Source organism: Littorina saxatilis, unplaced genomic scaffold (genome assembly GCF_037325665.1).
Source record: "Littorina saxatilis isolate snail1 unplaced genomic scaffold, US_GU_Lsax_2.0 scaffold_579, whole genome shotgun sequence".
NCBI classification, from domain to species: domain Eukaryota; kingdom Metazoa; phylum Mollusca; class Gastropoda; order Littorinimorpha; family Littorinidae; genus Littorina; species Littorina saxatilis.
In genome coordinates, this window is record NW_027126529.1 from 1 (window position 1) to 72,089 (window position 72,089).

General features: G+C 41.6%; 2 protein-coding genes and 1 long non-coding RNA gene across 8 annotated transcripts in view; 1 reads left to right on the plus strand and 2 right to left on the minus strand.

Annotated features, from left to right (window-relative positions):
• Positions 1-6: 6 nt before the first annotated feature.
• On the minus strand, positions 7-55,379 carry LOC138954962 (phospholipase A and acyltransferase 3-like). Of its 3 annotated transcripts, none has more exons than XM_070326698.1 (4): positions 55,299-55,379; positions 22,031-22,097; positions 10,501-10,681; positions 7-3,645 (listed from the first exon to the last, which is right to left on the minus strand). In XM_070326698.1, exons 2-4 carry the CDS (start codon positions 22,056-22,058, stop codon positions 3,426-3,428), a joined length of 429 nt encoding a protein of 142 aa, XP_070182799.1. In that variant the 5' UTR covers positions 22,059-22,097; positions 55,299-55,379; the 3' UTR covers positions 7-3,425. The 3 variants fall into 3 exon arrangements, with proteins under 3 accessions (XP_070182799.1, XP_070182798.1, XP_070182797.1); XM_070326697.1 differs by lacking the exon at positions 55,299-55,379 and adding an exon at positions 54,345-54,950; XM_070326696.1 differs by lacking the exon at positions 55,299-55,379 and adding an exon at positions 38,027-38,211.
• On the plus strand, positions 26,670-33,396 carry LOC138954963 (uncharacterized). Its single transcript, XR_011452038.1, has 2 exons — positions 26,670-27,553; positions 32,927-33,396. It is a non-coding gene; the product is annotated as an uncharacterized lncRNA (long non-coding RNA).
• A 9,719-nt stretch (positions 55,380-65,098) lies between the features above and the next one.
• Positions 65,099-72,089, minus strand: part of LOC138954964 (phospholipase A and acyltransferase 3-like) — a 15,237-nt gene continuing 8,246 nt past the window's right edge. For all 4 annotated transcript variants that reach the window (XM_070326701.1, XM_070326699.1, XM_070326702.1 and 1 more), the window contains exons 4-5: positions 67,059-67,239; positions 65,099-65,702 (exon numbers count right to left, since the gene is read on the minus strand). In XM_070326701.1, coding sequence (XP_070182802.1) covers positions 65,474-65,702; positions 67,059-67,239 — 410 coding nt within the window. In that variant the 3' untranslated portion in view covers positions 65,099-65,473. The remainder of the gene's footprint in view (positions 65,703-67,058; positions 67,240-72,089) is intronic.

The window sequence follows — 72,089 nt, forward strand, 5'->3', positions numbered from 1 at the left end:
TAAACACTCTCACGATATTCGAATGCTTATTCCATTTACCTGTTAAGTGCTGTACTGTCGCATCTATCCGGGCTTCCGTCCTCCCGGCCGATTACTTGGACAACCCCTCAATGTCCAAGGACAGTGGTAAAGTGTAACAATACCCTAGTTGCGATTTACAACGTCAACTCTCCTCTCAGTGAGCTGAATTCCCAGTGCGTGCAACACACTTTGCTAGGTCACGCTATATCTCTGGTTAGCGCTCTAAAAGCGTGGAGGATATCACTGCCAAACTTTGCCTGTTAGTGTTATTCGTGATTTCCTTCACATGCATATTGTTTTCTACAAAAAAAGGCAACAATTCTCTGTGAAAAAATGGTCACATGATTTTTCTAACAAGATTTTCTAACAGATAAAAAATAACAAAAACATCTATAATTGAATAAATAACAAAATAACGAAACATTCAAACACCTAGTATAAAGTGATAATTAAATATGACACATTTGTACACATATTAATGACCCATTTTTGTGCACAATAGGGAAACAATTCTCGAGAAAAAAAGTGTCACTTTTTCTAACAAGATAACTATAGAGTTCATGGATAAATGTGCTAAACATTAACAAAGTCACAAAATATTATACGTTATTTGCGTTTTTGACCAAAATATGACATTTTACACAGATCGAGACAGTCATTGTTCTCCGAGACCGAAATAGCGGTCGAGGTGAACAATGACTGTCGAGATCTGTGTAAAATGGCATATTTTGGTCAAAAACGCAAATAACATTTATTTATCCTACATACGTGAGAGAGACACCCGTGAGATAATAATCGTTCAAATCACACGTGTGTACATCATGTAAATGAGGTCATGTCAAGCAAGTCTGGCAGGGACCTGTTTTTCCACTGCTTATGATGCCAAAGTCACCGGGACAAACGTCATTATAGAAACAAAAATTGCGCTCGCTAATTACCCTCGGTGAATCTTTAGAACTAACACGTCACGCCACACTTTCAGAGTGACGTTTCTTTGCTTTGACGTAATAGATTGCACGAGGCTTTAGAAGAGATTGAGGTTCCAAAACAAGCGTCTTCAATTAATTTTAGCTGCCTCGACTACAAGACATTTTCAGTAAAATACACGTAAGTACAGTATGTAGGATAAACAGAATACTACATGGCTTGCTGTGTCGTACCAGAGTTACACTCGTTGCTTTTTCAAATAGTGAACAGCTCGCTTTCGCTCGCAGTTCAATATTTAAAAAAAACAACTCGTGTAAATCTGGTACGACACAGCAAGCCATGCAGTATTCTCTATGTATCGATCGAATTCCTTTCAGAAACTGACTTTGTTGTTGTTTTGACGATTGAACGAGCACACACATTAGTTTCATATTCTGGCGTTTCAGGTTGACCGAACTGAAACTTTAAGGCCAAAAAAAAAAAATTGTCTGTTTCTGGTCACCCGACCGACCCTAAATTTCGGTGCCGACCCTAAACTTTTTTTTTCCAAACTCAAAAAAAAATTTTTTTTTTTTTTTTGTGGTAAAGGACAGGGTGAGAAAATGAACAACAAAAACGTGTGAAAACGAAAGTCCGCTGACGATTTGTAAATGTGTTGAGTGTCTTGTCTCTATGTATAGTGAATTTGCGCAATTTTTAAAGTTAGTTTTATTGGTCTACATTTGGGTAAAAAAAAAAAATTTAAAAAAAAAAAAAAAAAAAAAAAAATCCCTACCTACCGACCCTATTTTTTTAGCCATGTTACCAGAAACAGACATTTTTTTTTTTTGGCCTAAAGAACAAGAAATTCCTCCGAGGTAGGAAAAACACCCCCGTCCTTACCATTCTCACTGCCACCAACTGAGAAGGTTATTTCCCTTTGACCATTAATATGTCCCTCTATAAGTCCTTGTAGAATCTTAATCCACCAATAACTCCCTAACCGTGTGTTTGACTGGTCCCAATTTTTGTAAGGACCGTCTCAGGAATGTATAGAACCTGTTCACCAAGTTTGGTGACGATCGGTCCGTTCATTCTTGAGATCTATATGCGAACACAAACACACAAACACACAAACAAACAAACAAACACATCGACCGAATCCTATACACACCCCTATACCGGGGGTGTAACTACAAAACACACGTCATGTACTGACTTTGTTGTTGTTTTGACGATTGAACGAGCACACACACATGCAATCAAACACATGACGTGTGTTTTGTAGTTCCTTTGAAGTTTTGGTCAACCTGAAACGCCAAAATATGAAGTTTTGTAGGCCTCTGACGTCACATGGCTCGAAGAAGGGAAATCCAATGTCCAATTGATACATTACCTGCTATTCCGACTTTGTCGTGTGACAGACGTTTTCTTCCACACGAGATTACGTTGATTGTCTAACGAAGTCGTCAGGCTGAGTTAGACATCAGCTAATCGAGTGTGGAAGAAAACTCTGTCACACGACCAAGTCGGAAAAGCATTTATGTCTCACAGCTTCAACAGAGGAGAGAACAAACACGTTTTGTGTACTCAAGCTTGACAAACCTAAACACAGGAGCAGGCCTCCTGAGCTAGCCACTTTCCAAGGGCAGCTAAATTCGCGTATGGAAACAGTACTGTCGTCTGGGATGCCGTTTTCAGTATTCTGAGCGTTGAAGAATGTGTAAAGAGAAGAAACGATAACAGCAGGAGAAATAAAAGTCGTGTGTTAATTGTTTGTCTTTTGGAGGGACGATTTTGAGTTTGAATCCGTTCTTGCCATGCTCCTAAAGCGTGTAACATACAATCTTGCACACGTTTGCTTTAGTAGTGGCAAAGAAGGAAAGCGTGTGACATGATAATTTTTTTGCAAATTCAATTCATCTTATGGTTCACATAGGTCCAATATCACACGCAATCGTACTTTGTGCTATCTGACAACCATTGAAACACACAGAACTTGTAGTGGGGGCCAATTTCACTCCGATCTAACGAATGTGTATGAACGGAAACGCTGTTCGTGCGAACGGAAACATGCACTTTTGTACAAACGGAAACATAGTGTACGAACGGAATCTGCATGTTTTCAAAAGACAAGTGATTGTACAAAAGCCATGGGTTTCTATAAACTTTTGTTCAAGCGAAATGTCGTAACAGGCAATGGTTTTGGTGATCATGTGCAAATCAGGGGTCAGATGATTCGATAATAGAGCGAGAAAAAACAAGAAAATGTTACAAAAATCAAGCAATTCTGCCACGTTCGGCCCGCGTGTGTTATCACGAGGATTACTAGCTCCTTGATACTTATCGTACACATAGCCCATCCAATTAGCTACCTTATTCTTGCACTATCACAAAAGCGCGCTGCCCACACGACTTACCACCACGTTTTTCCCCAAGCAAGTGTCAAAAATAACGCTGTATGAACGGAAACGGGGACATCGGTTGTATGAACCAAATCAGTAGACACACCGTGCCGTGCCAAGGACTACAGTTTTACCTGCCTCAACGATAATATCTCCCACTTTCTGAAGTGTTCGTGTAATCTGTTGACAGCGGATGTTCTTGCCGTAACGACACCAGGTGACGAAATGCTCGCAGTTCTTCGAGAAAATGTTGTATCCAAGCTCGCCAAGCAAAGTTTCTGCTTCCTGGACAATTTTTTGTGGCGACAGAGGCCTGCAATTAACAGTAAATCTGTTAATCAGTCATGCCAACAAGCCCGTCAGCATACCCACATCCGAGCAATCAATTATCGTTTATATTGTGTATTTGTTCCGGACAAATTAAAATCCATGATACGAAAGCCGAGTCTCACAAAACCTCTATCTGTTCACCCCCTCCCTCCTATCTCTCTTTCTATGAGTCAAGAGATTACACAAAAATGTGTGTGAGGCGTGTAAAGCACATATCCCCTTTTTCACTATAGGTAATAACCTAAGTTTTGCTGCATCCATCTCACTTCCAATCCACAAATCAAATGTTTAGCTCGATCGACCCATAAACACCAGAGATCTAAGTGCGGACTAACAAGCAAACAAACAAACAAACAAATCTATACATTCTCCAGGGGCGGATCAAGGGGGAGATTTCGGGGTTTCCGGAACGCCCCTCCTAGCCCCCTCCCCCCCAAAAAAAAACCCAACAACAACCAACATTGAAAATGGAAAAAAAAGATAACTCAGATTGCACCAGATTGCTCCATTTTCCTTGTTTTTATCCAAATTGTCCAGGGTGGCATACCCCCGGACCCCCCTAGGAGCCGGCCTTTGTCTTTTTAATGACGGTTTTGGAAAGTAGTTGGGTAATTGTGTTGGCTAAGGTTGCACAAGATTCGTCAATTTACCTTGTTTTGATCCAAATTTGTGACCCTCCACCACGGAATGAGTCGCATGTCACCTTTGCATGATTTTCATATTAATTTTTTACATTTTCCTAAAGAGTTGTTTATGCTCTATCCAGTGGTGAAAACCGTTTTAGATCCCGCAGTGGGGCACTGCGGTTATGAAATTAAAGGCCCCTCCTGTTTTTGGAACCGCAGGAGCTTTCTAGTTTGCTGTTAGGTAGATTTTTATGGCAATCCGAATGGTGCAAAAGTCCCTTTTAGCTCTTGATGTCTAAATAACACATTATTTAGCTAAATAACGCGTTATTTAGCTAAACAATGCTTTATTTAGCTATATCATGCATTATTTAGCTAAATAATGCATTGTTTAAATTAAACAATGCATTATTTACAGATACAGAAAAAAGAGAGCCCAGAGCACTAAATAATGCATTGTTTAGCATAAATAAGAGATTGTGTTTGTAAATAACTCATTATTTATAAATAATTACGCGTTTTCTCTAAACAATATATTATATGTAAATAAAGTGTTATTTAAATAAATAAAATATTATTTAGATAAATAAAATATTATTTATCTAAATAAAATATTATTTAGATAAATAAAATATTATATGTAAATAAAATATTATTTATCTAAATAAAATATTATTTATCTAAATAAAATATTATTTAGATAAATAATTTATTATTTAGATAAATAATTTATTATTTAGATAAATAATTTATTATTTACTGTTTTTGCCTTGAAATAGTATTATTACACTAAATAATGCTTTATATAGCTATATAATAGGTTTCCGCTATATAATTCATGATTTGGTAAATAATACATTATATACCGTAAATAAAATATTATATACCGTAAACAATTCATTGTTTAGCGCATCGCGAAGCCGTTTTTTCTCTTGTTGTTTTTTTCCACGTGTTTCCGTGGATCCACGAGAGCTCTGTTGATTCTCAAACTGACCAATCAGACAACTAGCATCTGTACACTAATTAAAGTCCCATTGTTGAGTGTGACGAAAACTCGTGGTGACGATTTTAAAACATGTTGGGTCACGCATGGTCCAATCTTACATGGTCCAATCTTACATGGTCCAACCTTACATGGTCCAACCTTACATGGTCCAATCTTACATGGTCCAATCTTACATGGTCCAACCTTACATGGTTCAACCTTACATGGTCCAATCTTACATGGTCCAATCTTGCATGGTCCAATCTTACATGGTCCAACCTTGCATGGTCCAACCTTGCATGGTCCAACCTTGCATGGTCCAATCTTACATGGTCCAATCTTACATGGTCCAACCTTACATGGTCCAACCTTACATGGTCCAACCTTACATGGTCCAACCTTACATGGTCCAATCTTACATGGTCCAATCTTGCATGGTCCAATCTTACATGGTCCAACCTTGCATGGTCCAACCTTGCATGGTCCAATCTTACATGGTCCAACCTTACATGGTCCAATCTTACATGGTCCAACCTTACATGGTCCAATCTTACATGGTCCAACCTTACATGGTCCAATCTTACATGGTCCAATCTTACATGGTCCAACCTTACATGGTCCAACCTTACATGGTCCAATCTTACATGGTCCAACCTTACATGGTCCAACCTTACATGGTCCAATCTTACATGGTCCAATCTTGCATGGTCCAATCTTGCATGGTCCAACCTTACATGGTCCAATCTTACATGGTCCAACCTTACATGGTCCAACCTTACATGGTCCAATCTTACATGGTCCAATCTTACATGGTCCAACCTTACATGGTTCAACCTTACATGGTCCAATCTTACATGGTCCAATCTTGCATGGTCCAATCTTACATGGTCCAACCTTGCATGGTCCAATCTTACATGGTCCAACCTTACATGGTCCAACCTTACATGGTCCAATCTTACATGGTCCAACCTTACATGGTCCAACCTTACATGGTCCAATCTTACATGGTCCAATCTTGCATGGTCCAACCTTACATGGTCCAACCTTACATGGTCCAACCTTACATGGTCCAACCTTACATGGTCCAACCTTACATGGTTCAACCTTACATGGTCCAATCTTGCATGGTCCAATCTTACATGGTCCAACCTTGCATGGTCCAACCTTGCATGGTCCAATCTTACATGGTCCAACCTTACATGGTCCAACCTTGCATGGTCCAATCTTACATGGTCCAACCTTACATGGTCCAATCTTGCATGGTCCAACCTTACATGGTCCAATCTTACATGGTCCAACCTTACATGGTCCAATCTTACATGGTCCATATATATTATTGGACCATGTAAGATTGGATCATGCAAGGTTGGACCATGTAAGGTTGGACCATGTAAGATTGGACCATGCAAGGTTGGACCATGTAAGGTTGGACCATGTAAGGTTGGACCATGTAAGATTGGACCATGCAAGGTTGGACCATGCAAGATTGGACCATGCAAGATTGGACCATGTAAGATTGGACCATGTAAGGTTGGACCATGTAAGGTTGGACCATGTAAGATTGGACCATGTAAGGTTGGACCATGTAAGGTTGGACCATGTAAGGTTGGACCATGTAAGATTGGACCATGCAAGGTTGGACCATGCAAGGTTGGACCATGTAAGATTGGACCATGCAAGATTGGACCATGTAAGATTGGACCATGTAAGGTTGAACCATGTAAGGTTGGACCATGTAAGATTGGACCATGTAAGATTGGACCATGTAAGGTTGGACCATGTAAGATTGGACCATGTAAGGTTGGACCATGTAAGGTTGGACCATGTAAGGTTGGACCATGCAAGGTTGGACCATGTAAGGTTGGACCATGCAAGATTGGACCATGTAAGGTTGGACCATGTAAGGTTGGACCATGTAAGGTTGGACCATGTAAGATTGGACCATGTAAGGTTGGACCATGTAAGGTTGGACCATGTAAGATTGGACCATGCAAGGTTGGACCATGTAAGGTTGGACCATGTAAGATTGGACCATGTAAGGTTGGACCATGTAAGGTTGGACCATGTAAGGTTGGACCATGTAAGATTGGACCATGTAAGATTGGACCATGCAAGGTTGGACCATGCAAGGTTGGACCATGTAAGATTGGACCATGCAAGATTGGACCATGTAAGATTGGACCATGTAAGGTTGGACCATGTAAGGTTGGACCATGTAAGGTTGGACCATGTAAGATTGGACCATGCAAGGTTGGACCATGCAAGATTGGACCATGCAAGATTGGACCATGTAAGATTGGACCATGTAAGGTTGGACCATGTAAGGTTGGACCATGTAAGGTTGGACCATGTAAGATTGGACCATGTAAGGTTGGACCATGTAAGGTTGGACCATGTAAGGTTGGACCATGTAAGATTGGACCATGCAAGGTTGGACCATGCAAGGTTGGACCATGTAAGATTGGACCATGCAAGATTGGACCATGTAAGATTGGACCATGTAAGGTTGAACCATGTAAGGTTGGACCATGTAAGATTGGACCATGTAAGATTGGACCATGTAAGGTTGGACCATGTAAGATTGGACCATGTAAGGTTGGACCATGCAAGATTGGACCATGCAAGATTGGACCATGTAAGATTGGACCATGTAAGGTTGGACCATGTAAGGTTGGACCATGTAAGATTAGACCATGTAAGGTTGGACCATGTAAGGTTGGACCATGTAAGATTGGACCATGTAAGATTGGACCATGCGTGACCCAACATGTTTTAAAATCGTCACCACGAGTTTTCGTCACACTCAACAATGGGACTTTAATTAGTGTACAGATGCTAGTTGTCTGATTGGTCAGTTTGAGAATCAACAGAGCTCTCGTGGATCCACGGAAACACGTGGAAAAAAACAACAAGAGAAAAAACGGCTTCGCGATGCGCTAAACAATGAATTGTTTACGGTATATAATATTTTATTTACGGTATATAATGTATTATTTACCAAATCATGAATTATATAGCGGAAACCTATTATATAGCTATATAAAGCATTATTTAGTGTAATAATACTATTTCAAGGCAAAAACAGTAAATAATAAATTATTTATCTAAATAATAAATTATTTATCTAAATAATAAATTATTTATCTAAATAATAAATTATTTATCTAAATAATATTTTATTTAGATAAATAATATTTTATTTAGATAAATAATATTTTATTTACATATAATATTTTATTTATCTAAATAATATTTTATTTAGATAAATAATATTTTATTTATCTAAATAATATTTTATTTATTTAAATAACACTTTATTTACATATAATATATTGTTTAGAGAAAACGCGTAATTATTTATAAATATTGAGTTATTTACAAACACAATCTCTTATTTATGCTAAACAATGCATTATTTAGTGCTCTGGGCTCTCTTTTTTCTGTATCTGTAAATAATGCATTGTTTAATTTAAACAATGCATTATTTAGCTAAATAATGCATGATATAGCTAAATAAAGCATTGTTTAGCTAAATAACGCGTTATTTAGCTAAATAATGTGTTATTTAGACATCAAGAGCTAAAAGGGACTTTTGCACCATTCGGATTGCCATAGATTTTTGGTTCCTCTTTCCTGTCATGCTCTCTTTTTCTTCATGAATTCTTTTCTTTTTTCTGCCTTCTTGCTCATTCACCTGTATTTTTTCCAAAAATCTCTTCTCTTGCCGCTTGTCTCGCGATTCATGTATAGTTTAATCTGTTAGTGTTCTGATGTAAGTCCAGCAGTAGATAGGTTAAGCCTATTTTAACATACTGGAAACTGGTAATCTTCCAGTAGGTATTAATTTAGTTTTACTAAAGCCTGCTGGGACACAAGTAATGGGTTAGTGCATTTGTAAACAGGAATCGCTTGACAAGTGGCCCCCTTCATCCCCCCCTTCCTCGTCCTGATATGGCTCTGCGTAGTCGGCTGGACGTTAAGCAACAAATAAACAAAACAAAACAAACAAACCGTTTTAGAAAAGAGCGAAAACTTGAGTTATAAGCCTGTGATTAAGGTGACCCTGACATTTTGTACATCCCCCTTTATTCGAGTCAGGGGCGGATTACATCATTTTTGAGGGGGGGGGGGGGGGTGGGTCATGCCCCCGGACCCCCCTTCGCGCCCTCAACTAAACGCTTTGACCCCCCCCCCCCCTCTCAAAAATGATGTAATCCGCCCCTGACTCGAATAAAGGGGGATGTACAAATGTGGCCGTCACTGTGCCGGCCTTCGCAAATATTTTTTGTTTAAGACGGATATTACGTCATCAAAGGCAGTTTTTGAAATAATGGAGAGATAGCACCTATAAAAACGCATATGTTAAACTTACTACACCTAAGGCGCCATTATGGAAAGTTTTTAGACGATTTGGACCTTAAAAAGTCGCCTCAAGGGATATTCACTGTACTGTAATTTAGAAACACCTGCAATGCTTTGCTCAGAACAGCTCAGAAATTATGCTTCAATGATTAAATTAAATTTAATCAGCGAACAGTTTGCTTCGCCCAAATCCTCTGTGTCAAGAGTCCGGATTTCCGTTCGTCATCATACTTTATTTTGTTTTCATAGATACCCATCTTTCAAAGCAGATTAAACCTTTGGATTGAGGAAGTCAAACCTTCAGGCTAGCAAACGCATGCACATCTCGTGCAGTACAGCGCCAAAACGCTTCTCATCACATAAACAAATACACTGGCCGTTGGAGAACATCATCGTCTGAAAAGACTACCAAACACAGCATTTAGATTTGGAAATTAGAACACTCAAATACTAATTCTAAGACCTTCCTCGTGTGTGTTGTCATCTGTTCAACACCCAAAACGAACTCCGTAGCTCTGTAGTAAATCTTCATATCTATGCACTCTCAGGGCCAAAGGTAGGAGGAAAACTATGACTGACACAAAAAGGCGTCACAATGAGAATTACAGTCTGGAATGCCCACTCAAAACACAACCGTTTTCCATTTTAGTAACTGAGCGCTCAGACGTTTATTTCTAAGGTATTCCTGGTGTGTGGCCACATTACAACCACCAGCCTGAACTGTATAGCCCTTGGGGCGATACGAGAGTTTTCTTGCTAGACATTATCACAGTTTTTAATCTGCTGGGCAAGTTGTGTTGAAATCTCGCTGCACACAACAACAACAACAACAACAACAACCAACAACCAACAAGAAGATACTTACGAGTACTTGGAGTCGTGCATATTATCGATTTCGTATCCGTAGTCAGCGAAGATAGGGTTAAGTAGCGGATCTCGTCTGATCTTTGCCTTATGGCTTTCAACACCAGAGGGGCTGGAAATGGCGGGTACCCACGCTGCTGGATCAAACCCAGCGTCTGTTCTGTGGATGATTTTACCATCCCCTGTGAAAAGGATGATATAATGTGTTTTTGGCAATCCTTTGAAGTGTGATCCCACAGTTACATTAACAGGTTGAAGGTACTGAATCAAGCAGGCAATACACATTAACGTTTTTGGATTGCGCAATTACACAACCGACAAAAAGGGGGATTGTTTTTCATTGTTTCTTTTGTGGACATGCCCGAGTGGTTGACGATGAGCTGTTCTGTTTTAGGGCTTGTATTTAATGGTCCCTCAAATTAGACAGACAAATCACATAATTAGCCGCTTTCACCACATAAATAGATGCTTCCAGAAAAAGAAATTTTAATTACCAACAGAAAAGCTGAATCCACAACAATAAAAATAAACCAGCAACTGAATGGATGATTCACCAACAATGAATACACTTCAGCAACAAACAATACGCTCAGCAGTTGAGTAGCCACTTTGAGCAACACATTAGACGTTTTCAACAACAAAATAGCTACAAAGAATGGATGAATGGTCAATGTTGATTTTCTTGAGTAGTTTTCACTAACTGCGTACAATGTATGGCCATTCATCACACAATTGCACTGGGTGAGTTATGATCAATGTTGACACCAGGTGAATTATGGTCAATGTTGATTTTCTTGAGTAATTTTCAGTGGCAGTATTTTTCAGTTTTTTGATTGTTGAACCAGTGTGAATTCTTGACATCTTCTCATGAAGAATGTATAATTCCTTCGAGATCTTGCCATTGTATTTATGACTGACCTAGCATCAACACACCAACTATGGAGTTTGAAATAGTGGTACCAATCACACAAGAATCATCTGAAGATTCGGAACCTGAACAGCCTCCACAACAAAGGCAACGTGGAGCTGGGAGAGTCTACACAAAAGAATCACAGTTTGACAACTGCAAGGAAGCTGCAGACTACATGAAGCTGGTTAGTATAGTGTTTTCACATTATATCCTCTTGTCACTTTGTGACTTTTGTGTGCTCCCGGTTTGACTGGGAACAACTATGTTTTGGGAACCGAAGCCTGTCACATGTATATCTCTCCGTTTGTCAGTATTTTGTAAGCTCTGTTTCACCCGATTTGGTAGGAATAATCACGATGCCATGGGGTAATAATACATTGTCTAGTTGTTTAACAACTTCGCAAAGGCCTAAACAAAAAATAGGTGTGGTTACGGTAACCCGACCTACCCTATTTTTAGGGGCCGACCCTGTAACTTTTTTTTACATTTGTCAAAAAAAAGAAAAAAAACAACAAAAAACCGAGTGCAGAAAACGCAATGAAAGCGAAAGCGCTCGAGTCGCACACTTATTTCCCTGTCAAGTAGGTTTAATTTGTACACATTAGATAAAAAAGTTTAAAAAAAAAAGTGATTGCCTACCTTCCTACCCTATTTTTTGGGGCTATGTTACCTTAACCACACCTATTTTTTGGGGGGCCTAATGTAGAGACCCATTGGGGAAGGGGTTCACAGGGGTAACAAAGGGCTGGTTTCTAAATGCAAGTTCTGTTTATGTTTCAGAATGACTACTGGGCTGTGTACAACACAACGCACACCAGTGACGGCAAGAAGGTCTACTACAGATGCAAGAGAGGGGCACCTTGTCCTGCACATGCGTACCTGCTGTACAAGGCAGAAGATGACGGAGTTGTACTGTACCTGTTTGGAGACCACGACCACTCTCAGGCACCAAAGACGCGCGGAATTGATCCGGACACGAAACTCATCATACAGCAGCTTTTCAAGGATTGGGTCAAAAACCACGGGCGATCCTTGTTGCATTACGAAATCGAGGGTGTAAAATGCCAACAGACGCTCAGCTCAAGAACTATCTATCCGTGATGAAGAACACCCTGTTTGGGAGACACTCTGTTTCATTAGGAGAACTTGAAAGCTGGGCAGAAAAAAGGCAAGACTTACCTGAGGATGAAGATGAGGTATTTGTCGTCGGCTTCGAGTCTGGTCATGCAGAAGGGTCTGGAGAGTCATCTTTTCGACTCGCGGTTTCAACAAAGCGTCTACTGAAGCTGGGGGCGAGGTCAAAGAACGTTCATGCTGACGCGACTTATAAACTTATCTGGCAGGGCGTCCCTGTTTTGATCGCTGGCTACTCTGACGCTGTTCGGAGATTTTATCCGTTGGTTCTGGCTGTTACTGTCAATGAAACAAGAGCTGATTTCAAGTTCCTCTTCTCTGCAGTGATTTCAGGTGTCAGTCTGGCAACACACAGTGTGTTCCATTTCCAACCCTCTACCCTCATTGCTGATGCTGCGGGAGCTGTCAGGAACGGCTTCACACTGGCTTTTGTGCAAGATGCTGAGAAAGTAGTTGTGTGCTGGGCTCATGTAATAATGAATACCGACAAGCAGCTTGTCAAAATAATAAACAAAGAGCTGCGAGCTCAGGTCAGGGCAGACATATGCATTCTCCAAACGTGTCCTGATGATGATTCGTTCCTCCAAGCCGCAGCTCTGTTCCTTAGGAAGTCGAAGGCATCAGAGGAAGAAGGAGTGGTTTCCTTCATCGAATATTTTGAGAGCTCATGGCTCGATCAGAACATCACCTGGTACGAGGGATATGCCATTGATCACCCCTCAACCAACAATTCCCTGGAATCCACCAACATGCAAATCAAGAGGCAGAATACCATTCGTGAAAGATTGGAGTTGTCCAGATTCCTCGCTGTTGTTGAGCAAGACATTGTGAAGAACTGGTCTGCCGAGAGAGCCCCAGGTAGAGATGGAGATGAGCCCAAAATCCCTGTGCAGGATGTCCCCAAGCGTGATCTCAAATTGTGGACGGAGGCTTATCAGTGGGCCTCATCCGCCTAGGGAGTCGCTGAAGGCAGGCAACTTGATCTACGTCGCATCCTCAACCTTAGACAAGGAGTTAGCTACAGCCATCAGGGATGTTGAAGAAAAGAACCAATCTGCCTCATGGGCAGATTTCGATGACTTTGCTGCCTGTAGACATGCCATCTGGAAGGTCACAATTGACCCAGACTCTGACCAGTTCAGGTGCAACTGCCCAGGATTTCTCAAGGGCAACATTTGCAAGCACTCTTTGGGATGTGAAATCAGACTCAAAGTATCTGAAGCTCCATCCCAAGCGAAGATGATACCCATCGGCCAAAAGCGGAAACGCGGGCGCCCAAAGTTGGCAAAAGCAGCGCTTGTCCGTCAGTGACTTTCCAGGTTTAATTTGATGAACTTTTAAACCTTTAATCTTAGTACTGTACATGCACTATGTGTGGCCTATGTGTGAGTGAACAAGAGTATGTACAAGTTAAGCTATTTCGATTAGATTTGTCACTATCAGAATGATCTTTCTAAAGCTCTGGGTACAATTTCTGTCTTTCTCTATCGAGTTATGTTCTTGAAAATGAAAAGGCTAATTCAACAACAACTGAAATAGAAAATCTAACAAACAGAATGTATCAGTTTAGTAGTTAATGTTCCAGGAAGTATCCGTTTCATTGCTAGTATCATCTAATTTGTTGGTGAGTAGACCCCCCGCGGGTTAGGGGGAAGAATTTACCCGATGCTCCCCAGCATGTCGTAAGAGGCGAATAACGGATTCTGTTTCTCCTTTTACCCTTGTTAAGTGTTTCTTGTATAGAATATAGTCAATGTTTGTAAAGATTTTAGTCAAGCAGTATGTAAGAAATGTTAAAGGCACAGTAAGCCTCCCGTAAACCATCACAGATACTGCCAGGCTTTTACACACAGTACAAACACCCTTCCATTTGAACGCTCACCAAACGGGAACATCCTAGGTGCCCTACGTAAAGAGCGAGCAATTTTCAAAGAATTTATTTTTGCGTGGTTTATCTTACCCCTAAGCCATCGTGAACCCGTGTGATCCAGTTTCCCTTTTTCACAATGCAGTCGTCAGTTTGTAATTTGAATGGGGCTCGCTGTGAGCTTATCTGCAATAGCACGTTATGTACCTCTGACTTTTCACGAAAAAAACCGAATGTGATTCATAAGAACTCTAGCGATGGCTTTTGACTGCCTATAAACCGTCGTCTGCTACGAAAATCACGACCAGGCGATAGACCACGCCCCCCTACTAGAGTCGATAGACGGTGAGGCGGCGATACCGCCTTTCTCCCAACGGCCGCGCCCCCGACCTAAACCCAGAACCCTTAAGCCAAACATCAAACAAAAACACCCGAAAGACACACACACACAGACAGAACAGTACACCAATACAGAACCAAAACAAACACTCCCGTACACGGAGACGCAGAAAGACGACCTCACTACACAAATTCTCACTAGGGTCATGAAAGAAGTGGAGGAGGGGATACTTAGCAAGATCCAAGCAGAGAGACGTAAAGCAGAAGAAGAATTAGCGCAGACACTCATACAGAAAATCTACACCACAAAGAAACACGTCCCACAAGAGCAATCAGAACTCCAAGCATTCTTGGAACAAACTTTGATTTTTATGATGCAGACAAAACAACAACAAAACCCAAACGCACTGATAGACTCACTAACCACAATCTACAACTCCATCACAAAGCTAAATATCACCCCCATCAAACCTGATGACACAATGTTGGCCCTAGGCTCGCTGGCTGGGGCAAGAGATCTGACAATAAAGGAAATCTTACAGTACAAAATGACCCTATAATGGAGCACACCAGATACCAAGTTTTAACCGTTTTATTTTTAACCTCCCTAATTCACCCTTCAATGGAAGGACTAGGCACAGGAAAAAATCAAAACCTGAGAATCATGCAGTGGAACTGCAGAAGTATCAATACTACAATCAGTTATCTGAAAGACTTTCTATATAATGAATCATGTGATATATTGGCCCTACAGTCAACCAATGTCCACTACAGCAAATTACCCAAACTAGATGGCTTTTATTACCCACCAGTAATTGACATTAAAAACAAAGGGAAATTTAATAAAGGTCGCCACTTATATTAGATGTGGACTATCCTATGACGTTGAGACTTCACCAGTCTCATCTGAAGAAAATGTATGGTCCTGCCTGGTTCAGGTGCATATGAAAGGCAGCAAAAACCTAAATGTCTTAAATATTTATTACCCTACAGGCTGTGCGAAGAGTGGTCGAACCGCTTGGATCAGTAACATCTCTCACAAAAACAAAAACTGGCTGATAGCTGGAGACTTCAATGACAGGCACGTAATGTGGGAACGAGATTACCCCCCAGGGAAAAAAAGCTACCTAGCAGACTGTATTATGGACTCGGGCTTTCAACTGTTAAACGACGGGGAGATAACTAGAATACCGGACAGTCACGTCTGTAAAGCTTCGGCGATTGATCTGACTCTCATTAGCAATTCCCTATTCTTGCAGACAGACTGGCATGCCTTCCCTGACACGCTTCACTCGGACCACATAGTCATCTTAACCTCTATTCATAGCTCCGAACCAGACAAAATAAACACCCTCCCACAACAACCATATTCCTATAATAAAGCCGACTGGCAACATTTCCAACAAGTATTGAGTGAAACTAAATTGGAAGACGTTAAAAACGAAGACATTAACATTTTTTATGAAAACATACGGACTAAAGTATTAACAGCAGTCGACCTATGTATTCCAAAGAAGAAGGTAAAGAAAGTTTTTAACGAAGCTAAGGTATCTTCGTGGTGGAACGAAGAATGCAGCAAAGTGGTAGAGGCTAAGAGAGCACGCATCAAGGCCTTTTCACGAAACCAGAACAGTATAAATTATAACCTCATGAAAGAGGCGGAGAGTACGTGTGCCCTGACCATAGCTAAAGCTAAACTGTCCCATTGGGAGGAGTTTGTAGACTCATCCGTCAAAGATTATAAGGATTCTGGTAAAGTTTGGAAAAAATTAAAACGTCATAAGAGGCGTACTAGACTACCGGAGAAACCCCTGACTGTAAACGGAACTAAAACAGCTACCGATTTAGACAAGGCAAATGTGTTAGCAGAGACTTTTTCTAAAGCCAGCCAATCAGCCCACCTAAACCCGGATGATTTATTTTTCCGCACACAAATGGAGGAGGAATTCAGCGATCCCCCCAGTGACAACTCCAATCCTATAAATAGTCCCATTACGTCAAGGGAGTGTGGCAGGGCAATAAAAGATATAAAGGATGTTAAAAAAGCATCAGGAGTAGACATTATATCTTACAGATTAATAAGTAAATTCCCACAATCGTTTATTAACATTTTAGCAGATTTTTATAACTTTATCTGGATTAAAAACACTATTCCCCAAGCCTGGAAACATGCACAGGTCGTAGCTATTCATAAACAAGGTAAACCTAAGGATGTGCCAGGTAGTTACCGCCCCATATCATTAACTCCCCACCTAGGTAAACTGTATGAAAAAGTTATAAAAGAAAGATTAGAGTTTTACCTGGATAAACATAAAATCATCCCCTCATGTCAGGCGGGCTTCAGGAAAGGCCGATCCTGTACAGACCATATTGTCAAACTAGTGGAAACTATGAAAAAAGCATTAGTGCATAAAAGCCACGCCCTTCTTGCCACCTTCTTTGACATACAAAAAGCTTATGACTCAGTGTGGCACGCTCGCCTCCTAACTAAATTACAGCGTATTGGTGTCACCGGGCGCCTGTACCACTTCATAAAGAGTTTTATCTCTGATCGTGAAATTTCAGTTAGAGTTGGCTCCGCTACATCAGCCCCACAGAAGATAGATATGGGGGTGCCCCAGGGTAGTGTGATTGCCCCAACTTTATTCATGATAATGTTACACGACATAGATCTTGTGGACGTGGGAGGAGCCACCATTATGCTATATGCCGATGACTTAGCCCTGGTTGACAACACAAAACCACGTATCCTAAGTAATAACAAGTCGCGTAAGACAAAAATACAATATTTAGTCAAGTAGCTGTCGAACTCACAGAATGAAACTGAACGCAATGCCATTTTTCAGCAAGACCGTATACTCGTAGCATCGTCAGTCCACCGCTCATGGCAAAGGCAGTGAAATTGACAAGAAGAGCGGGGTAGTAGTTGCGCTAAGAAGGATAGCACGCTTTTCTGTACCTCTCTTTGTTTTAACTTTCTGAGCGTGTTTTTAATCCAAACATATCATATCTATATGTTTTTGGAATCAGGAACCGACAAGGAATAAGATGAATGTGTTTTTAAATTGATTTGGACAATTTAATTTTGATAATAATTTTTATATATTTAATTTTCAGAGCTTGTTTTTAATCCGAATATAACATATTTATATGTTTTTGGAATCAGCAAAGGATGGAGAATAAGATAAACGTAAATTTGGATCGTTTTATAAATTTTTATTTATTTTTTACAATTTTCTGATTTTTAATGACCAAAGTCATTACAGACCTGTTTACCAGTACGATTTGGGCGTATTTTGTACGCCAAATTATTATCGGTACGCAAATACGTGACACACGCACACAATACGCCTAAGAAAAAGTCTAGAATACGTTTTGCGGTGTTGGTGTGCTGATTACGGGATGGTACAACTGATACCGGTTTCGGTCGAAGGGAGATAACCATGACAGCGAGTCTTCAGGTGTGGAAACCTTGTTCAGTTGTTGGCACGTGCGGTCGTCTGGACAATCGTGGCAAAATGAAGCGGAAAAATGTGCCAGTTTCGGATGACTGTACCAAATCTAAACAGCAGAAGCAGCAGATTTTCTTGGAGAAATATAAGAAAGAGCCAGGAATTGCTACTATGGGAAAAAGTCATGCACACTGCAAGTACTGTAAATCAGATTTCTCCGTTGCCCATGCTGGGAAATATGACATCGAACGACACTGCAGTTCCAAAACTCACCCGGACAAGGTTGCTGCAAAGAAATCCGCTGAAAGCTGCCAAGGAATTATGAAGTTCATTCCCGCAAAGCAAATCCTGCCAGAAGAAAAGGAGGTAGTCCGTGCTGAAGCAATGTTTTCTGAGATGATTGTAAAAATGAACTTGCCACTGTCAACCGCAGATGTTATTTCACGAACTTCATCTTTTCATTATCAATCTGTTTGGAAGACACTGGTTATAATGCTATAAACTGACAGGTAAATAAAATTGTTTTATCCCTGTTGTATTGGAAGGAGTTAAATTCTGAAGGTGTTCACAAGACATGCTATTTTTACACAAACACGTTTGCACCCACGCGTACATTTTCCCTAGCCCACATGGCTTTGCTTGCAAAGTACACCAACTTTTTGAAAAATACACTCAACAATTTGGGAAAGTACTCTTGCCTCGGGTTTAGGGTAAACAGGTCTGTCATTAATTAATTTTTAAGCCACCAAGCTGAAATGCAATACCGAAGTCCGGGCTTCGTCGAAGATTACTTGACCAAAATTTCAACCAATTTGGTTGAAAAATGAGGGCGTGACAGTGCCGCCTCAACTTTCACGAAAAGCCGGATATGACGTCATCAAAGACATTTATCAAAAAAATGAAAAAAACGTTCGGGGATTTCATACCCAGGAACTCTCATGTCAAATTTCATAAAGATCGGTCCAGTAGTTTAGTCTGAATCGCTCTACACACACACACACACAGACACACAGACACACAGACACACGCACATACACCACGACCCTCGTTTCGATTCCCCCTCGATGTTAAAATATTTAGTCAAAACTTGACTAAATATAACAAGTCGCGTAAGGCGAAAATACAATATTTAGTCAAGTAGCTGTCGAACTCACAGAATGAAACTGAACGCAACGCAACGCAGCAAGACCGTATACTCGTAGCATCGTCACTCCACCGCCCGTGGCAAAGGCAGTGCCCGTGGAATTGACAAGAAGAGCGGGGTATTCGTTGCGCTGAGAAGGATAGCACGCTTTTCTGCACCTCTCTTCGTTTTAACTTTCTGAGCGTGTTTTTAATCCAAACATATCATATCTATATGTTTTTGGAATCAGGAACCGACAAGGAATAAGATGAAAGTGTTTTTAATTTGATTTCGAAAAAAATTTTTGATAATTTTTATATATTTAATTTTCAGAGCTTGATTTTAATCCAAATATAACATATCTATATGTTTTTGGAATCAGCAAATGATGGAGAATAAGATAAACGTAAATTTGGATCGTTTTATAAATTTTTATTTTTTTTGACAATTTTCAGATTTTTAATGACCAAAGTCATTAATTAATTTTTAAGCCACCACACTGAAATGCAATACCGAAGTCCGGCCTTCGTCGAAGATTACTTGACCAAAATTTCAACCAATTTGGTTGAAAAATGAGGGCGTGACAGTGCCGCCTCAACTTTCACGAAAAGCCGGATATGACGTCATCAAAGACATTTATCAAAAAAATGAAAAAAACGTTCGGGGATTTCATACCCAGGAACTCTCATGTCAAATTTCATAAAGATCGGTCCAGTAGTTTAGTCTGAATCGCTCTACACACACACACAGACAGACAGACAGACAGACAGACACACGCACATACACCACGACCCTCGTTTCGATTCCCCCTCGATGTTAAAATATTTAGTCAAAACTTCACTAAATATAAAAAGACATTTTTTTGCGGCCTCGCGAGTCAGCCTGACGGGGGATCATTTCCCCCCTCCCTCCTGAGAATGTTCCACAGAACCCGCACCGAGGGCTGTATCCATAACCTCTTCCTGCACCACTGCGAGTGCGGAGAAGTTTTTAGCTTTGAACACATCTTTCATAACTGTGATTTTAACAAAGTAAATTTTAACGCCGTGCATGAATACCAACACACCCACAAGCTCACACCAACACAATTTCTGCATCACCACACAGAACTAGGCTGGAAACACAGCTCCCTGCTGCTTAAGTGTATTTACAAGTCAAACATAGCTAGATGGTTTTAACCAGTGCAAATAATTTTAAGAGAACTCAATTTTCTCTCGGTATTGGGATGCTGTTTCCCAATACGGATACCTGCTTTTAACCGGTATTAATCAAATGTGGCTCTGACTTTTATAACTTTCAAACATCAATTGGATGAAATAAACACTCGTTTTTATCGTCCCATCCCCCCAGAATACGTATGTGGATCCCACCAATATTCAGGTGATACAAAGTACTCGACCTTATCCAATCTTAACAGATCCTCTTAAATATCTTATCACCCCCACTCCCGTCATCCTCCCTCTTTTGACCAGCCCCACCTTTTTTTTTCTTTTTTGTTGTTGTTGATCGTATAAACCAATTCATGTCCAATATAGGCATGACGGACAATAAGCCCCTTACATTTCTTCAAATCACGACCTTGCGTGACCCTGCTTTCGGGCTTTTCAAACTTTCAAAACTTCGAATTTTACTGATCTTGTCTTGATGAAAAAAGAATTCTTGTATGATTTAAGAATGTTTGTGTAACAAGCTGAGAATTTATTATTTAGATTTTAAAAGTTAGGTCCAGCGCCAAAACGCACCACGGTCCGAATCATTCTGATAATCATCGCTCCACGGCTATCGCCAGTTGAGGGGAAGTAACTCATTTTTGACCTGAGTTCAAGATGGGTCCGATTGAGATGGAGACAATCCGAAAAATTATTTCTTTGAAAATTGCTCGCTCTTTACGTAGGGCACCTAGGATGTTCCCGTTCGGTGAGTGTTCAAATGGAAGCGTGTTTGTACTGTGTGTAAATGCCTGACAGTATCTGTGATGGTTTACGGGAGGCTTACTGTCCGGGCGTGATTTCCGTTATAACAGCCGTCCAGCACCAAAACGAGGCGCCATTGTTGTTGCAGCCCAAGTCCACGAAAATAAATTCTTTTAAAATTTCTCACGCTCGACAGAAAGCAGCCAGGATGTTCCCGTTCGGTGAGCGTTCAAATGGAAGTATGCTTGTACTGTATGTAGACGCTCGGGGAGCTCTGTGATGGTTTACGGGAGGCTTACTGTGCCTTTAAGTCCTTTGTACTGGAAACTTGCATTCTCCCAGTAAGGTCATATATTGTACTACGTTGCAAGCCCCTGGAGCAATTTTTTTGATTAGTGCTTTTGTGAACAAGAAACAATTAACAAGTGGCTCTATCCCATCTCCCCCCCTTTCCCCGTCGCGATATAACCTTCGTGGTTGAAAACGACGTTAAACACCAAGTAAAGAAAGAAAGTTGGTGAGTAGTTTTTTGCTAGTTTCATCTCTTTACGTGCTTGAATCATCTTATCTGTGGCTGAAATCATCTTTTTTCGTGCTCAAAGAATCCTTTTTCGTGGTGGAAAATCTGTTGATGAGGTAAGCCTCTCTGTTGCCAGATTCATCTATTCTGTTGGTAAATTAATTTTAAGCCCTGTTTTAGTGTGCCGGTTTCCTCAGGTTCAGAATTTAAAATTAGGTGATTCTGGGCGCAGGGGAGGGGGGTATACCGCGCTGCATTTTTCATAAGACTTACCGACGCAGATGGCATAGTGGCTGTACATTTTCCGTGGGTACTTGATGATATCCCCAGGCTGAGGCTTCTGAAAATAAATGTATGTGTTGTACATTTTTTATTTATTTTATTTATATGAACAGGCTTTTTCAAAATTTGTTTTTACCCAATTGAGAGGTAAGGTAATCATAGCAGTAAAAATGCCCGAGTCTGCTATACTGTTCAAAAAGAGAAACGCATAGCTTGTAATATTTGGTTAATTTAGTTATATGGCTACAAGGATATCCACCAAACTGCAGAAAATGTTTATCTGGTCGTCGACCTTTCGTCCATTGCCACAAGTGAGCTCTGCACGTGACGCATGCGTTATCAGTGGCTACAATGTCAAAATTGCTCATTTGGCATGACCACTCGTCATGCTTCAGTGTAATCTCGTGAAACTCGGGGAATATTGAGCTCTCACCATGTCTTCCAAAACCCATAAAAGCGGATTGTTCGCCACAAAGAAATCAGACGACAATTCAGCGACGAAAGATGGCCCGATTGAGCAGAGAAGACCGCCAAATTGCATTGGGTCGTTTACAAGCAGGCCAAAGTCAAAGTGCAATCGCCAGGCACTTCCACGTGTCCCAGAGCACCATCAGTAGACTGTGGGTCAGGTTTCAAGCCACTGGCTCCGTTGCTGACTTGCCACGAGCGGGAAGACCAAGGGCGACAACTGCTGCTCACGACCGCTTCATACGGCTCCGCCACCTCCGGAATCGTTTCCTGTCGGCCTCATCTTCTGTTCAGGCTCTCCCCGGGCCACACCGATTATCGGACCAGACCGTGCGGAACCGCCTGCATGAAGCTGGTTTGAGAGCTCGCAGACCTCACAGAGGAGCTGTCCTCACCCGCCGCCATCGCCAGAACCGAGTGCAGTGGGGCAACCAGCACCTTCGCTGGACCGTCCGGAATCACCGGAGACACGTGTGGTTCAGCGACGAGTCCTACTTCCTGCTCCAGCGACATGATGGTCGGAGGAGGGTCTACCGGAGAGTAAACGAACGTTACGCGCCCAACTGTGTGGATGAGGCACCCGTTCATGGTGGTGGAGGCGTCATGGTGTGGGGGGCGATCAATACCGCTGGAAGGAGCACCCTGGTGCACGTCCAAGGGCGCATAACTGCCCAGCGATACGTGGAGGAAATTCTGCGCCCACACGCCCTTCCTCTTCTGGCTGACCAGGATGCCATATTCCAGCAGGACAACGCTCGCCCGCACACAGCACGACTCACCACCCAGTTCCTCACCGACCACCATGTCCAGGTGCTTCCCTGGCCATCCATGTCGCCAGACATGAACCCGATAGAACACCTCTGGGATGAATTGGACAGACGTGTGCGCAGGCGAGAAGAAGTGCCGGCAAATCACCGCGATCTATTGCAGGCACTTCAGGAGGAGTGGGACACCATCCCACAGCAAGATATCCGGCATCTGATCCAGTCCATGCCCAGAAGGTGCCGGGCAGTTGTTGCTGCTCAAGGCAGTCACACCCCCTACTGACTTGACAGCCTCGGCACCCAATCGTATTGATTGACTGATTGATTTGAAGATGCAAATGAACTGTGTGTGCATTCAACTGTGTCCATACCAAATTTCAAACAAATAATCTAAATATTGGATTTTCTGTTAATTTTTTCGAAAAATAAAACAAATTTGGCAAGTAGCAACTATGCGTTTCTTTTTTTGAACAACTGTAAGGTTTTTAAAGTTCATATCTATGTTCCAAGTGCGTTCATAGTCGTGTTTTGAACAACTGTTAAGTAAGTTTTGAAAGTTTCGAATCTATGTTCCAAGTGTGTTCATAGTCATGTTTTTGAACAACTGTAAGTTTAAAGGGTTCATATCTATGTTCCAAGTGCGTTCATAGTCGTGTTTTGAACAACTGTTATGTAAGTTTGAAAAGTTTATATCTATGTTCCAAGTGCGTTCATAGTTACGTTTTTGAACGGCGAGTTAGAAGGTGTAGTGTGGTGGTCCCAACGAACGGGATCACTACTAACGGCGAGTTAGAAGGTGTAGTGTGGTGGTCCCAAGGAGCGGGATCACTACTAACGGCGAGTTAGAATGTGTAGTGTGGTGGTCCCAAGGAGCGGGATCACTGCTAAAGGCGAGTTAGAATGTGTAGCGTGGTGACCCCAAGGAGCGGGATCACTGCTAAAAGCTTGTTAAGTAAGTTTGAAAGGTTCAAATCTATGTTCCAAGTGTGTTCATAGTCGTGTATTGAACAACTGTAAGTTTGAAAAGTTCATATCTATGTTCCAAGTGTGTTCATAGTCGTGTTTTGACCAACTAAGTTTGAAAAGTTCATATCTATGTTCCAAGTGCGTTCATAGTCATGTTTTGAACAACTGTAAGTAAGTTTTGGAGGAACAAAACCTAGGTTCCAAGTGTGTTCATAGTCTTGGTTTTGAGTAACTGTAAATAAGTTTTGGACAGGTTTCAAGTTTATGCCTTGTGCGTTTTATAGTCTCGTTTTGAGCAACTGTAAGTGGGTACGAGTAGAATTCTTTTGTAAGTTAAGTTTTCGCCCTAAAACGGTTTTTGATGTTTTGGTTGTTGCAGGGACCTATATTAGGTCTACGGTTGTTGTGTTGAAAGCGCATTAGCGCGCTTTGTGGTGGGAGTGTGCTTGCCGTTGCTCAAGGCAGGTTTCGTGTGTGACTGTTTTTTTGGTTTCGTCCACGTGTTATTTGCGTGACGTACGTGTGCTCGACGAAGCATCGTAGTTTGTTATGTTTTCTGGATGCACGAAGGTCACAAGACTTGAGTAACGCTCACCTTGTATTTTTGACCAACTTGGCATAGTTTTAGTTAGCACGTGTTGAGCGGCTATGACTTGCTCTTTTCCGCAGTCATGAACAGGCGACCCTGTTTTGGCTTATCATGATCCGTGCTATCATGTTATCAGGTATCAAGCGTAGTTGGGGTGTATTTATTTCGGTATGTTGTCTATATCTTTTTGCCATAACGTTTTCGAACCTGTTATAGCAGCGTTGTTTGGGTGTGTTCAAATGTTAGTTTTGAGTAGTTTTCGGTGTTTAGCCTCATTAACATATCAAGTCGATGTCGAGGATAAACTGTTCTTTTTACGTTAGTACGTCTCTGGGTCTGGAGAGAGGAGGTCGCTTTTTTGTTAGTAGCGAACCCGCTGTGTTTTATACTTGTGATTTCCACGGATTTGTGTGTTCATGAGGAACAGTTCCTGCCTGATGGCGCAAAGTTTTTTTTACCGAATACGAATACGAATATTAGAACATCGAAACGAATTTAAGTTCATAGAAATGGTGGCTGGATAGTTAGCTAAAATAAACAACCATACATTTTCTTGTTCTTTCGGGTTATTCCTTTGTACCTCCTGCAAGCGAGTCTGTGACGTGGGTTCTGCCTTCTTTAAGATACATGTGCACTCACAAATATAGAGCCACCCATCTCAAGTTTTTCTCGCGAGCTTATGCGAACCGTATATTTTGTGTTACGCCAACAAAACACGATGCATCTATTTTTCCGGCGTGAAGATAAAGGATTCATCATGGTCACGCGATACGTGTACCCGGATCCTCGAGACGTCTCACTCGACTGCACATACGGGTCGCGAAGAACTCATCGTGGGATCGTGGTGGTTTGGGGTTGAGCGTACTTGGGTTAGCACAAATACATCTATACAAATATGTATTTGTGTGTAAGTTGATACGTTTACGTCGGACAAAAGCTGCTGTCTTTCACATTTCTGTAACCCGGTTAATTGAGTCACGACTTGCTATAATCACGAGTACGCTGACGTTCGAAGCAAACACAGGCCGTGAAAACAGGCTTGCCTTTTTGAAAGGAGCAAGCTTACCCGGACTCTTGTTCGTCTCATGTAACTGCACATCCAGGTCGCGATGAACTCAGCCGAGGACCTTACTCGGCAGAAATGCAATTATGTATGTGTTTTGAAAACTGAAACATTTACGCAGAACAAAAACTGGCTCTCTCTCTCTTTACGTTTCTATTTGTCTACCTCTATCTGTCTGTCTGTCTGCCTCTGTCCCAGTCCGGTTTCGCCATAATGGCTAAAGGGACGTTAAACAACAATAACTACCCAACCGTCTCTGTCTTTGTCTCTCTCGATCTCTCCCCTCCCCTCCCCCCTTTCTGTTTCACTGTCTGTCTCAATGTCTCGCTGACTGACTGTCTCTGTCTGTCTGTCTATCTCTGTCTCTCGCAATCTCTCTGTTTATAAAAGAGATAATCCAAGGTGTGTATGTGAGTGTGTGTGTGTGTGTGTGGAGGGGGGGAGGGGGTTGAATAACAACAGGGGTAGGACAGGTAGGCTGACGCTCAGAGTAAACAAGTCTGCACAACACTGGTGCGCGAAAAGGTAATCCATGATGACAGGTACACTGAGGCTCAGAGAAAAGAATTCTACACAACACTGGCTGTCATAAAAGGCAGGCCATGATGACAGGTACAATCCTACCCGGACCCTTGTGTCGTTCCGCTCTGCTGCACATTGGGGGCACGTTGTACCCGCCGTGTGCTATAACAGAATGCAGCTATGTACCGGTCTTATTCATTACACCATATTATGGTGTTTTTCCACGCTGCAAGCTTTAGGTAAAGTTAATAATAATAATAATAATAATAAAGTGTATTTATATTGCGCCTATCCCTTACAAAAAAAACCAAAAATATTTGGCTCTAAGAGCATTACAACATGTGTAGGGACTTGGTACAATCAAGTCTGACAAATACAATAACACAATATACAGTCGGTCTCTTAGGTAAAACTGGGAAAAGCAGCTTCGACATTTAAACACTGCTACTAAAAAAATCCTCTAACAATGCATACTGCTTTACAATATGCATTTATGTATACATATAGTTAAAGAACAAGGAATTAGAAAAGGTTCTTATGATAAAACTATCTAGCGAACTACGAAGAAGAAGAAGAATAAAACTATCAATGTCGATGTATAACAAGTCTTTCAACGTAAATGGCCACAGAACAACAACAAAGCAGTGATGATAAAACAGTTATACCCAATGGCTAATAACGAGGCAGAACTAAATAGTATCGACACAAGATTAAAACAAAACATATTCCTGGAGTCACATTTATACATGTATCAAATAATCAATATACAAAATACAGCCCTCGCACACACACGCCAAGGCACGTGTTGTCGCACTCATAGTGCACATGAAATAGCAACCCGCCCCCAGCCGGCCCACAGCGCGCTACGATGGCAAGTGACCCCTCTCCTCAATGTGGCAGATACTGAACAGGCTAGGGGTTGAAGTATTGCCGGAAGAGATGTGTTTTTAGAGAGGACTTGAAGGAAAGGAGAGAGGTGGAAAGGCGGACAGACATGGGCAGAGAGTTCCAATAGAGGGAGCTGTGTAGATAAAGGCGCGCTTGCCGAAAGCGTTCAGTTTGATGCGTGGGACAACAAGGTGCCCTGCGTCAGCGGATCTGAGGTTGCGTGTGGGGACGTGTGGCTTTAAGAGCGAAGACAGGTAAGAAGGGGCAGAGTCGTCGTGAAGGCTACGGTAACACAGGGTAGCTATTTTATATGTTATGCGTGCTTTGATTGGTAGCCAGTGAAGGGTCATGAGGAGAGGGGTGACATGGTCGCGCTTGCGCTTGCGCAGCACAAGACGTGCTGCATTGTTCATGATGCGCTGTAGGCGGTCTAGCTTGGCGTCTGCAGCTGGGAGGCCGGCTAGGAGCGAGTTGCAGTAATCCAGTCTCGACAAAATAAAAGCCGAAACCAGTGTCTTGGTTGCGTCGAGGGAAAGAAGGTGTCTGATTTGGCTAATCCTCCGCATTTCAAGAAAGGCGGTTATGCAGAGTGAGTTGATGTGGGCGTCCATTGACAGGCTACTGTCAAGGTGGACACTGCAAAGTTGTCACTGCATAATTATATTACCCCTTCCCAGGGGCCAATGGCAGTTGTAAGACCCATTCTAAAGAAAGCCTCACTAGATCCTAACCAACTGAAGAACTATAGACCTATCTCAAATCTTCCCTTCCGTTCTAAACTTCTTGAAAAAATCGTTCTCCACCAACTTGCTTCCCATCTCTCTTGTAACAATCTCCTGAGCCCTCACCAGTCTGCTTACCGTCCAGGACACAGTACAGAGACCGCTATTCTACGCGTAGTAAACGATCTCTTAGTCTCCCTTGATGAAGATAAAGTTTCGGTTCTTCTACTTTTGGACCTTTCGGCTGCGTTCGATACCATCGATCACGAAATTCTTCTCCGTCGGTTGGAGCAGGCTTTTGGCATTCGCAATACCGCACTTCAGTGGTTTCGGTCGTATCTAACTGAGAGAAAGCAGTTTGTTCTTGTTGATGACCACCAGTCAGCCACAGTTCCCCTTGAGTTTGGCGTCCCACAAGGCTCTGTGCTGGGTCCTGTCCTTTTTATTCTCTATACAACTCCTCTGTCCAATGTAATCTCGACTCATTCCGTCGAGCATGAAATGTTCGCAGACGACACACAACTATACAAATCAGAATCACCTGAAAACATTCCTAACCTCCTTCACTCTTTAAACATCTGTACTTCAACTGTTAAAACATGGATGTCAGAAAATAAACTCAAACTGAATGACGATAAGACCGAGGCGATGTGTTTCTCAAAATCCACAAAAACTCACTCTCTTCTAAAAGCAGTAACACTCGGTGCTGTTAGCATTGATTTTGCAGATAAAGTCCGCGATCTTGGAGTCATCATTGACCGCGATCTGACTATGAAACAGCATGTCACCAAAACCTGCCAGGCCGCATACATTGAGTTGAAAAGGAATAGTTCAGTCCGCTCTTGTCTGACTGAAGAGGCCACCAAAACACTAATTTCTTCGTGTGTGCTATCTAGAATAGACTTTTGTAATTCAGTAATAATCGGTAGCCCCCAGACTATCATCCAACCACTACAAAGGGTTCAGCATTCAGCTGAAAGATTAATTTGTAAATCCTCCAAGAAGCAACCTTGTACTCCCCTTTTGAAATATCTGCACTGGCTTCCGGTCAATCAAAGAATTAAGTACAAAAGTTCGTGTCTCTGTTTTAAAATCATCACTGGTTCTGCACCTTCATATCTGTCTGAACTCGTAAACCTGTACGTCCCTTCCAGATCACTGCGCTCTGCCGCTGACACTCGAATGTTCCGAATTCCAACAAAAAAAAGAAAAGTACATGGACAACGCGCATTTTCATTTGCTGCTGTTAAAACATGGAACTCCCTTCCTTATTCTGTCAGACATAGCCCATCCTATTCTTCTTTTAGATCAAATCTGAAAACGCACCTGTTCACACAGCATTTTCTAGACTAACCAGTAACTTTCATACTGTCCGGTGACCCCGGTGTGTGTGTGTGTGTGTGTGTGTGTGTGTGTGTGTGTGTGTGTGTGTGTGTGTGTGTGTGTGAATGTGAATGTGTATCTGTGTGTCTGTGTGTATCTGTGCATGTGTGTGGTGATAGCATGTGTGTGTGTGTGTATGCGCACGCGTATGTGCGTGCGCACGCGTGTGTTTGTTTGTGACTGCATGGATTTAAACGATGAATTTGCTTTTGTACTCCTGTTCTTTTTGTGTCTTAATGCTTGTATTTTGGTTTTGTACATGTGTATAGCAATGTCATTGTAAAGCGCTTGGAGCTTCCAGGTAAGCGCTCTATAAGTTTCCATTATTATTATTATTATTATTATAAAGTAATAATCCACTGTCATCTCTCTCTCTCTCTCTCTCTCTCTCTCTCTCTCTCTCTCTCTCTCTCTCTCTCTCTCTCTCTCTCCGAACGTTTGCTCTCTGTGAGTATTTGATAATTACAGCTTGCACCCCGAACTGTCATATACTGTTCAAAAAAAGAAACGCATAGCTTGTAATATTTGGTTAATTTAGTTATATGGCTACAAGGATATCCACCAAACTGTAGAAAATGTTTAGCTGGTCGTCGACCTTTCGTCCATTGCCACAAGTGAGCTCTGCACGTGACGCATGCGTTATCAGTGGCTACAATGTCAAAATTGCTCATTTGGCATGACCACTCGTCATGCTTCAGTGTAATCTCGTGAAACTCGGGGAATATTGAGCTCTCACCATGTCTTCCAAAACCCATAAAAGCGGATTGTTCGCCACAAAGAAATCAGACGACAATTCAGCGACGAAAGATGGCCCGATTGAGCAGAGAAGACCGCCAAATTGCATTGGGTCGTTTACAAGCAGGCCAAAGTCAAAGTGCAATCGCCAGGCACTTCCACGTGTCCCAGAGCACCATCAGTAGACTGTGGGTCAGGTTTCAAGCCACTGGCTCCGTTGCTGACTTGCCACGAGCGGGAAGACCAAGGGCGACAACTGCTGCCCACGACCGCTTCATACGGCTCCGCCACCTCCGGAATCGTTTCCTGTCGGCCTCATCTTCTGTCCAGGCTCTCCCCGGGCCACACCGATTATCGGACCAGACCGTGCGGAACCGCCTGCATGAAGCTGGTTTGAGAGCTCGCAGACCTCACAGAGGAGCTGTCCTCACCCGCCGCCATCGCCAGAACCGAGTGCAGTGGGGCAACCAGCACCTTCGCTGGACCGTCCGGAATCACTGGAGACACGTGTGGTTCAGCGACGAGTCCTACTTCCTGCTCCAGCGACATGATGGTCGGAGGAGGGTCTACCGGAGAGTAAACGAACGTTACGCGCCCAACTGTGTGGATGAGGCACCCGTTCATGGTGGTGGAGGCGTCATGGTGTGGGGGGCGATCAATACCGCTGGAAGGAGCACCCTGGTGCACGTCCAAGGGCGCATAACTGCCCAGCGATACGTGGAGGAAATTCTGCGCCCACACGCCCTTCCTCTTCTGGCTGACCAGGATGCCATATTCCAGCAGGACAACGCTCGCCCGCACACAGCACGACTCACCACCCAGTTCCTCACCGACCACCATGTCCAGGTGCTTCCCTGGCCATCCATGTCGCCAGACATGAACCCGATAGAACATCTCTGGGATGAATTGGACAGACGTGTGCGCAGGCGAGAAGAAGCGCCGGCAAATCACCGCGATCTATTGCAGGCACTTCAGGAGGAGTGGGACACCATCCCACAGCGAGATATCCGGCATCTGATCCAGTCCATGCCCAGAAGGTGCCGGGCAGTTGTTGCTGCTCAAGGCAGTCACACCCCCTACTGACTTGACAGCCTCGGCACCCAATCGTATTGATTGACTGATTGATTTGAAGATGCAAATGAACTGTGTGTGCATTCAACTGTGTCCATACCAAATTTCAAACAAATAATCTAAATATTGGATTTTCTGTTAATTTTTTCGAAAAATAAAACAAATTTGGCAAGTAGCAACTATGCGTTTCTTTTTTTGAACAGTATAGCTCGGATTGCACACATTCCAGCGCTACCGTGTACTGGGTCAGCGAGACACGAACGACAACTCAAATCGATAAGCATCCGAACACATCGGAACTTCCGTTTACGTTCGTAGCTACTCGGAAATAGCCTTCGGGATTGAAAGCCCGTAACTGACGTGTGAAACAAAATTTCGCTGACGGGAACACAGAGACATAGAGAATACTAGCCTACATGGCTTGCTGTGTCGTACCAAATGTACACGAGTTGTTTTTTTAAATATTGAACTGCGAGCGAAAGCGAGCTGTTTATTATTTGAAAAAGCAACGAGTGTAAATCTGGTACGACACAGCAAGCCATGTAGTATTCTGTTTATCCTACACACTGTACCTACGTGTATTTTACTGAAAATTTCCTGCAGTCGAGGCAGCTATATTGAAGACGCTTGTTTTGGAACCTCGATCTCTTGTAAAGCCTCGTGCAATATATTACGTCAAAGTAAAGAAACGTCACTCTGAAAGTGTGGCGTGACGTGTTAGTTCTAAAATTTCATCGAGGGTAATTAGCGAGCGCAATTTTTGTCCATAATGACGTTCGTCTCGGTGACTCTGGCATCATAAGCAGTGGAAAACAGGTCCCTGCCAGACTTGCTTGATATGACCTCATTTACATGATATATATACACGTGTGATTTGAACGATTATTATCTCACGAGTGTCTCTCTCACGTATGTAGAATAACATAAACTATCCAGCTGACGACGGTGGCCAACTCAGCCGGACGTAATGATGTGTGACCTATGAAGTAGGATCCTTTACAAGTCCGAATGCAATTGTTGTGTCTGCTGCTCTCTCCTCATGGACTTGAAAACCCTTTCCATCAGTCTTTCATGACACAGCTCTTGAAAAAGCGCTGAGTGACAACTTCGGGTAACCTTCGCCGGCAATCTCTTGCTAAGTATGTACAGAGAGAGAGAGAGAGAGAGAGAGAGACAGAGACAGAGACAGAGAGACAGAGACAGACAGAGAGACAGAGAGACAGAGAGAGAAAGAGACAGAGAGAGAGAGAGACAGAGAGAGAGAGAGAGAGAGAGAGAGAGACAGACAGACAGACAGAGTGTGACGGTATAAATCACGACCGGACTCCTGAGAGTGATCCGACTTTTATTCTGTGCTGTTCCATTTACGTCATAGAAAAGTTGACGTCACAGAATGTAACAAAACGCGTCACTGGATCATTTTACCCCAAGAGGAAAGTCGTTACTTTGAGACTCAGAAATGTTTTCTAGCCGTGCGCTAACTACGAGAAGTAAGTGTATGTTTGCAAGATGGTAGATTGTAGATTAGCATTTGTGGTAACTGGGTAAGGAACGAGCGAATCATCATAATCATATTTCACGTTGTTTGTCAGTGAATTATTCTGTTCCTCCATCCAGACCCAAACCCATTAATTTTTCCTTGTGCAGGATGAACAATTTGACGTAGAGTTTAGACGTGTGATATTGTAACAAGTGTTACGCTTTGATCTGTTGTAGATTAGCTTTGAGATGGAGCTTGAGCCACATCTGTGAATGTTCCGACTCATCTCCGAAGAACAGGTTTGTGGAGCCAGCTTGTAAGACCTCCATGATGCGACAATCTTGTGCAAGTCATTTGTGAAATGCCTCAACGCTGATCCAGATCGCCGCCGCAGCAGTTCGTCCAGTGGTTGTTCCGCTTCAAGAACATCAAGACAGCTACTCAGCGTCATCTGCCAGATGAGTCTTTCACCGTCACCATTATACACTTTGTATACGTTATCCCTTCATTTGGTTCATTTGGAACATCTTTCGGAAGTTGGGCGTTAAAAGGATATACTAGAAGAGCACCAACAAGACTAAAACGTCAAGACAATGTTCAGAGTGTAGTGTCTGAATCAAATATGCAGTTCATGCGAAATCATTTACCTGTTATGATCGGCTCGCGGCCGAGTGAGCGATAGCTGAATAAATTTCCTTTTCTGTAACTCGTTCATATTTCTTTCTTATAACACGCAGACGATTACGGGCATGACAGAGAGAGAGAGAGACAGAGAGAGAGAGAGAGAGACAGAGAGAGAGACAGAGACAGAGAGAGAGACAGAGAGAGAGAGAGACAGAGAGAGAGAGAGACAGAGAGAGAGACACAGAGAGAGACACAGAGAGAGAGAGACAGACAGAGAGACAGAGAGAGAGACAGACAGAGACACGGACGGACGGACGGACGGACGGACGGACGGACGGACGGACGGACGGACAGACGGTCATTTCTTTTATTTTCTCTTTGTATTTTGATATGTTTCTTTAGTGTCCTCTTGTGCTTCAAATAATGTTCTCTAAGTTGTATCATTCGGGCGCAGTGGTAAGACGTCGGCCTCCTAATCGGGGGGTCGTCAGTTCGAATCCCGGTCGCTGCCGCCTGGTGGGTTAAGAGTGAAGATTTTTCCGATCTCCCAGGTCAACTTATGTGTCAACGACTATCTTAACCTCGAACAAAACAATGCATTTTTACGATTTTTGTAGCGTGTTTGCATGCAATCAAGAGTCACTTCATCCTTACCCCGTATCACACACTTTATGAGGAGGTAAAAATAAGACAGCAACTACAAACTATGCACTAATCGAACAGCCATTAAGTTTCCTCCGCAAATCTGCTTTTGTTTTTGACGTGCTATATCTGGTTAATATTTTACAGCAGTTTAAAAACGACATAAAATCGCTGGCAGCAGTTGGCACTAAATACAGAGATGCTCTGCAAATGTGTAAAATCTGTGTATGATCTGAAAATGGATATTACAATGGATCTGGAATTTGTGTGAAACAGGGCTCGTTGTCCACACCTATATCGCAGCAATATGAGGACAATTTGCAAAAAATTTTTATTTTTATTTTTATTTTATTTTTTTTTTTGTGTGCCTCAGTTGCATGCAGTCCGCTTCAAGCTGAAAAATAAATGAAAAGAATGAAACCCTACGTTTTTTTGTTTTTTTTTCCTTCTTTCTTTCTTTCTCTCTACAGCTGAGCGTCCTTCTTCATTGGCGTTTTATAAATTTATCAATTGTGTGTGGTTTTCTACAATGGACAAAATCTTGCATCTTTAATGTCGGTTATTGTCTTACATATGTCTGTGTTTGGGTTGACTTAAGTGTTGTTTGTGGCTGTGTCATAATGGAGTTAACATAGTAACAATCACAATAAGTAAGAGGAAAAGCAAATTGTAAGCGTGCTAAAGTTTTCTTAGTAACAGTTCTCTTTTCATTCAAATGGTGTTTCGTGTAACAATGTAAGTTCCGCCTTTGCCCTGGTGCCGTTCTCCTTTTAGCGAAACGAAAGAAAGAGGAGGCGGTGAGGGAAGCCAGAAAAGAAGTACATATGATACACTATTCTACGTTTCGTATTTGTTTCTCTTTGTCAAACATTATTATAATATCAGTGGGAGTTCCGTATCTATATTTGCTTATGCACATCTTTCCTATCAAAATCAAGTGATTTATATATTTGCATTTTATTGAGTCAGCACCATTAATATAAACACACAAAATATGTTCTACTCCAAAGACTATTCTTATTTTATATTTCTCATAAATAATTTGTTCAACGTATCTCCATAGCACTTTTATTTTCTTACAATTAACAAAAAAATGTTCAACGTAATCTATTTCGGTTGGACAGAAGGGGCATCTCTCACTACCTCGTATTTCAATTTTATACAGAAGAACATTTGTTGGATAAATCGTGTGTAATATTTTCCAGTGCAGCTCTCTTAATCTGGATTCTTGGGTTACATTTTTGGCCAGGTTCCAATGTGATTGGTCGACATTAATGCCAAACATATCACGCCAGAAGTTGATAGATCTCGGGGTAGTGTACTTTTCTTCAACAATATATTCACGGAATTGCCTGGCACTTTTAATACTCGATTTTATTCTTCCAATTCCCTTAAACTTAGACGGTCGAATAGCTGTAGTAAAGCAGGCAAAGCCACAACCGAACCCTTCAAAATATTTGTTTGGGATCCATGTCCATTTGCATGAAAGGTTGCCAGATGAGAGTTTGCTTAACCATTGACATAAGAAGGAGTTTTGCATCGTTTTGACGTCTATCATATCAATACCACCCTTTTCGGTACTGCTATTTAAAACAACTCTTTTTACTTTTTCAAATGCTTTTTTATTACAGTCTTTTTTCCTCCACAAAAAACGATATAATATTGTGTTTATTTCCTGCAGCACTTTGTCAGGGATACAAATAGATTGCACTAAATAAACTAACTGCGAGAGCAGAAAAGTTTTGATAATGCAAATTTTTCCAGGAATGCCCAGGTTCCTTTTTTCCCAAGTAAAGATGCTTTGCTTAATTTTATCAATTTTACTTGACCAGTTTAGTTCAATTTCGGATGCGCTTTTCTCGCTGTTAAAGTTTACTCCTAATATTTTAATCTGCCGAACACATTTTACCTCAAAATTAAAACTGATATTTTTACTTGATCCAATTCCCATTGCTTCAGACTTTAGCTTATTCAAGCACAAGCCTGACACCTCCGAAAATACGTCTATAATCTGTAGAACCATTGTAACGTCATCCGCGTCTCTCAAAAACAAAGTGATATCATCGGCGTATAATAGAAGTTTTAAAATATTTCTACAAGTTACATTAAGGCCTTTTACTTCATTGCTCTGCCTAAATCGTATAGCCAGAAATTCCAGACCAATAATAAATGCCATCGGTGAGAACGGACATCCTTGTCTAATGCCACATTTTACATCAAAGTTTTCCGACAGCCACCCATTGTACACAATACAACTTCTGGTTTCATTAAACAACACATTTACCCATTGTATAAAATCTTTTCCAAAGCCAAATTTACGAAATGCACAAATCATATATTTTTTGGATATACTGTCGAATGCCTTTTGAAAATCCAAGGCTAATACAATTCCAGGTTTCCTATTAATTCTGCAATATTCAATCACATCGTCTATAGTTCTTATAGTGGATGAGACATGCCTTCCTTTCATATAACCGACCTGGTCCTCATTGACCACTTTATTTATTACTTTGCTCAGTCGATTTGCAAGAGACTTGGCTAAAATTTTGTAATCAGTGTTTGTCAGTGAGATGGGTCGCCAGTTTGTAAGTTTGTTTTTTGGCAGATCTTTTCCCTTATGCAATAAGGTTAATACTGCTGCCCTTTGGGTGTAGGACAAAGAACCATGATCAAAAGAGTAATTACAGGATTGCACAATTACATCCTTCAGTTTACACCAAAATATTTTAACAAATTCAGTAGTCAGACCATCCAGACCGGGCGAAGACCCGTTTTTCATCATCCTAAGAGCATTGGAGGCTTCTTCAATGGTAATTATACCTTCACATTGTTGCATTTCGTCTTCACTTAATTTAGGAAGTTCGCACTCGCCAAGGAAGTTGTCAACATTGTTAGATACAACCGGATCAGGTATGTTTATTTCACAATTTGCAAATTGATTTTTAGTGGGGTGCAGCAATTTGCGGACGTCCGTCACTATATTGCAGCAATTTGCGGACCAAAGACCGCCTATTTGGGGACGTCCGCAAATAGTCGCATCTTTTGGCCGATGTCCGCAAATTGCTGCGATATATATAGCGACGGACGACCCCATTTGGTCCTATTTGGTCCGCATATTGCGGTAAATCCACAAACACACACACACACACACACACACACACACACACACACACACACACACACGAGATTGTTTGGCTAAGCTCAAAAGAATTCGATCTGCCATTTTGAGAATACGCCAACATGGCGCTATTTGGGTACATCAGATGTAGACAGTCTTTAAAATGTTCGATCTCCCGCAACAAAAAGGACAATATGGTTGTTGTTCCATAAATAACTGATTATTGTCTTTGTTGCATATACGAAATGGAATAAGTATTGGTTGCAAGCTAACAGGCTGATTTACAAATGCAAAACCATGAGCCCCGAGCAGACACAAACAAATCTATCACAGACGCCATTTTACACCACTCGTTCCCTTGCATATTATCACAAGGACGACACACTGCCTGGAAAACAACATGCAAATATGGAATCATTCAAGGCGCGTCTAAATTTCCCCTGTGTTCCCTGTCAGCGCGCAATTTAGAGCCATTTTGAAAAAAATTATAAAAAATCAACAACACAAGATAATCTTACATACCTTTATATTTTTGCAAAGTTTGGAACTTACTCTTTTAGAAAATGTATGAAACATTTGAAAGTACATTCCTTTTGCTGTCTTCATATCCAGGCACAATATCCAATTTGAAGCACAAAAAAACACAAACTATTTTGTTCTTGAATGAAACACCAGTAACTCACTGTTGCAATACTTTTTCTCACAAAATCAAGCTGATATGCACTGTTTCAAATGTCAAGAGTGTTGCTGGTGAATCAGAAACAAAAATTACAGTTAAATAGACTTGAACTTGTGAGTGTCAATCATAAAAACTTGATATAGAATCCTGAAATCTTACTGGCGCAATCTGCAGAAGACTGTTCATGCACACACACTAGCACATTGTCTTCAGTCTGCATGCATTATCCATCCACAGTGTACAGTTTACAGCCAATTCAAATATGGTACTTACCCGCATGGTGTGCCACATCTTGAAACAAGGTGTGATACACAAGTTCACCTGGCACTGTTCAAAACGATATTTAGTGTGAGGCACGCGGTTTTTGAGTTCATCGCGTGATGCGCCCCGATGCACTTATATACACACACACACACACACACACACACACACACAGTCAACTCCACCACTCTCCAAGGCAATTAATTAGCCGTGAAGACTCGGCTAGCAGGAAGCTGAAGAGGAAGCAGGAAAAACGACAGGCTGACAGGGGGAAGGTATATGATTCCTGTGCGCACGTGTGTGTGTGCGTGTGTGTGTGTGTGTGTGTGTGTGTGTGTGTGTGTGTTTGTGTATGTGTGTTATTGGTTGGGACGAGGAAGAATTTACCCGATGCTCCCCAGCATGTCGTAAGAGGCGACTGAAGGATTCTGTTTCTCCTTTTACCCTTGTTAAGTGTTTCTTGTATAGAATATAGTCAATTTTTGTAAAGATTTTAGTCAAGAAATGTTAAGTCCTTTGTACTGGAAACTTGCATTCTCCCAGTAAGGTAATACATTGTACTACGTTGCAAGCCCCTGGAGCAATTTTTGATTAGTGCTTTTGTGAACAAGAAACCGTCAATTGACAAGTGGCTCTATCCCATCTCCCCCCTTCCCCCGTCGCGATATAACCTTCGTGGTTGAAAACGACGTTAAACACCAAAGAAAGAAAGAAAGTGTATGTGTGTGTGTATGTGTGTGTCTGTTTTTTATGTGTGTGTGTGTGTGTGTGTGTGTGTGTGTGTGTGTGCTATTGCTTGACATAATTATGTCTTTCTCTCTTCTCAGCAACCCATTGTCTGTCATTATGAGAATAACAGACACACAATCATACAGTTAGACACACAGATATTAGTGTGCGTGAGTAAGACTGGCAGTCAAACAATCAGATACAGATCAGTACATACAGTCCAAGATTGAGAGACAGTGTACAAATATTACCCATTGCTCTCCACCATACAGTTCTTAGTAGTCTTGCAAATTGCAGCCCACTTGGCGCCTCAAGTGTCTTGGCAAACATATTGAATAAATCCGTGAGTCTGCATAAAGTAATGTTTGACGTTTTAAGTCTGACATTTGTCTTTGTCTCTCTTCAAGGCACATGCATGCCCAATGATTGCACCAATTATTTGTTTGAAGGAGTTTAACTGCGTGGTAGCTGACACCGGAGACGATTGAGACTAAGTAATGGTGCATACATTTACATTTACTTGAATTTACATGTTGCATGTCTTAGACTTGATGCTCTCTTCCTATGCGCTTTCGTCCTAGCCTCTCCTTGTGGTTGTTAGTACTTTCTTCCCCCTCTCCCTCCCTTTTCTTTTTTTATCTTCTGTAGATTCTTTTGTTCCTATTTAGCGCCCCATCCCCATTCTTTCAATTTGTTCTTCTGGTTTATTGTTGTTATGTCCACCATTACGAAAATGTGTGTAATTTAGTATTGTTCTGGTCACGTGATATAAGCATTTGCTTGAGTGCGTGTCCTAGCTGTGTGTTTCGAACTGTTCATGCGAAGAAATTCTGAATAAAATTTTGTTTAAACCAATGGTGCATACATTTTGTTTTGTCTGCCGTCAGTGGCAGGTGCAATCTGATATTGCTAGACCCGTACATAACTCCCTGCAGCCAGCTCACGCATGTGTGCAATTTGAGCAATGCGGGTTTAGAATACAATGTCTCTTCCTTTGGATGACTCATTGTGTGTCAACTGATTCCGCGTAAATGGTTCGTACGCCGAATGTTTCTGTTCGTACAGCCTCATGTTTAATTCACTTGGTCGAACAACCCGTCAAACACGTAAAAAAGCAAAACAAACAAAAAACATAACAAAAACACCCACAAAGTTACAAAGGATTCAGCAGTTTTTTGAGTGGCACATGTCTTCTGTCAAAATTCTTCCTGAAAGAACGCCAAGGGCATGCAACCTATCCGGTCGCAAAATAAGTGTTGGGAACTTTGAATTCCTGACTCGTTGTACATTGATCGATGTAATCAATGTTTTAAAAACTGATATCATGTTAAATTGAAAATCGAAAAATAAAGATGAGTAGTTGTTTAACCTCTTTTAAAGTACAGTTTGCAGCATGTCACATATCTGTTTAAAGTATTTGCACCCAAAATGCCTTCTTAAAATGTCAAAATTACATCAACAGTTAATGATAATATATGTTATTTGTATTTTTGACCGTATATGACATTTTACACAGATAGAAAGTCAGTGTTCCTCCGCGACTGCGCCATAACTAATGAAACAGAGTTTACTAATTTCACGGCCGATTGTTTTGCGCTCTAATCACATGTCCTTGGGTGTCACTTAAGGGCACACTAGTGTATTCAAATCCGGGGTCAGATTCATTTCAAATGTTGTGCTTAGGTTCCTTCAATAAATGTGCAGACATCCATGGACAGAAGAGAGCAGGTTACCTTATTAACGTTTTGTTAAATGATGTTTATCTGGGAGTGGTCGGATATGATTTTCTCTAAAACACTTCGATTTAGAATGTGACCGTCATTGACTTTTTTGGCCTTGCGTATAATAACATACATTTTATAGTGTATGTTACACGACACTTGAGATTGCCACAAGTTCTCAAACGTCGTATAGTTGTGTTCTTTTATTCTACGTCGCCCGTCTTCGCAGCAACAGATAACAACTCGTCAAATTGAGTTCGAGGATTTATTCAGCATTCAATACATACAACTGCACAACGTAGCAGAACTCAAATAGAAGCTTTTTTAAACATTCAAATCGCGCTGGCATATATAGTAAATACTCAATCTCGAGAATATTCCAGACCGAACATGATACAACTACATTATACGAGCCGTGCATGGACTAAACTAGCGACATTCTCTCTGACGTACATCAAAAGCGCCGACACACTTAATCCGAACGAACGCCACGAACTCACGACTAAAACAGCATGGTAAACAACTTGTTTTGACAGGACTAGAAAGTTCACCTGCATTCTCGTCCAAGCATAAATATTGTGTTTACAAAATATAATATCGGTACTTTCCCACAAAGTACAAATAAGTCAACTACATGCAACACACAAAACTGAACCAAAGCTCAGCAACGGTAGCGTTTCCTAACATTACCCCCAACACCAGAAGAAATTTACCTAATTTTTTTCAATCATTGAAACGCTACCTGTACACATATTATGTATACATAACAGATTGAAATCCAGGTATGTACATTAGTCTGTTGGAGAATGAACACAGTTTTACTCACATACTCGGCTGAGAAAATCTGCTCCAACATTGTCTGAACCTTTGATCGATTCCACTCGCATATCAAAGTTCTGCAAGTACATCACCCACCTCATGATACGATTATTCACAAACTTCGCAGAGTTCAGGTAGGTGAGGGGTTTGTGATCAGTCTGAAGCACGAATTTCACCCCTTGGAGGTAGAGTTCAAATTTCTTGATTCCCCACACAATGGCTAAACACTCTTTCTCCATGGTCGAGTAGTTCTTCTCGGCTCCTGACAGCTTCTTGCTGGCATAGCTGACCGGAAACGGTTTACCTCCATGCTCTTGCATCAGCATGGCGCCGATCCCTTCGTCCGATGCGTCTGTACGCAAGATGAACTCTTTGGCAGTATCAGGAAGGCGTAGCACCGGGTCTCGTGACATCAGGTCGCGCACGGTCTGGTATGCCTTCTCCTGAGCAGGACAGCGGAAGGGCAAGAGGGACGTGCAGGAGAGAGTGTTTTGTGTGTGTGTGTGTTCGTGTGTGTGTGTGTGTGTTCGTGTGTGTGTTCGTGTGTGTTCGTGTGTGTGTGTGTGTGTTCGTGTGTGTGTGTGTGTGTTCGTGTGTGTGTGTGTGTGTGTTCGTGTGTGTGTGTGTGTTCGTGTGTGTGTGTGTGTGTGTGTTCGTGTGTGTGTGTGTGTTCGTGTGTGTGTGTGTGTGTGCCACGGTGTTCGTGTGTGTGTGTATGTGTGTGTGTTCGTGTGTGTGTTCGTGTGTGTGTGTGTGCCACGGTGTTCGTGTGTGTGTGTGTGTGTGTGTGTGTACGTGTGTGTTCGTGTGTGTTCGTGTGTGTGTGTTCGTATGTGTGTGTTCGTGTGTGTGTGTGTGTGTGTGCCACGGTGTTCGTGTGTGTGTATGTGTGTGTGTTCGTGTGTGTGTGTGTGTGTGTTCGTGTGTTCGTGTGCCGGTGTGTGTTCGTGTGCCGGTGTGTGTTCGTGTGTGTGTGTGTGTTCGTGTGTGCGTGTGTGTGTAAGGAAGGAAAAAGAAGGAAACAAATTAATCACACTTTACAAACTGTCTCCACCCTAAACTCCCTCTTTTGTCACCTTCTCTGTTAAAACCTTGACCCAAAGCAGGAAGTCTTCCATTCTGAAAAACACGGAACGCCCTTTTTGGCGCTTTTCTTTTCTCGGGTGTGCAAGAACTGGTTCTATCAAAGGGACAAGGTCACGCCTAGACTCAACGGGAGAATCTATAAGTGTTTTTCTTTCTCCAGAAGTGGCTTAGTCATTGGACAAAGCAACTGAGCTGTTTCTATAAGTAGTGTCGACTCAACCTTGGCAAGGTAATTTACATGCATCTACACATTTTTGTTAAATAGATTGTTTATCTTTTTGGGGGAAAAAAGCTCTCCCTAGAAGCAGGTACACTATGAGTAGGTTGTTAGCTGGTTTAAACGTGATTGAAAAATACGAGTACAAAATCGCACGCAACACACATAATTATGGTAGGCTACTTTCCACGATGCTGGTCTCACTTTGGGGTCCCGTTGTTTCATGCTCCTTTTAAACTTCAAATTATTTTAAAACTTATGCAATGTTGGTTGTTATTAATCTCAGATATACTTGACCACCTGCGTAAGACGTTTCATCGATGTTGAAGGTTTTAAATGACAGATTATCTCCAAACTGGGGTCAAAATCAAGCACATTTGGGAATAAATTGTTACCATAAACTGTGGTTAAGTTCGACAGCAAATTTTGAAAATTAAAGACCAGTTCTGCGAATAGTGTTTATTACAGACCTGCCGACCTTAGGTTCAGCTATAACTGTCCATGAAGATACTGACGATTTTTGTGTGTGAAAAAAGGAATAGTGGTGTTTTGAAATTAAAGCCTTGAACCTTCTTGCACTTTTAGTTTTTCATTTATATAGAGATGTGCTCAACTACAATTCTGGAACCTCACAGACAAAGAAGTTGGTATAATCTCAGTTTTGCGTCAGTACGAACAACGCGGATTTGATTTGATGATTATATATTGTAATTGTAAATAGTGAGAAAAAAAACAAATTACGTTGACATTTTCTCAAATGCTTTTGAAATAAAAGCCTTGAACCTGTATGCGCTATTAGTGTCTGATGACTTCCAGACATTACGCAAGTCTGGTTGAACTTCGAAAAGTTTCAAGGTCACGGCAAGGTCGACTTTAGTAAATGGCTTCAAACGCTTTTACACATACAACCTATCACGAAAAATCAACAGACACAAATACAAATCACTGTTGAAAGAAAACAGTGCAAACCGAACTTACATGACTGTGCATGCCGATGTGGCATGCAGTCACCTACCTTTGTTGTAATTACGTTTGCTCAAGCCATTGCACGATGTAAAAAGAAGTAAACCGTGTTTTTATTGTAGCACCTTGTTGTGACCCGTTTTGTGGAGCGTTAATATTTTTACGTGAGATTCACGTGCTCCTTGTTCAGTTGTTGTGACCTGGTTTTGGTCGGAGCGTCACAAACTGCGTTGTTTAGTCTTAGAACACCGTGAGATTCACGTGCTATTTTCCGTGTTTTGATTTTGAGGTGAGCCCTGCGAATCTGCGTTGCAAGTTTTAGAATACGTGTGACTCACGTGTTTTTAGCTTTGTGATGTCAGCTAGTTCCTTGATGTTCTTTCTGTTAAATATACCGTTTTAAGTTTTGGGCATGCACGGAGTGCGTGATCGGTTACTGATTGGTTGTAAAATAGTAGTTTCACCCGATTCTGTCTTAGGAATGTTGTTGGTTGGTCAATCCGGTGACCTCTGACTTTTGAATAACTATTCCATGTTAGGTTTTTGTTACCATAAATACCGCTGCTTGACTCCTGTCTCGTCAGTCGATCTGAGGGTTTTAGGAAGCGTTTGGTTTTGATGTAAACGTATGAAGGTTATCAAGTGAACCAACGGAGTGTTTCTTATGTTTTAACGTCAACGTAATGTTCTTGGAGACAGTTGTTTCTCAAGTGTGAATCGTTTTGTGCCCTTCGTTTGTGAGGCAACACGTTTTTGGTACTGCTGGTCAACCCACACAGCGCATAAGGTAATTTTGTTGTTACTTGTTTGTGTTGTGTTTTGGTCGCCATTTTGTAATGACTTTGTGAGTTGTTTATGTATAACGTGAGTTGAAAGTCTGACTTGTTGTAGTGTTTCTTTATTGTGTGTTCAACTGTTCTAGTGTTGTGAACGTACAGCAATGTTTTGTAGACGCTAGAAAGTCGCTAATGTTTATAATGATAACTTGTGTTTTCTGTGGTTAACGAAGTTCGAAGTGAAACGTTTTCTCCGACTTTTTCAGCCTTACGTTAAAAGAATTTAGGTAAAAGAAGCTTGCGGTCTGTGGTGATCGTTTGTAAACGGGCTTATTTCTTGTAACGTTATTGAGGGAAAGTGGATGAGTAAATATCTTGTTTGTGACTTTGATTAACGCAGGAACGTTGTCGTTAGACTTTTTTGGTATGACAGTTTGCTTTGTATTCCTGGCCTGATGAGTCAACGTTTTGTATTTTTCTGAAACTAGCCATTTTGGTTTTAAACGTATGTATGCTAAGTTTCTTGAGTATTCTTAGTGCTTATGGTATTGTTGAACGTACGGAACGTAATTCTTTATTGTTGTTGAACGTACAGAACGTAACTCTTTATTGTTGTTGAAGGACTAACCAACGAGTGTTTGGTAATTGTAACTTTCTTGTCTGTTTGTCTTCTCCTGTCTTGTGATTGTTTATTTTTCTTGTTTTTACTTCTCGTGTCTTGTTAATGCATTTGATACTTTTGCCATGTCTAATAATTTGTTTTCTTTTCTCTTTTTCTTTCTGTTCATAAGTTTTTTACCGCATTACGTGGTACTGTAACTATATATCTATACATTACTGATCCCTAGTGTCAGATGTAAAATAATAAACCAGTACTTTTGCGCGTTATCGCTTGTAACCTGTGTTTGTCATTTCGTATGAACAATATGTAGTACCAGCCTCGCTCACGAAGGCGCGCACAGTAAAAAACTTAGCTGCTGACGCCCAGTGAAAGAACTTTAGCTAAAGTAAACAAATTTAGCTGAAGTCCAGCCAAGTGAATGTAAAGAACTTTTGTTATTGACGCTCAATGAACGTAAACGTAGCTGTTGATAACCAGCAAAAGACTTTATTGTTACCTGTCACTGTGTTAGTGAACCATAGTTCGACATAGATCAACTTGTCGGTTAGAGATCTTCCTACTCCGTATCCGGCGCATTTTTTGTGACTTTTGTGTATTATCCCAAACGACCCTCAGATCGATTCATTTTACTTTTTAAACAGATAAACCTTATGTAGGTTTTTAGTGCTTTTGAATAAGCGAACATTGTAATGGAGGAGATTCCAGCAGATAAACCATTGGAAGCTTCAGGTTATGACATTAACGGCGATGAAGATGAACATTCTCAAAGGCCTAGGCGTGACATTAAGCCTACTGGAAAAGGTAGAGATTACCAGATTGAGATCAAAACTAGAAACTTTGCAAGACAACGAACATTCTTGGAACGAGCAATCGGTGAGGTAGTAACAGAGCTTAACCAAGAAACTCCTAATCAAGAGTCGTTAACCAGTCAAAAACAAATTGTTTTGAGCATGTACAAGGATCTTGGTGACATAGAGAAAGGTCTTCGTAGTATTGGTAGCGGTGAAACCATTCAGGAAAGTTGGGATGATGTTCAGAGGACAGTTCAGACAATTATGTTTGACATTGATCGAGCTCTTGACAGACAAACGACTAGCGTGCAGGTGACTAAGGAGCCTACTTCCAGGCATAGCAGTGTTACACCTAGCGTTGGGTCATCCACCCACAAGTCAGCCAGTGGTAAGACTGCCAGCCATAAAGCAGCTAGCATTACGTCAGCCATCCACAAGTCAGCTAGCCACAAGTCGGGTATCAGGAGATCAGGTAGCCAAGTAGCTTCTCGCGCAGAGTCTCTCCGCTCTAAAAGTGTTAGCTCTGAAGACACTAAATTGGCTCTTAAACTAGAGGCTGCATCCCTGGCCATAAAAGTGGAAGGTGACGCAATAAAGGAAGCTCAGTTTAGTGAACTGGATCTCTTACAACAACAATATGCTGAGAGAACAGCAGCTAGGCAGACTGAGGAAGCTGAGAGAACTGCAGCTAGGCAGACTGAGGAAGCTAAGAGAAATGCAGCTAGGCAGACTGAGGAAGCTGAGAGAAATGCAGCTAGGCTGATCGAAGAAACTGCTAGGCAGGCTAAGGAAGCTGAGAGAATAGCAGCTAGACAGGCCGAAGACGCAGCTGAAGCAGCTCTTGAAGATATTAAACAGAAAAAGGCTTTGAGACAAATTCAGTCCACCGAATTGAAAATTAGCTTAAGAGAACAACAAGCTATGTTACAAGTATTGGAACAAGGTGAATCCGTTCAGCAGGATCTCCCTGATCTACCGTCAGTTGATTTGTTGAACACTAGGTTCCACCCTCGTCCTTTCGTTCCCTTGTACAGTCTTGTAGCCCCTCCTCTAAACAATGAGCAAACAGCGATAGGAATAGGGACAGGTGCTGCCGTCATTGCTGACCAAGGGACACACCAGCCAGCCTTGGACGCCACGTCTGTTCCTGTCTGTCAAGCTGCCGTCATTGCTGATCAAGGGACACACCAGCCAGCCTTGGACGTCACGTCTGTTCCTGTCTGCAACGCCGCCAGCACCCGTGACATCTCTACTGTCAACGCTGCTGTCACCAACTTCATCGCAGGAACCACAACGACTGAGCCACGACAGCACGCGTTACCTGTCGTGGACCTCGTCGTTGGAGTCAACGCCTCTACAAGCGCCGCTACTACCAACAACGCCACCTATGAGGTGTACGGACCTCAACGTAGAGAGGATGTCAACGCCCCCCATCACGTCGGAACGAGCGCTCCTTTTGTCCATCAGGAGCCCTTCACACCCAACTACACGACGGCTGCAACTACATCCTCCATGCGGCCTACAGCGCTGCTGACCACACTGCAGCACCCTCTTGGTGCGTACACTGGTCAGCCGCCTCTGCACAACGTTGGACACTCAACGACAAGCATCACAGGCTCTCGCCCGCCTGATCTCAACCACACAGGTTGGTCCTATCACCTACCAGAGACAAGGGAAGGTGATGAGACGCAAGAACGACACACCTACTTCCCAGAAGAACGTCACCAACGCATGGACCACAGACGTTTTCAAGTTACCCCACCCTGTTTCCCCTATGATACCCACCTACATCCCAAACCAGAGCCTTTCGTGCCCACATTCCTGGACCCACATCAGACCACCCCCAAAGTTATTTGGGGAAACGAAAACGCAAGGCCCCCTGCGTACATGAACTTTGACAAGGAATGTCATGCAGATCGTCCATTTGCCTCCTACCCCCCGTCTGCGTACTACCAACGTCCACTTGCTACTCCTGCCAAGCAGGACACTCCTATGGACTCTCTCGCCAAAACCCTATCAGACGCTCTGATGATCAACCGTTTGCCGATGCAGGAGCCGTGCATTTTTGTTGGTGACCCTCTCCAATATCCAATTTGGAGGTCGTCGTTTTCGTTCCTCATCGAGAGACAGAACATAACCAGCAGTGAGAAGTTATTGTATCTGCAACGGTACATCGGAGGTCAAGCAAAGGAGGCCGTGACCGGCTTCTTTCTGCTGAGAGAAGGTGATGCCTACGAGAGAGCCATGGAAGTGCTGGAAAATCGGTTCGGCAACTCATACGTCGTTTCGCAAGCTTTCCGGACCAAGCTGGACGAATGGACCCCAGTCAAAAGCAAGGATCCCAAGGGACTCAGAAGTCTGGCCGATTTCTTGCAGCAATGTTCCGTTGCTGCCCAGGAAGTTGGTGGACTGAGCATCCTGGATGATGCCCAGTACCTACGGAAGATCGTCGGAAAGCTCCCAGACTGGATGAGTCACAGATGGTCTAGAACAGTTGCTCGAACTAAGGTTGAAAAGAAGAGGTATCCTCTGTTCAATGAACTCGTGTCGTTCGTTACTCTCGAAGCAGACATTTCTAACGACCCTGTTTTCGGCCTGACAAGTGCATCGGGTACACCAAGAAAGTTCACAACGAACTTGTCAACCCTGACAGAGGATGTCACCGCATGTCTGCACTGTCAACTTCCGGACCATGACGCTGGGACATGTAAGGAACTCATAGTGAAGCCTCTGGTTGAGATACGAGATTTTCTGTTCAAGAACCGTATCTGCTACGGATGTCTCAGAAGTAAGGATCACCAGAGCCGTCAATGTATGCAGAAACAGACGTGCAAGAAGTGCAAGAAGGCTCATCCCACTTGTCTTCATGATGACAATTTCAAGTATCAGAACAGTATGAGTGAAAACAAAGGGGCGAGTGAACACAAGAACAATTACCGTACCTCTGCTGCTGACGTTCAAGAGCCACTGTCATCGTCGACCCCTACGGTGTCTGCTCTTAAGGCCAGCGAGGAAAACAGCATCGGTTTCACGTCTATGATCGTTCCCGTTCTCGTTTCCAGTGACTCTAACCCCAACGTAGAAGTGCTGACGTACGCACTACTGGACACTATGTCCAACGCCACTTTTGTAGTGCAGTCAGTGGCTGAAGAAGTTAAAGCCAAATCGCAGCCGACTACACTCAGGGTCTCCACACTGACTGAGGACAATGCTGTGGTCTCCGGCAGGAAGTACTCTGGATTGCGTGTCCGCTCTCCTACCTCCTGTGAGTTTGTCAGGCTCCCTTCTGCCATCTCACGACCTTATCTGACCGTTGACCCCACTCATATCCCCACCTCAGAGACTGTCAAAGCTTACCCACATCTCCAACACCTGTCTCCTAAACTGCCCCCCTTGTACCCTGACTGCGAAGCAGGCCTCCTCATTGGCTACGACTGCGCTGAAGCCCTCATGCCCCTAAACGTTGTCCAAGGACTGCCATTCGCAGTAGAGACTAAGTTAGGTTGGAGCATCGTCGGCAAGGCACCGCATTCCGTCGCCTTTGATGGCATAGCCTCGTCCATGCGCGTCATCGTCAAGCCAGGATCGAGGGAAGAAGAACGTGTAGCTCACGTCTACAAGGTACAGGTGGACGAAGTCTCGTGTACTGACCCATTACATGTTATGGAAAGAGACTTTGCAAGTGACTCAGGATCCATGTCCCAGGACGATGTAAAGTTTGCGAAGATCGTGAAGGAAAACGTGAAGATCAACGAAGCTGGTCACTACGAGATGCCCTTACCATTTCGACCAGAGAAACCGTCCCTCCCCGACAACAGAGGTGCCGCAGTCAAGCATCTGAAGGGCCTGAAACGCCAGAAAAAACAAGGGTACCGTGATGACTGCGTCAAGTTCATGACATTAATCTTGTACGGGCTGATCGTGACGTATTTTGCCTCTAGGGCAATCCACATTGAAACCCTGGATGACATGTCAAGTGATTCCTTCATCAACGCCCTACGCATTGTTGTCTCCATGCGAGGAAACATATCACGCATTCGGTGTGACAAAGGAACGAACTTTGTAGGTGCATGCAACGAGTTCAAACTGGCATGGAAGGAGATGGACTCTGAACGACTGACATCAAAGATGCTGGAAAGCAAATGTGAGTTCAAGTTCAACCCCCCTGCAGCTAGTCACATGGGTGGCGTTTGGGAGCGTCAGATCCGAACGATACGCAGCATCCTGAATGGTCTTCTCAGAAGATCAGGCCAGCGTCTCACTACCTCATCACTTCGTACGTTCCTATACGAGGTGATGGCCATCGTGAACAGTCGACCACTGTCTGTCGAGTCACTGGAATCGGCAGATGGACCACGCCCTTTGACCCCCAACCACGTCCTCACCATGAAGTCAGGTGCCATCCTTCCGCCCCCTGGTGTGTTTGAAGATCCAGACTTGTACGCCAGGAAACGTTGGCGCTGTGTCCAGCGGATGGCAGACGAATTCTGGCTGCTATGGAAGAGCCAGTACCTTTCACTTTTGCAGAAACGTCGTGTCTGGCAACGTCCCCAGGCAAACGTACAGGTGGGAGATGTTGTTGTCTTGCATGACCAGAACTTGTGCAGATCAGAGTGGTGCATGGCTCGTGTAGTCGAAGTGATGCCTGGATCTGATGGACTGGTCAGACGAGTGAAAGTGCATGTTGGAACAAAGGCTCTAGACAATCACGGCCGTCCCACTGGTGATAGTCGCATATTAGAGCGACCGATTCACAAAATGACTGTGTTAGTAGATTGTGAAAATCACAAAGACAAAGCTGTGTAAGCAAACTTGAAAGAACAATGAACTTTGGAGTGTTTTTCCAATTTGACAGTTGCGGTTTGTTTTTATACCAGATGATGTAACGGACATTTATGATTTAAGTGGTGCGTTTTTTATGCCGTCGAGTAAATGACTAGTGGCTTTTAGTTGAAACGAGATGTGTTGAAACACTGAAAGTGATTGAACCGTAATATTGTTGTGTAAATGTTTTGCAACTCAATGATTTTGAGTTGTACATTTGAAATGTCTAAATCTGCGTTATTCTTCTTTTGATATAAGGAATATATTTGTACAAAGGTTTTTGAAGTAAATTATATTAATATAATTTCCGGTGGGAGTGTGCATGCCGATGTGGCATGCAGTCACCTACTTTTGTTGTAATTACGTTTGCTCAAGCCATTGCACGATGTAAAAAGAAGTAAACCGTGTTTTTATTGTAGCACCTTGTTGTGACCCGTTTTGTGGAGCGTTAATATTTTTACGTGAGATTCACGTGCTCCTTGTTCAGTTGTTGTGACCTGGTTTTGGTCGGAGCGTCACAAACTGCGTTGTTTAGTCTTAGAACACCGTGAGATTCACGTGCTATTTTCCGTGTTTTGATTTTGAGGTGAGCCCTGCGAATCTGCGTTGCAAGTTTTAGAATACGTGTGACTCACGTGTTTTTAGCTTTGTGATGTCAGCTAGTTCCTTGATGTTCTTTCTGTTAAATATACCGTTTTAAGTTTTGGGCATGCACGGAGTGCGTGATCGGTTACTGATTGGTTGTAAAATAGTAGTTTCACCCGATTCTGTCTTAGGAATGTTGTTGGTTGGTCAATCCGGTGACCTCTGACTTTTGAATAACTATTCCATGTTAGGTTTTTGTTACCATAAATACCGCTGCTTGACTCCTGTCTCGTCAGTCGATCTGAGGGTTTTAGGAAGCGTTTGGTTTTGATGTAAACGTATGAAGGTTATCAAGTGAACCAACGGAGTGTTTCTTATGTTTTAACGTCAACGTAATGTTCTTGGAGACAGTTGTTTCTCAAGTGTGAATCGTTTTGTGCCCTTCGTTTGTGAGGCAACACGTTTTTGGTACTGCTGGTCAACCCACACAGCGCATAAGGTAATTTTGTTGTTACTTGTTTGTGTTGTGTTTTGGTCGCCATTTTGTAATGACTTTGTGAGTTGTTTATGTATAACGTGAGTTGAAAGTCTGACTTGTTGTAGTGTTTCTTTATTGTGTGTTCAACTGTTCTAGTGTTGTGAACGTACAGCAATGTTTTGTAGACGCTAGAAAGTCGCTAATGTTTATAATGATAACTTGTGTTTTCTGTGGTTAACGAAGTTCGAAGTGAAACGTTTTCTCCGACTTTTTCAGCCTTACGTTAAAAGAATTTAGGTAAAAGAAGCTTGCGGTCTGTGGTGATCGTTTGTAAACGGGCTTATTTCTTGTAACGTTATTGAGGGAAAGTGGATGAGTAAATATCTTGTTTGTGACTTTGATTAACGCAGGAACGTTGTCGTTAGACTTTTTTGGTATGACAGTTTGCTTTGTATTCCTGGCCTGATGAGTCAACGTTTTGTATTTTTCTGAAACTAGCCATTTTGGTTTTAAACGTATGTATGCTAAGTTTCTTGAGTATTCTTAGTGCTTATGGTATTGTTGAACGTACGGAACGTAATTCTTTATTGTTGTTGAACGTACAGAACGTAACTCTTTATTGTTGTTGAAGGACTAACCAACGAGTGTTTGGTAATTGTAACTTTCTTGTCTGTTTGTCTTCTCCTGTCTTGTGATTGTTTATTTTTCTTGTTTTTACTTCTCGTGTCTTGTTAATGCATTTGATACTTTTGCCATGTCTAATAATTTGTTTTCTTTTCTCTTTTTCTTTCTGTTCATAAGTTTTTTACCGCATTACGTGGTACTGTAACTATATATCTATACATTACTGATCCCTAGTGTCAGATGTAAAATAATAAACCAGTACTTTTGCGCGTTATCGCTTGTAACCTGTGTTTGTCATTTCGTATGAACAATATGTAGTACCAGCCTCGCTCACGAAGGCGCGCACAATGACAATTCGATATTCTAATTTGTCTAAGACAGTGTAAAAATGCCCTTGCCGCTGGTAAACATAGCTGACGATTGTCTGAATTAAAATTTTGTCAAATGTTTTAACATAGATTCGGAATCGAGACGAGGGTCGTGGTGTGTGTGTGTGTGTGTGTGTGTGTGTGTGTGTGTGTGTGTGTGTGTGTGTGTGTGTGTGTGTGTGTGTGTGTGTGTGTAGATCGATTCCGAGGAAAATACTGAACCGACCTTCATGAAACTTTACATTCAAATTCTTCGAGATAATACCCCAGACCTTTTAAAAAAATTTTTTTTTAACCTTTTTGCGATAAAAATTTTTGATGACGTCATATCTGGCTGTTAGTAAAAGTCTAGGCGGTACTGTACCTTCTCATTTGTTGATCAAAGTTATATAAATTTTAGTCAAGCATTATTTGATGAAGCCCGGTATATGGGATTGCATATCAGCTTGGAAGCTTCAAAATTAGATAATGAGTTCGGTCATTAAAAATCAGAAAATTCTGATAAAAATCAAAATTTTAGTAATCATCTTATTCGTTATATTTTCCTGATTTTACAAACATATAGATATGTCATGTTTGGATTAAATACAAGCTCACAAAATAAAAATGATAAAGAAAAGCGCGCTTCTCCTGTGACGTTATGTACGCTACTGCGCTATACTCGCTTGTCACTTTAAGCGATCACTGATCTGACCTGTTCACACTCTATACACCCTCACGATCCCTCCGCTCCTCTGTAGACACTAGAATATTCCGTCTATCTTCTTTTAGTCGCAAACAGCACGGCCAGAGAGCCTTCTCCCACTCTGCTGCCGTTGCGTGGAACTCTCTCCCTTACTCTATCCGACACTGCCAAACATTCTGTTCCTTCAAATCAAACCTTAAAACACACTTCTTCACCCAGTATTTTGATTAATTTTATTTCAACATGGTGCATTTTTGAATCAGGTGTTTGAATGTTTGAATGTTTTGCCTGTGTTAGTATGCTTGCAGATTGTATTGATGCAGTGTTTGAGTTTCGTTGTTCACTTGTGTGCTGAATGCTGCTGCACATGCTTTTGCTTTGCTTTGTATGTATTATGTATGTTTGTCATTGTAAAGCGCTTTGAGAATGTAAAGCGCTCTATAAATCTCCCATATTATTATTATTATTATTATTATTTCCACTGCAGTAGTTTGACGAGAGAATTGCTGGGGGAAGAGGAATGGCAAGGCCTTTTAAGTAATACATGCCGTGTGTTTGTATTTATGGACAATCACCCGGTTTTATCTCTTTCTCTCTAACATATATTCACACGAACGCACGCACGCTCTCTCTCTCTCTCACACTCTCTTTCTCTTAAACCTAATGACATATCCAGCGCATGCATTAACAATATGGATAGGTGCAACGACAAAACGATCACATCTTTGAGAGAGAGAGAGAGAGAGAGAGAGAGAGAGAGAGAGAGAGAGAGAGAGAGAGAGAGAGAGAGAGAGAGAGAGAGAGAGAGAGAGAGAGAGCCCAGCCGACCTCAAAGGGCCATATCAGGGCGGTGCGGTACATTATTCTGACACCGGACCAACCAGTCCCAGCACTAACCCCATAATGCCAGACGCCAGGCGGAGCAGCCACTAGATTGCCATTTTTAAAGTCTTAGGTATGATCCGGCCGGGGTTCGAACCCACGACCTCCCGATCACGGGGCGGACGCCTTACCTTTGAGAAAAAACTAATATTTGCCTCACCTTACAGGACGATCCCTTGTAACAGCACCAATTCTGGTTAATATAGTACTTACTTTTTCGCAGAAGTCTAGTTCGGTAATGTGACAGATCTTTTTTGGCAGCACGGTTTTACCTGGATTCCCAACGCTTCAAGCTGTTGAGCCAGAGATTATTGATCACGGTGTGTCAACTGATTCCGTTTATACACCGGATGTTTCCGTTCGTCCGCAGGATGTTTCTGTTCATACAGCCTCATTTTTGACACTTGCTTGGGGAAAAAACGTGGCGGTAAGTCGTGTGGGCAGCGCGCTTTTGTGATATTGCAAGAATAAGGTAGCTAACTGGTTGGGCTATGTGTACGATAAGTACCAAGGTGCAAGTAATCCTCATGATAACACACGCGGGCCGAACGTGGCAGAATTGCCTGATTTTTTAAAACATTTTCTTGTTTTTCTCGCTCTATTATCGAATCTGACCCCTGATTTGCACATGCTCACCAAAACCATTGCCTGTTACATTTCGCTTGAACAGAAGTTTATAGAAACCCATGGCTTTTGTACAATCACTTGTCTTTTGAAAACATGCAGATTCCGTTCATACACCATGTTTCCGTTCGTACACTAAAGTGCATGTTTCCGTTCGCACGAACAGCGTTTCCGCTCATACACATTCGTTAGATCAGAGCGAAACAGGCCCCAATACTGCCTACGAAGCAAGCAAGATGTTGAACTTAGGGAGTTCAAGTGAATGTTTGGTCTTATTCTCAAATGCATACTTCGCTGTTTCAATGCGACGTTTTTGTCGGATTTGAAATATGTACAGGGATATAGTCTCGTAAAACATGGTCCATCATAAGCAAAGAAAACATAACAACGAATTAAGTCCAATGAAATTCATCAAATAAGCGGTAAGATAGCAACACATTCTGTCCAATAAGTGTGTTTGCATAAAGTAAAACAAGACAACAAGACTTACCGTTCAGCTGTGACTTACTGACTGCTATCGTGAAACTGTCAGCCCTGCTTTTACCAGAACCTGTCAACAGGTTGTGAAACAGGAGGGGACGGGGGGAGGTGGGTGGGTGGTGAGAGAGAAAAAGAGTAAAGGAGACGTTGTAATCTAGGGGTATACAAAGCCTTGGGTTTTCACGTGATCATGTAAGTCGGTTAAAAGTGTCCGCAATCACAATTGTGCCGGCACGTTTCTTTGTTTCCTTCATTCCTTTTTATATTTAGTCAAGTTTTGACTAAATATTTTAACATCGAGGGGGAATCGAAACGAGGGTCGTGGTGTATGTGTGTGCGTGTGTGCGTGTGTGCGTGCGTGCGTGTAGAGCGATTCAGACCAAACTATTGGACCGATCTTTATGAAATTTGACATGAGAGTTCCTGGGATTGATATCCCCATACGTTTTTTTCATTTTTTTGATAAATGTCTTTGATGACGTCATATCCGGCTTTTCGTGAAAGTTGAGGCGGCACTGTCACGCTCTCATTTTTCAACCAAATTGGTTGAAATTTTGGTCAAGTAATCTTCGACGAAGCCCGGGGTTCGGTATTGCATTTCAGCTTGGTGGCTTAAAAATTAATTAATGACTTTGGTCATTAAAAATCTGAAAATTGTAAAAAAAAAAAAAATTTATAAAACGATCCAAATTTACGTTTATCTTATTCTCCATCATTTGCTGATTCCAAAAACATATAAATATGTTATATGCGGATTAAAAACAAGCTCTGAAAATTAAATATATAAAAATTATTATCAAAATTAAATTGTCCAAATCAATTTAAAAACACTTTCATCTTATTCCTTGTCGGTTCCTGATTCCAAAAACATATAGATATGATATGTTTGGATTAAAAACACGCTCAGAAAGTTAAAACAAAGAGAGGTACAGAAAAGCGTGCTATCCTTCTTAGCGCAACTACTACCCCGCTCTTCTTGTCAATTTCACTGCCTTTGCCATGAGCGGTGGCCTGACGATGCTACGAGTAAAATGGCATTGCGTTTCATTCTGTGAGTTCGACAGCTACTTGACTAAATATTGTATTTTCGCCTTACGCGACTTGTTTTTATTTAAAAAAGAAAAGTCGATCCTTCGACATACGAGGCAGATTAAATAAAGAAACACATAATTTGGTTTACTCTATACCTCGCATTACCATGTTTCTCTTGCCAAATTCCCCTTGATACCACTTAACGTCATTGTTAAACCAGATAGATGAAGATAACTTATTTTTGTTTTTAAATAAAAAATTCTTTCCCGTGACATGCAAAACTTTTTCTGTTTTGATTTGTTGACGATGTTAACGAGATAACCTTGCTTTTGTGAATTTGATTGGGGGGGGGGGGGGTGTCCATGTCGTTGGTTCCACTTTACAGACACAATCTTATTTAAAATCAATATATGTATGGAATATGGACGGGTAATATCTATAAATGTGACTAATTTCCACAATAATGTCCATTGTCTTTGAGAATATTTCTAGGCGTGATTGACTGTATAACACACCATACACAAACTCAGTCTCATTTGCCTATCTGGCAAGCTTCAGTTGACGACTTCAAAGAAAGAAAGAAAAAAAGTTACTTTTTTTTCAACTATTTGTTTTGCACTTTCTGAGGAACAAGAATCTACACATATGAACAGATAACGACCTACTTTGCTTCAATGTCTGCAACTAGTCATGCACTTCTGAAAAAGACATCGTTATTTCTGAGGAAAGCAAGGTTATTTATTGGTTCCAGTCAAGTATCAACAAGTGCACGAGCTGCACAAGCTGTATTGTCAGCGAGCATTGTTATCGCTTAAGGCTGAATGGGTTGGGAGAGTGGAAGGCGGTTCGATCTACAGCACAGACAAACAAAGATACATTCCCCTCTGCTCTCTCTTTCTCGATTCCTGTCTACCGGAATCAGTCAAATATTGACCGAATCTAACAAGAATCAAATTGATGTAATTCAGTAAGAAATGTCTACCTGTAAACGTCCAGAGCTAGTCCCCTGCAGAGTGTGATATGAGCACATTTATAATTAAAAAAATGGTAAAATAGCAAATTAATTGATTAACTATTAAACCTCGAAGCTGAAACGCAATCTATAGTCTGGATTGGTACATCGAATGTTTAACCAAATTTCAATCAATTTGCTCGAAAAATAAGATAGCCACAGTGCTGCCTCCACTCTTTAAACCGGATATGACGTCATTGAAGAAATAAGGTGGGGAATTTTATCTCGAAGAAGTTACACACACACACACACACACACACACACACACACACACACACACACACACACACACACACACACACACATATATATATATAGATATATATGTTACAGTCAAATCGGGAAATCAGGTATTTCACGAGAATGTCTGAAAGTTTAGGCATTCATGGTAAATACCTGGTTTGATCAGGCAATTCCGGAAATGACTGAATTTTTTTAGGCACTATCAGGAAATGACTAAAAACTACTTGTGCAAATTTCCCGTTTTGCCTGACTGTTAGGCAAAACGGGTTGTTCTGAGACCTTGTCTGTTTTTACCTCGCCTGCCTTGAGCATGAATTTCTCTTTTAGCACATTGTCTATTCATCGTTTTCCCCATTTCACTGAGTTCGGAGTGATTGCAGTTTGTTTTTTTACGGGTGCAGGTCACTACCGCGAGTGTAACACTATCGCGTGTGTAAGACTACGAGCACGAATTTATTGTCTTTCTTTATTTGGTGTTTAACGTCGTTTTCAACCACGAGGGTTATATCGCGACGAGGGAAAGCGGGGAGATGGGATAGGGGAAAGGGGGGGGGGGAGATGGGATAGAGCCACTTGTTAAGTGTTTCTTGTTCACAAAAGCCCTAATCAAAAAATTGCTCCAGGGGCTTGCAACGTAGTACAATATATGACCTTACTGGGAGAATGCAAGTTTCCAGTACAAAGGACTAAACATTTCTTACATACTGCTTGACTAAAATCTTTACAAACATTGACTATATTCTATACAAGAACCACTTAACAACAAGTTTATTTTTATGTGCTGTTTTAAAGGTACATTTTATCAGTATGGAACATGTTCAGTTCTTACAGTAGTTGATAGTGGGGGGGGGGGGGGGGGGGATCCTATCTTATTCTGCGTACTTTTATTGTGGTTCCGATAGCTCTTAGAGTTTCATAGTTCTCACCATGTCTGTATAGTGTATGTATTAGTTACTGTGATACCAAATTGTCTTACCCATGTATGTATGATGCTATGCGCCAGTGATGTATGAATGCTATTTATTTTTGTTTTTATCACACAGCAAGCTGCTTTCCTCGTGTATTTTTTATGTTCATTCATGTATTGTACACTTGGCAATAAATTATCTATCTATCTAAAAGGAGAAACAGAATCCGTTAGTCGCCTCATACGACATGCGGGGTGCAGAGAAATAAGGATGTGGAAAAGAAGACTTTTGGTAAGTGAAATAAAGGTGATGGATCCAGTCAGGTAGAAATAAGACAACAAGAAAAGAATTGGAAAACTGCAGGGAATAGTAGGGAGAGTTTTCTTGGAAGGAAATATAGGTGAAAGGACTGGAAAGGCAGAAATAAGACAAAAGAAGAGAAGAAACAGAACCGTTAGTCGCCTCTTACGACATGCTGGGTAGCATCGGGTAAATTCTTTCCAGTCCCAACCAATATGGGACTCCCCCTAACCCGCGGGGGGTACGAATTTATTGTGATTTTCTCGTAAAGTTCGGAGTGATTGGAGTTTGTTTTTACATAGCCGGCCTTGAGCACGAATTTATTGTGAGTTTCTCGTATAGCACATTGTCTTTTTACATTTAGTCAAGTTTTGACTAAATGTTTTAACGTAGAGGGGGGAATCGAGACGAGGGTCGTGGTGTATGTGCGTGTGTGTGTGTGTGTGTGTCTGTCTGTGTGTGTGTGTAGAGCGATTCAGACTAAACTACTGGACCGATCTTTATGAAATTTGACATGAGAGTTCCTGGGTATAAAATCCCCGAACGTTTTTTTCATTTTTTTGATAAATGTCTTTGATGACGTCATATCCGGCTTTTCGTGAAAGTTGAGGCGGCACTGTCACGCCCTCATTTTTCAACCAAATTGGTTGAAATTCTGGTCAAGTAATCTTCGACGAAGCCCGGACTTCGGTATTGCATTTCAGCTTGGTGGCTTAAAAATTAATTAATGACTTTGGTCATTAAAAATCTGAAAATTGTAAAAAAAAAAAAAATTATAAAACGATCCAAATTTACGTTCATCTTATTCTCCATCATTTTCTGATTCCAAAAACATATAAATATGTTATGTTTGGATTAAAAACAAGCTCTGAAAATTAAATATATAAAAATTATTATCAAAATTAAATTGTCGAAATCAATTTAAAAACACTTTCATCTTATTTCTTGTCGGTTCCGGATTCCAAAAACATATCGATATGATATGTTTGGATTAAAAACACGCTCAGAAAGTTAAAACAAAGAGAGGTACAGAAAAGCGTGCTATCTTTCTTAGCGCAACTACTACCCCGCTCTTCTTGTCAATTTCACTGCCTTTGCCATGAGCGGTGGACTGACGATGCTACGAGTATACGGTCTTGCTGAAAAATGGCATTGCGTTCAGTTTCATTCTGTGAGTTCGACAGCTACTTGACTAAATGTTGTATTTTCGCCTTACGCAACTTGTTTTTTCCCCTTTTACGACCCCAGCCATTCAAAGTTTTATAGTAGGCTTCTGTGCTGAAATGCTTTCTGACTCTCACCAGAAACACAGATTGTGAGCGGTAGGCATTCTCCGATAATGCCTGGCAGCCTATTTCAGTCAATCACCGATAGTGCCTAAACAATTTCAGTCATTTCCGGATTTGCCTGATCAAACCAGGTATTTACCGTGAATGCCTAAACTTTCAGGCATTCTCGTGAAATACCTGATTTCCCGATTTGACTGTAACATATATATATATATATATATATATATATATATATATATATATATATATATGTATAGGTTACAACACGAGTGGTTTTTTATATGGCTTGTATTTCAGTCAAGACCCAGCGGATGAATATCATCGGGAGACACGAGCCTTTGGCGAGTGGCTCTCGATTGATATTCCCGCTGGGTCTTGACTGAAATACAAGCCATATAAAAAACCACGAGTGTTGTAATCTGTATATCCCATTCTACCATCAAACACAAAGTGTGGACTACTAGCGGCACTGTTGCGATCTGTGGAGTGTGAAACAGTGTTTTCAGCGAGACTTGGCCTTTTTGCAACCTTAAACTAAGTGACCGTCGCTGAAAAAATAAAACGAATGAGTGCATCTATAAGTACGCGGTAACACTACTTTCAGACCGTTTAAAAGCTTTAAGTAAAGGTTCATAAGTTGCAAGAAAGTAATGAAGTCGTATAGAAATCCATTTAGTTGAAGCGCACAATTCTTTTGCGTTTCAGGTCGGCGGAACGGGGAAACCGGTTTGGCCCCCATTTGGCTTACTCGACTCGATTCAGAATCGATTCCACGTTGTTTTTTTCGAACGCATTATTATACAATTAGTCTTATTGACAGAGAAGCAAATTTTAGGGAACACATATGTAGATTTAACCATTTGCTCCCTATTTGAAATGTATCTACATGTTTTGCGAGTGTGTTTGCATGAACCTAAACTGGTATGGGTGCGAGGAAAACAGGACCCAAGTCTGTCACCGCCGCTTGATTGCATTTTGAAAGAATATGACTGGATTACGGAAAAATACACACATGTTAAGTTCTTAGATACCTTCATCGCCAATGTGGACTTACTGCAGAGCCAGGCAAAAGAGTAGACTTGCTCGCAAAACACGTGAAACAGCTGATGATAGCGAAGCCCAACCGTGCCAGGTAAGGACGGTCTGACAGATTCTCAAAAGTCGTCTGCTAACGAAGCAAGGGGAGGGTACTCGTGTTTTTGTTTTGGTTCGCTAGCATCTGGTTATCTTGTAAGTTGAATGTTCGTTTTTTCCCACCTGCATTGCTTTCATAATGAAAGAAACGTTTGCTTATTGCATCTCATACATCAGATCAGTTCTGAGATTCATTTTTGCGTGCAACTGATATGGTTTTCTGAGCCGTGCAATACGATTTTGGAACTTCATACAAATGTGTCACATTGTTCGGCGCGAGGTCAAAGGTCGGGAGCAAAGTAGTTCTTCGCCCAAATCGGAATCTGCACTATCATATATTTTTTTGAGTCCATGATGTATTTATTGAGCTATAAAAATACAACATATATACCCATACTGAAGTAACAGAGACAAAGAAGGGAGGTCATGGGATATATATATATACACACCATAACCTTCGTCTCTATTCCCAGTCTACCGGAAAACATTCAGTCAACATTTGAATGAATCCCAAAAAAGGGGTTGAACCCCCGTGCATATTCTGTCCGTCTGTATCTGCATATTCTCGGCAAACGTTTGAGTACATTATTTTGTAGCAAGGGCACTATGAAACAGGAAGCTATTTGTGTGTTTGTTACTGCACTTTTTCTGAGTATCAAGCGTCGGCCACTTTTAGCCTGAAGAATACCTTCGCAATGAGTCATACCGAACAGGTATGATTTCATAAGGTATGTATTTCTGAGGAATAGCGAGTACTGCCAAACCCAGGATTGCTTACAATTAGGTTTGAGTGACCCCAGATATAGAATGAACATTACGCTGCATTACATTATCTGTTCAGTTTAGATTTATTACAAATAGTCGCAAAACAAGAATTGCTTCAATGTTGCTGTCTGTGTATTTAACGAATAATATGTTAAGACACCCCCGGCACTTTGTTAGTTTATTATGTTTTGCTTTTATGTGTGTTTTTTAAATAATTTTTTTCTACTTTGGTTTTTGGCTCACGTAAGTGTAGCCTATGCGATGCTAACTTTTGTCTGTCTGTGCGTGCGTGTGTGTGTGTGTGTGTGTGTGTGTGTGTGTGTGTGTGTGTGTGTGTGTGTGTGATAGAAACTTTAACATTTCCGAGTCTATGGATAAAGCTCGCATAAGAAGATTACGTCTCGGTCAAAAGTGTTTGACGTGTGTGATAGAAACTTTAACATTTGAAGACGTCACATTATGACGTAAGAGGGTTAGACGTCACGCGAAGGAATTACTGAAAGTCTCGGTCATTGTTATTGTGAGCGGGCCGAGACTAGTTGGCAGATCTAGTGTCTCGCTTTCTTGCGCACAGTTTCACCTATGCTTACTGTGTGTGTGTGTGTGTGTGTGTGTGTGTGTGTGTGTGTATGTGTGACGGAGTGATTGAGTTTGTGTTACTGTTTGTCGATTTCTTACGTGAGCCTTGAAGGCTTTGCCTCTTGTTTTGTTTAGAATTTGTTATTGTTGTCTTTTCTTCTTCTCCGTCGTCTTCGTATCTTTTTTAGTTTTTCGTTTTCATCTTCTTTTTTTCAGTTTTTGGCTCACGAAGTGTAGCCTATGCGATCGTAACTTTGTCTGTCTGTGCGTTTGTGCGTGTGTGTGTGCGTGTGTATGTCTGTGGTAGAAACTTTAACATTTCGTCATTTGAAGACGTCACATTATGGCGTAAGAGGGTTAGACGTCACGCGAAGGAATTACTGAAAGTCTCGGTCATTGTTTTTTGAGCGGGCCGAGACTAGTTGGCAGTCGTGTCGTAGATTGTTGACACTCTCTCTCTCTCTCTTTCTCTCTCTCTCTCTCTCGTTTTGGTTTCATTTTTCATTGCTCATTTTTCTTTTTGATTTATCTCCCTTTCCCCCTTCTTTTGCGCTTGGAGGACATCATCTTCTCTGATAAGTCGTTTTGATATTTGTATTGTTGGTTTTTTTGTTTTGTTTTTTTAACCTGTTGAAGACCATTAGGTCGAAGCGTTGTTCATTGTCATTTGTTTGTATATTTCGTTGCGAGTCCAGAATATTAGGTATTACTCTTAGTCGTGTCCCTGTAAGTAGGCTACATGCAGACAGACAGATCTAGTGTCTCGCTTTCTTGCACAGTGTCACCTATGCTTACTGTGTGTGTGTGTGTATGTGTGACGGAGTGATTGAGTTTGTGTTACTGTTTGTCTATTTCTTACGTGAGCCTTGAAGGCTTCGCCTCTTGTTTAAATTGTTATTGTTGTTGTTTTTTCTCTGTAAAATGTTTACATTTGTCGTGCCACAGCCCTGGACAAAAGGGAGCATTTCGTTACTCCCCCGGCTCGTTACTCCCCCGGCTTGTTTCTATTCCTAACCCTAACCCTAACCATAAGGGGGAGTAACGAGCCGGGGGAGTAACGAGCTGATCCCGGACAAAAGATAGCGTTTTCTACTTTTTATTCCAAAACAGTGTATTCATATAGCAACCAGTAGAGCAAAACATGACACAAGCAATTAAAGTACAACGTACTAGACTGCACGTACAACATAACATAACAAACATGGCAACACATCACAAAACATTACAACCATTGGAACACAAACTAAGATAATATAGCGGGATAAACTTTGAGATCCAAAGCAATAACTATTTCATTACTTTTTTCTTTTTTAACTTTATCGTGTTGGATGAACTGTACATTAATTATAGGCCCACTCCGCCTCGTGAAAACTGTTCGCTTCACCGTATCAGTTCTGGCCAGTCGTTACCGTACGTGTTATTAATAAGCCATCCCTCCACTTGGTCACATACCACATATGAACAGCCTAGATGCTCGCTGTGCAGTTTTTTTTGTAAAGAATTATTGTTGGTAAAAGTCACTGTGTCCTTTCTCGGACATTAATTCTACTACAAAGTTCATCTGACAACAGCAAGCAGTCAGGGTGTGGATTTTTGGTATTTGGCCAAATGGAGGGATGATATCATATTTAAAGTCTGGCTAGAACTGAAACAGTAAAGCGAACTCCCTGTGAATAGCTTATACAAACTCTTATTTGGCACGTTATATTTAATCCTTGATCTAACACGCTTATGTTTTTGGTCAAACAATAAACAATAATAAGAAATAAAAAATGAAATGTCTTATTTTAAACTGCAGAAGTCTTCATATTCAAACCTTGATGCTAGGCTATTCTGTAAGGATACTGTAAACACCTTTTAAAATATCTCCCCGTATGGTAATAACCCCCCCACACACACACACACACACAAACGTAAACACACAGAAGTCAAACATTTTAGAATGATGTTATTGAGAAAAATGATAACAAAGAAGAAGAAAATAACAGTATGCTCAAAGCTGTACAGGTAAAACTGACAAGACAAGTTTGCAAAATAAAAAACAAACAAAAGTGCAACAATTATAAAAATTGAGTTTCCTTAAACGCTGATCACGAATAAAAAATATGTGTAATAATTGTGTAAATCAAAGAAGGAGATTCAGGCAAGTAAGCAAACAACTATCAAACCATGCAAAGTCATGAATTATTTGGACATTAGGGAACAGTCATTTGACGAGTTTAACAACTTTTTCCGAAACAGTGCGTCACATTTGAACAAATACGTATCTGTAACAATCCACATTTTTGCTCGAAGTATCTCTAGTATGTTGGTAAATTATTATTCTAAAAGTTTCAAAGCAATCCAACAAGTCATTGCTCAAGTACAGCGCTTTTTGTTGTGACACCCTAAAAATGCCCCAAAATGTCGCATTTTTTTTACCGCTCTTGCGATCGACACCTGCGCACACAAAATATGCAAGCAATAGCTAAACAGCTCAACCTGTTTAGGATATATAACTGATTTGACTTTCTTCTCGTATGTAAATGTTGGAAAGTTTTGCCTATTGCGATTTTTTATTGGGCCCTTCCGTTTTTGTCTGGTCGATTTTGAGGGTACCCTTATTTAAGCGGCGGTCACGTGATCCCTGTTAAAGAAATCTTGAATCCAAAAGGTGATCCTGATAGTCAGGTGAATGGCCTTAACCGACAGATAACGTTTTAATAAAATCACACGGGAACTAACGCTTTAATTTGGGTGCGACATTTGTTGCAATAATGTTTTGGCCAAGTTTATTAAGGACCGCCTTGAAGGGATGTCCTTGATTAAGCCCGAAGTCGACTTTGCTAAGTCTTTTTTATCGAAAATTCAGTGTTAAAGCTTCGTGCAGTCAGTTTCGCGAAATCAACTTCGCCAGATTAATTTGAGGCTTTAACGACAGCCATCAGTAGTATCCAACCTCGCGTCTGGTTTTCTGGTATTCGGCGAGTTGATCAATGATAAATAGCGGTCCTCTCATCAATGCGTCCACAAACTGTTCCACCTGCTCGCTCTTTTCAATCCCGTAGCGACACCACATGACGAAATGCTCGCAGTTTTTGAAGAACAGGTTGTAGCCCTTTTCTCCCAGCTTCGACTTTGCTCGCTTCACGATTTCTTCAGGGTCGAAAGGCCTGCAAAAAAGTGTGTCATTAGAGTATAATATTATAGCGCACTCACGGAGTCTTCTTGGCTCTAAAACATTCACTGATAATTAGCCGATTATGAAACATGCAAGATTTAATTTAATTGTCATGTGTGTTCAATGTTCTGTTAAAAAATCATTTTTTTAAATTTTTTTATAGAACACCTCTTAGTCTAGTCGTGAGCTTGTAAGATCATAGTTTTATGTTCATATTTTTCACAATAGGGCCAACTTTAATTGAGTTGGAAATGAGATGGTGTGACTTTTTTTGGGAGAAGAAATTGAACTTCCATGCTGTGACTGCCCCCCGCGGGTTAGGGGGAGTCCCATATTGGTTGGGACGAGAAAGAATTTACCCGATGCTCCCCAGCATGTCGTAAGAGGCGACTAGCGGATTCTGTTTCTCCTTTAACCCTTGTTAAGTGTTTCTTGTATAGAATAATAGTCAATGTTTGTAAAGATTTTAGTCAAGCAGTATGTAAGAAATGTTAAGTCCTTTGTACTGGAAACTTGCATTCTCCCAGTAAGGTAATATATTGCAAGCCCCTGGAGCAAATTTTTGATTAGTGCTTTTGTGAACAAGAAACAATTGACAAGTGGCTCTATCCCATCTCCCCCCTTCCCTCCGTCGCGATATAACCTTGAACGGTTGAAAACGACGTTAAACACCAATTAAAGAAAGAAAGAAAGCATGCTGTGACTATGCTCACAGGCACACGATTGACAGCTACACTTACATTTGTGTTTTGGGGAATTCTGATAGACAGGATGTGGAAAAGTACCTTCCCTGTGATAATGATACAAATTTATACGTAAGAGTTTCTTTCCTTACATGCTTGCGAGACTCTTTTGTCGAAGGTCGATTTCAGGTAAAAAAAAGGCATGTGTATCTGATTTACCTGTTAATGCATGTAGCTGTTAACGATGTGAATAAAATGATGCCAGAACAGTCAAGCCAAGGCTTGTCATTTTACCACGGTTTTTTGGCTTTCTTCTTTAAAAACCGATCATTGGGGAGGGGGAGGATGTGCTCTGGTAGAGCACTTGAGTTGTGTTCCTTGAGTCAATCTGCCACAGTGCAAGTGGCCGACTACACGTGAAGCACTCACACGTACAGCGTCACTCTTGTTCTTGCAAGATTTCCAGCTTACGCGGGAGAAAGTAACTTAAATTTTCGAGCAATTGTGATGATATAGTAATACTTGATAAATTTAAAAACAACAACAGCATGGAAATTATTGTTTTTCCAAAGTTATATGCCAAAGCGTTGTCGAACCAACTCCGTAGACTTCTTTAATTTGAGGCGTTATTTTCCCACTCAACAACAAGAAAAGTCTTTACTCACTTCTTTTGATCGTCAAGACTGTTGGCGATGTGGGCCTTAGATTCGTCTCCGGCAACATCCTTCAGGTCATCTATTCTGATGATAGCAGCGGCATTTTTGGATTGACCCACTGCCGTCGCAGAGGCAGACTGAACGTTGAGACTGTCTGGGGGGCTGGTTCTGTGAATCACTTTGCCGTCACCTACAGAGAATGTACACAGTGAACCCTCCCCCCCCCCCCTCTTTTCACATTTAGTCAAGTTTTGACTAAAATTTAATGTTTTAACATAGAGGGGGAATCGAGACGAGGGTCGTGAGGTATGTGTGTGTCTCTGTCTGTCTGTGTGTGTGTGTAGAGCGATTCAGAGTAAACTACTGGAGCAATCTTTATAACATTTTACATGAGTTCCTGGGTATGATATCCCCAGACGTGCTTTTCATTTTTTCGATAAATGTCTTTGATGACGTCATATCCGGCTTTTTGTAAAAGTTGAGGCGGCACTGTCACACTTTCATTTTTCAATTAAATTGACTGAAATTTTTGTAAAGCAATCTTCGACGAAGGCCGGACTACGGTATTGCATTTCAGCTTGGTGGCTTAAAAAATAATAAATGACTTTGGTCATTAAAAATCTGAAAATTGTAATTACATTTTTTTTATTTTTTATAAAACGATCCAAATTTACGTTCATCTTATTTTTCATCATTTTCTGATCCCAAAAACATATAAATATGTTATATTCGGATTAAAAACAAGCTCTGAAAATTAAAAATATAAAAATTATGATCAAAATTAAATTTCCGAAATCGACTTAAAAACAATTTCATCTTATTCCTTGTCGGTTCCTGATTCCAAAAACATATAGATATGATATGTTTGGATTAAAAACACGCTCAGAAAGTGTGAATGAATGTATGCGCAACGTACTATGCTATCATTGAGGAACAAACAACAACAAGTTCCCTCCACTGTATTGGGTCAAATCAAAAATACAGTTATGATACATACACACATATACACACAATCATGAAAAGAAAGATATCAGGGTTATGGATTCAAAACCGTGTCCTCACAGGTTTGAAGACAGGTTTGACAATCCCGTGCACAAACTAACACAATAATCTTACCCGGAGTCTATCAAAAATCGCTACCCGTGAGGTAGACAGAAAAAACACACACACAGTCCGTGAAATCATAGGCGCTAGGCACACGATATCCACAGTACAATACCGATACACGGCTAGTGTGTAAGTGAAAAAATACGGTCACAGTTCACAGTTAGGATTTGGACCAGACTGCGGCAACTGTCTGATCTAGTTACTAAATACTAATTATACTTACAGGCAATTGTTTTGGTGATCATGTGCAAATCAGGGGTCAGATTCGATAACAGAGCGAGAAAAACAAGAAAATGTTAACAAATCAGGCAATTTTGCCACGTTCGGCCCGCGTGTGTTATCATGGGGATTACTAGCACCTTGGTACTTATCGTACACATAGCCCAACCATTTCCCTACCTTATTCTTTCAATATCACACAAGCGCGCTGCCCACACGACTTACCACAACGTTTTTCCCCAAGCAAGTGACGAAAATGAGGCTGTATGAACGGAAACATCCTGCGGATGAACGGAAACATCCGGTGGATGAACGGAATCAGTTGACACACCGTGAACTAGCTACGATTCACGAAGTTAACTGTTCGCTGGTTTGTGAGCTCCGTTTACTCCGTGCAATACACTTTCCACGTGTATCTCGTTGGCTTTCGTGAATCAATCAATATGAAGCTTATATAGCGCGTATTCCGTGGGTACAGTTCTAAGCGCTTGTCGAAGAGTTGTCAACACAGGACTAACAAAGAAACTAACATCTACAGACGGACACGAACCCTATCACACACTAGCAAACCCTGATAAACATACAACAAACAACTGTTTAACAACAATGTACACATCAATAGCTAGGTCCAAACAAAATAATATTAAGCACAAAGAAAACACCTCTCACAGAGCACAGCACAAGAATGTCTTTTGGGGCACAACACATCACGTCGAACATGAAAGTCGCAGCCAGCTACGGGAAGAACTGAGTCTTCAACCTACTCTTGAACCACGGGGGATAACCGGTCAAATGCCGAACAGAAGCCGAATGCCGCTCATGACACGTGTGAAGGCAAGTTTTGTCTGTTTTCTAGGTATTGTTTGATTTATGTCGGGATTTAAGGTAAGCTACTGATTCAGCGATGACTAAATGTGTTTCTCGATGCATAAAAAGTCAGGGAGCGATTGATATTTGCCCGTAAATATCCTTCAAAGCTGAAAATGTCCGCGATCGAGCACCGGAAATGGCTGCTCGATGGGTTTTGCAAGTAGAAATGTGCTTTATTTCACCAAATCAGCTCGTATTTGGTATGGGTACGGGATTCTAGAGGACGAAGGAGTCATAAGAGGTGCAAAGAAGTGCTATTTGGGAGTAGAATAAATCTTCCGAGACAGTAGACAAGAGAAGGTCATATTTGAGAGAGGAGCGCGTAGGCCGATTGTCTTTCCGACAAGCGAATGATACAGCAGATTAATCATTCGTTTTGACCAGAAACCTAGTCTCTAGTTTTTATGAATGAGTTTTTTAATTAAAACAATCACGAGAACTCTCTCGCTTAGCCTAATGGCTGTTCGATGGGTTTCGCAAGTAGAAATGTGCTTTATTTCACCAAATCAGCTCGTATTTGACATCGGTTTGGTATATATATATATATTTTTTTTCTAATCCTACCGCGAACTGGATAGCAGACGCGGCACGACTGTTGCACCACACTTTGAAGTAATCCCACACTTTGAAGTAAATTACTTCAAAGTGTGGGGATGTGCCCCACACTTTGAAGTAAACCCATTTTTTACTTCAAAGTGTGGGGGGATCTTCCCACACGTTGAAGTAAACTCAGTTTTTACTTCAAAGTGTGGGGGGATCTTCCCACACTTTGAAGTAACTTACTTCAAAGCGTGGGACTTTTGCATTGCCTGTTTGAGCCTGATGATTTTGTCAAAAAAATGTGACCCTCCACCACGAAATGAGTCGCATGTCACCTCGCGCGGTTCTGCGCTAGGCTTGATATAAGTCCGGAGAGTGTATGGTAACAGTGTGAGGGTCACCTTAGTCACAGGCGTATAACTCAAACAGTTTCCGCTCTTTTCTAAAACGGTTTTCACCACTGGATAGAGCATAACAAACTCTTTAGGAAAATGTAAAAATATGAAAATCATGCAAAGGTGACATGCGACTCATTCCGTGGTGGAGGGTCACAAATGGCAGTCTTTTGGATGAGTGAACAGAAAAAGTGAGCGAGCCAAGAAACATAGACTCATAGTGATGTTTGTTATCAGGCTTTAAAGGCATATGTACGCGCTCCCGTGTTTACAAAGTGTAGTTTGCCCATAATCGATGTCAAACGCACCATAAGACCATGTAATGACGATATGTCGCCATGCGCGGACCATATTCATGCATTACAGCTTGTTCTAGCCTCTGAAAAAGTGAGGATGTCAACAAAGACGCGGAGTTATTTCCCTTGCGTCAACGCTACCTCTGTTGGCAAATCTATAAATAGGACGATCTAGATCAAAATAAAAATTCAAATATCTCAACATTTAAGGGGTCCTAGACCACAATATCTTGCAGGGAACTTAATTTAGCATGTCTCCAGCTGTGGGTAAAGCAATTAGCGTGTATAGTCATCGAGTACATATGGCTTTAAGCAATGTCCCATTGTTGAGTGTGACGAAAACTCGTGGTGACGATTTTAAAACATGTTGGGTCACGCATGGTCCAATCTTACATGGTCCAACCTTACATGGTCCAACATTACATGGTCCAACCTTACATGGTCCAATCTTACATGGTCCATATATATTATTGGACCATGTAAGATTGGACCATGTAAGATTGGACCATGTAAGATTGGACCATGTAAGGTTGGACCATGTAAGGTTGCACCATGTAAGGTTGGACCATGTAAGGTTGGACCATGTAATATTGGACCATGTAAGATTGGACCATGTAAGGTTGGACCATGTAAGATTGGACCATGTAAGGTTGGACATGGTAAGGTTAGACCATGTAAGGATGGACCATGTAAGGTTGTCCATGTAAGGTTGGACCATGCAAGGTTGGACCATGCAAGGTTGGACCATGTAAGATTGGACCATGTAAGGTTGGACCATGTAAGATTGGACCATGTAAGATTGGACCTAGCAAGGTTGGACCATGCAAGGTTGGACCATGTAAGATTGGACCATGTAAGGTTGGACCATGTAAGATTGGACCATGTAAGATTGGACCATGCACGATTGGACCATGTAAGGTTGGACCATGTAAGATTGGACCATGTAAGGTTGGACCATGTAAGGTTGGACCATGTAAGGTTGGACCATGCGTGACCCAACATGTTTTAAAATCGTCACCACGAGTTTTCGTCATACTCAACAATGGGACATTGCTTAAAGGCATATGTACGCGCTCCCGTGTTTACAAAGTGTAGTTTGCCCATAATCGATGTCAAACGCACCATAAGACCATATAATGACTATATGTCACCATGCGCGGACCATAATACATGCATTACAGCTTGTTCTAGCCTCTGAAAAAGTGAGGATGTCAACAAAGCCGCGGTGTTAGCTCCCTTGCATCAACGTTACATGTGTTGCCAAATCTATAAATAGGACGATCCAGATCAAAATGAAAATTAACATATCTCAACATTGAAGGGGTCCTAGACCACAATATTTTGCAGGGAACTTAATTTAGCATGTCTCCAGCTGTTGGTAAAGCAATTAGCGTGTATAGTCATCGAGTACATATGCCTTTAAAGCCTGATAACAAACATCCCTATGTTTCTTGGCTCGCTCACTTTTTCTGTTCACTCATCCAAAAGACTTTGCCATTTTTTTTGACAAAATCATCAGGCTCAAACAGGCGATGCAAAAGTCCCACGCTTTGAAGTAAGTTACTTCAAAGTGTGGGAAGATCCCCCCACACTTTGAAGTAAAAACTGAGTTT

Coding starts and splice junctions, on each gene's coding strand:
- LOC138954962 (XM_070326696.1), bottom strand. Junction 10,682..22,030: donor CCACTATGCCATCTGCGTCG/GTAAGTCTTATG, acceptor TCCTTTTCACAG/GGGATGGTAAAATCATCCAC. Junction 3,646..10,500: donor ATGCACGACTCCAAGTACTC/GTAAGTATCTTC, acceptor TGTTAATTGCAG/GCCTCTGTCGCCACAAAAAA.